This window comes from Pollicipes pollicipes, unplaced genomic scaffold (assembly GCF_011947565.3).
Source record: "Pollicipes pollicipes isolate AB1234 unplaced genomic scaffold, Ppol_2.1 Scaffold_4740;HRSCAF=5597_pilon_pilon_pilon, whole genome shotgun sequence".
In the NCBI taxonomy this organism is placed as follows: Eukaryota; Metazoa; Arthropoda; class Thecostraca; order Pollicipedomorpha; family Pollicipedidae; genus Pollicipes; species Pollicipes pollicipes.
Window position 1 is genome coordinate 42328380 of NW_023596545.1, and position 70519 is coordinate 42398898.

At 54.6% G+C, this 70519-nt stretch overlaps 3 protein-coding genes across 3 annotated transcripts in view; 2 read left to right on the forward strand and 1 right to left on the reverse strand.

The window, feature by feature from the left end:
• Positions 1-32285: 32285 nt before the first annotated feature.
• LOC119098410 (CUE domain-containing protein 1) lies at positions 32286-35726 on the reverse strand. Its single transcript, XM_037221326.1, has 5 exons — positions 35544-35726; positions 35023-35061; positions 33746-33847; positions 33003-33178; positions 32286-32354 (listed from the first exon to the last, which is right to left on the reverse strand). The coding sequence occupies exons 1-5, from the start codon at positions 35611-35613 to the stop codon at positions 32286-32288; spliced, it is 456 nt and encodes a 151-aa protein (XP_037077221.1). The 5' UTR covers positions 35614-35726.
• Positions 35727-52137: 16411 nt separating this feature from the next.
• On the forward strand, positions 52138-59652 carry LOC119099453 (uncharacterized). Its single transcript, XM_037222606.1, has 10 exons — positions 52138-52206; positions 52658-52762; positions 53212-53303; positions 54131-54223; positions 54493-54651; positions 55714-55795; positions 56339-56430; positions 56767-56905; positions 57140-57255; positions 58624-59652. Exons 3-10 carry the CDS (start codon positions 53262-53264, stop codon positions 58792-58794), a joined length of 894 nt encoding a protein of 297 aa, XP_037078501.1. The 5' UTR covers positions 52138-52206; positions 52658-52762; positions 53212-53261; the 3' UTR covers positions 58795-59652.
• Positions 59653-65553: 5901 nt separating this feature from the next.
• Positions 65554-70519, forward strand: part of LOC119099125 (sodium/calcium exchanger regulatory protein 1) — a 6100-nt gene continuing 1134 nt past the window's right edge. The window contains exons 1-2 of the mRNA XM_037222210.1: positions 65554-65673; positions 66649-66821. Of these exons, the coding sequence (XP_037078105.1) occupies positions 65604-65673; positions 66649-66821 (243 nt within the window). The 5' untranslated portion in view covers positions 65554-65603. The remainder of the gene's footprint in view (positions 65674-66648; positions 66822-70519) is intronic.

Consider the following 70519-nt stretch of genomic DNA (forward strand, 5'->3'; position numbering starts at 1 on the left):
GTGGTGAGGGAGAGCTGTCGAAAGGGCAGCTCACACCTAATCCAGGTTTCGTGAATCCACACGATAGTGGTATTTCCTTCCGGGACCACTCAGAGGGCCGCGCGCCACGGGTTTCCACGACATTCCCATATAACACGGCGCCAGCATAGCCCGCGATCTGCTTGTGGAGGGAGATCGCTCCGTGTTATCTACACCTCCACACATATTTGTGACGTCATGATGAGCACCGCCGGCATCAGCGCCGATCCTGGAGTGCTCCCGTCCCGGGAGCCCCGTCAGATGAGCCGCCCCAGCGTTTGTCCACGGCTGAACAGGATGCTTTGCCCTCATCTGGGGAGTAGATGACGGGCGACGGTTTGTTTTTTCACACCCAACACTCGTCAGAACGTGTGTGGAGACGGAGCTGCGTTTCCTCTGGGCGTTGGCCGGTGACGGCCCGTCTGCGGAAGCGGAGATGCGTCCAGATCAGTCCGCCTCTCGCCACCTGCGCACTGGCGAGCCTCCGCGGCAGGCCGGCGCTGACGCCGCTGATTCGCTGGACGCGTGCGGACGACACGCGGCCGGTGACTGACGAGATTGGCTGCGCGGGGCCCGAGCACGGCTGCCGGTCCGCACCGGATAACCTGCGACGTTACTAGTCTAATCACCGATACTGTCGACATACTACTGACTACATCTCGAAGGGAACTGGAACGGCAGAACTGAAATCGGAAAGGTCGCAGTGCTGAAAGCCGACTCCTTCTAGTGCGCTTTCGCTATGTGGTGCCTTGTCATCTCACTTCGCAATTCTATGCCTTTTTCTGGTTGACCACTTTCGTTCTTTTTTGTGAAATAGTTTATTTCCTTAAAGCAGCCGCAGCTTGCCACCTGAGATGTTGGAGCAGCTGGCAGCTGGACATGGCTTCTGCCGTGAGCAGCAGCCAAATGCCATGGCCATTAACACGCGTCCGGTTGGCCGGTTGAACACCCTTCGCTCGGGTGGGGTTGGGGTTCAATTCGCACCCTTGAGATCCCAGAAAATAAGAGAGCTAGAGACTTGAGTTCACTGGGTGTGTTGGCTTATACGTGAACTCAATTGTGTCAAAAATTGAGCTTCCTGGGCCGTGGTCTTCGGATCAAATGAGGGCAAACAAGGTTAGACCCCAGATTGGTGTCCAAAGTGCCCCCAAACCTTGTTATGCAACCACCGTGAACCTAGATGCCTATTCTGAGGAAAAGGTTACTGGTGATTATTCTAGGTCACTGACCTTGTCTGGCTCTTCAAAGGTCATGATGTCACACAAAGCTGTTTTTATTTTTGTATTTGACTAGACGTCAAAGATTTCGTTAGACAGCGCGTTCCTAAAAACGTAGTGCCGACCCTGCCATTCGAGGTCTGTGACCTATTACGACATTTAAGAAACACATAAAATATGTATAATGCGGCTCCAGTTACCAAGAAATTAAAGATGGGTACCAGAACCTACCTGATACAGCAAGCTGTAAAGAAATAAAACGGGTTGATTTTAACCTTTTTCTGCCCTTTGTACCTGTCCCAAGGTCAATGGAATGTGCTCATCCAATTGCTGTGTTGCTTAAGATACTATCTGAGGGATGTGTGGCTTCGTCTAACACTCCATTCTTGCATCAGGTTGAACGATTCCCTAGAAATTGCCCGCTGAATCCGTAGCCCCATCTGTTACCTGTTGTAGGTCACCGACCCCAAAAAGAACATATAATGGTTGGTACCAAACGATCCGCCATTCAGTTGTCTATGGCTATCTAAAGTTTGATGTGGCTACGCCGCGGCGTCCGGAAATCATCTCGGAAAAGCCTACGGTAGGGGTCAAATTAATCCTTCACCCGAGTTCGTGTTACACACAGGTCAGATTGATTTGACCACCGGCCGTGGTCTTGGTCAAGCGTTTGCACGTCAGGGAAAGAATGGTAATTTGTATTTTCAGTACTAGTATTGACACTAATGATAACATTGTGGCGATAAACGGCGTTCAGTACGCGAGGAGATTCGAGGACACCACGACGACATTGGTTAAATGATCATCGCAATATTATATCCCTTCACATTGTAATCTCCGTTATGTTCAAATGACTTAACGCTTAATCCGATATCATTGTCCAGGCATATTTCAATACTAGCTCTCGCGATGCTCCGCGATCGGGCGCGCGCGCACTACGTGCAGTAGGAAGGAGAATGTGGGGGCTGCTCCTGGTCCATTGAGAGGAGGAAGGAGGACGCTGCTCCTGGTCCATTGGGAGAGGAAGGGGGACGCCGCTCTTGGTCCAGTGGGAGGTGGAGGGAGACGCTGCTCGTAGTCCCGTGGGAGGGGAAGGGGGATGCTGCTCGTGGTCCAGTGGGAGGGGAGGGGATGCCTGTCTTCGTCCAGTAGAAAGGGGGGAAGGGAGACACTGCTCTCGGTCCAGGGGAGGAGAAGGGGACCCTGCTCTTGGTCCGGTGGGGGGGGGGGGGGGGGGCTGCTCGCGATCTGGTGGGAAGTGGAAAGGGGGACGCTGCTCTTGGAGACTGGCCATGTTTGTCCGGCTCATCATTGACCGACGACCCAAGCTCCGCCCATGAATGTGACGTCACAGGTACACGCCATGCAGAACGCGCTTAATTCCGAATGTGGACCAAAAGGAATCGGCTGATGGAACCCCATGGAGACATACAGCGCGCAGGAATGGCACACTGAATGACGTTGGATTTTATTTACAATATTATTATTTACATATTATATTACAATTACATTTAAAATATTACAATTGCAATACAATATTATTATTTACAATATATTTAATTACAATATAGAACAGTTACTGGCAACTGTTTTGGATAAAGACAATGTCGACCACAATATCCACATGAGATCGAGACCTGCCGATTGCCGGACATACAAGACCGCCAACAGCGCATCTGTCCGTTGCTAGGCATTGTTATGTGGGCAGCGACGGCTTACTTAAAAAAAAAAAAACGAACAAAAAGAACACGCGGTTCCCTCGCCTCTTGCCGATCGCGGATCGTCCTCGTGACGTCATTGTGCGTGCGTGCGTGCGTGTGCGTTTGCGTGTGCGTATGTGGGTGCGTGTGCGTGTGTAATCCCGATTGGGTCAGGACCACTGAGCGTCAATATTGTCTCTGGAGTCGCGGGGGCTCCATGAAAAGATCCGTGATAACATGTCCCGCGATCCCTTCATAAAAGCATAATAGGTGTGGGAGATCCCGATCCTGTTATGATCGAGAGCTGGAGTTAAAGAGGGCTTGAAGAGCCAGCCTTCGAGAGGAGACCCAAGAGGGGACGAGGCCACTGCTGAGCGCGGGCCGCCGTGTTTTCTCCGGCTGCTGTAGGCTGATGTGCACGTCCGGCTACCCGACCATCTGGCGATAACGCTCATCTGGCGTGCTCTGTGCCTGTCGGAGCCGTCTCTGATGGGGCGACCCCTGTGTGTGTCCGCCGAGTACTCGTCTTCTACAGCAGTCGTTTGGTGGTACGTGCTGTACCTAGATGTCGCAACACCGAGGCCGTATCAGCTGTCGATGAGCCCGGCCCCGACCGCACCGCTGACCGGGGCCGGCCTGCAACGCTGTGTCAGCCCGCTGCATGCCCTGCGACTGTGTCGTGGAGCGCCGGCTCGCTCAGCTCGCGGCAATACACTGCCATTGGTGCCCTGCACGACGATTGTGTCACGACGACATGGGGCCGTGGTCCGTTCAACAGCATCCATTGCAGTTAAAAATTGGCTTCAATTCCACGTCCAGTCGACTTTCTAAAAAAAAACAACAAATGGTGGTGCTCCATGGGGAGGCATGGCCCAAACCACGGGTGTTTACGACGGTATATAGTGTCTTACTGCCAGCGGCCGGTGTCATGGGCGACGGCACACGTGGTCGCTGGACGTGGAACGAACCGTTGACGACCGCCGGCTGACGACGTCTCGGTCGTGCCGTACCCGGCAGAGCACGCGGGCCGACTTGCAACAGGAGCCTGGCGCTAAACCGCTGGACCGACGCCGCAAGCAGCACCGCCTGGCCGCCCTCCTGCCGCGGGCCGCTCTACCTGCTCTACTGTCCAGGTGGGCCGCGTACGGCGAGGCTTGCGGTAAGTGGCGGGACGCCGCGGCGCTGCGGCCGCGCCCATGAGGGACCTTGCACACGCCTCTTGGTGCTGGAGTGCCTCTTAATGCAACCGTCCCGTATGCACTCGTCGTTGGTGACCGTCATAGCGTGCTTTTCTCAGTTATTTAGTGTGCACCGGTCAATGGAGCTTGTGTAATCAACGGGCGTATGGTGGACGAATGGCTCTCCACTTCCGAGAACACGTATTTGGCACTTGTGGAAAATACACGTTTAAAGAGAACATAGAGACGGGTGTAAACGGCGATCCAGTCGTACCAAACCGTTCAGATAACTAACACCTCCAGTATATACGTTATCTGCGGAGAGAACTAGGCATCCTGCAGTAGCTCTGAAAGGAGTTGGTACTTGATGGCTGAGCCTTTTACGCCCCAACCTGCATGGTCCGCCTGCCCCCCCCCCCCCCCGCTCTCCCGCTCCTGCACGCCAGTTTGTCGGCATGCACCCCACTTGCAAGCCGTTACAAACATTGACAGAAACGCCTTGCCCTTGTTTAACGCTCAAGTAAAGCTTTCAACACTTAGACAACCGTGCTGAATGCGATATTTCCGCGGTGATGTAGCGACGGAGCCGCGGCGGAGCCGGAAGGCTCCAATGACGTCGTCGCACCGTACTGAGCCACTCAGGATCTCACTAATGGGAAATTCCATGATGGCACCCCCTGTTTCCACTAACATATAAGATGTGAACAGGAACGCATAGAACAAAGTAAGGTCCAGCCAAGCACTTGCTGTCGTTGACGCGCACACATTTCTCGTGACTTTTATGCTCAGGGCACTTCAGCTTCATCCTCGTTTTCGGCCGTGCTGTCACGTCCGCCTCTGCCAGTGTTGGGCGTCTGAGACCGCACCCATTCTCTGACCGCAGATGCGGCTGTGAGCGCCACGATCTGTGGCAACGAGGAGGAGGCGTGCTCGCTGAAGCAGGCCGACCAGAGGGACGCGGTGGATGAGTCGGACTCTGACCAGGAGGCTGAGGTGAGTCGCGGCAGAGTCGCATCGACGTCGAGATCGCCAACTGCACGAGGTCGAGCGCTCGCTCGCTGCCATGCAACGTGCAGCATACGCGGCTGGGCATTTGGACATGGTCCCGGCCGGGCGATCTTGGCACAGTTTGACCTAACGATCTGGGCACAGTTCGGCCGGCCGATTTTGGCATAGGCGTGCCGGGGCGATCTTGGCATAGTCCGACCGGGCGATCTTCGCACAGTTCTGCCGGGCGATCTTGGTCCAGTACGGTCGGGCACAGTTCGGTCGGGCGATCTTGGCACAATTTGGCCGTGTGGTCTTGGCACAGTTCGGCTGTGTGATCTTGGCGCGGTTCGGCCGGGCGATGTTCGCATAGTCCAGCCGGGCGATCATGGCATAGTCCAGCCGGGCGATCATGGCACAGTTCGGCCGTGCGATCTTGGCACAGTTGGGCCGGACGATGTTTGCATAGTCCAGCCGGGTGGTCATGGCACAGTTCGGCTGCGCGATCTTGGCACAGGGTGGCGGTGTGATCTTGACATGACCTGGCACAGTTGGGCCGTGTGATCTTGCCATGACCTGGCACAGTTGGACCGCGTGATCTTGACGTGACCTGGCACAGTTGGGCCATGCGATCTTGACATGACCTGGCACAGTTCGGGCCGTGTGATCTTGACATGACCTGGCCACACGGCCGTATCTGCCTGGTTGGCTGCAAATGCATCTCGCGATATTAGCACGCTGCAGGCGTGATGCTCGGAAGCGTGCTGAGCCATGTTGGCCGTGATTACGTTTACATTTCCTCTACGGTGTGTGCTGGTTTTACGGTTTCGCTGAAAGCTTTAGAACCGTATCCGCCGTGAAATTTGATCTTGGGGCCAGAGACAGGTAACTGGCCAAAACGTGAAAATCGGAATAGGTCCGTCATTGCTGTCAGGGCAGTTGCTGAAACTTTTGGACTGGCCGACTTTGAACAGATGGGTCGAATCAAATTAGGATTATATCAATGTTATGCCGAGTCTGTTGAAGTGTAGCCGTGGCTAAGATTCGCTCATAGCGCGTCAGTGAGGACTCCGGTAATTGGGAACGCACACGCCCGGCGGTGACTGTCACCTATTGAGCCGAACGCACAGCCATGCGTGCTGTTGCGTTGTGGCCGAAGGTCCCACCGCTGGCCGGCGCTGCTGACGCCGGCATGACGCCTGGTGTAGTGTGTATAGTGCTGGTGTAGTGTGTATAGTGCTGGTGCAGTGTGTGTAGTGCTGGTGTAGTCGGGCTGCGCTGCTGGCGTCTCGCGCATCACTCCCGTCGTAAATCGTAGGCAGTTATAATTTGAGAGGAGGGCGTGTGGGTCCGTGGCGCTCTTTGTATTGTGACGCCCACAAGTGCCGCTAGGAACGCATTCCGATGCTTTGCTGCCCCGACCCACGGTCGTTGTCCTGGCGCTTGTCGTCCCGGGCTGCAAAGTGGCTCCAGGCGCCGGCCAGCGTCGGCCGTCCAATGGACGTGGCGCGCGCGGACACCGGGCGTGTGGCCGCGTCCAGGCGCCGGCCAGCGTCGGCCGTCCAATGGACGCGGCGCGCGCGGACAAACCGGACGTGTGGCCGCGTCCAGGCGCCGGCCAGCGTCGGCCGTCCAATGGACGCGGCGCGCGCGGACACCGACGTGTGCCCGCGTCCAGGCGCCGGCCAGCGTCGCCGGCCGTCGGTCCGTGCGGCGTGCCGGGACGCGTCTGAGATCACCGCGGCGTCGCTGCGCGGCGCGACGCGACCGGCCTTGGGCGTCTTTGCACAGCCGGAGGTGGCGCGAGGCCGGTCGGCTCGTTCTGACTGTCGCAAGATGGTCGTGCGCCACTGATTGGGTCGTTCAGGGCTTTCCGACGACATATTGGGGATTGTTTTCTTGTAACGCTTTATGTAACCAAATGCCCTTAGTCCCCCTCGTCACATTATGGCGCAAAACACGACGTGGTTGTTCCACGTGTTTTTTTAATTCCTCACATGCTTCGCAATGGTTTTTGGCACTCATGCTTTGTGGCATGCCCGCTGTCCCCACCGGTCAGCGGCCCGCAGTTTGAGCTTGCGGCGAAATTTTGCCAGCGTGGTGTTATACACACAAAGCACATCATACACGTATCCTATCGCCGTATGTTTGGAACAGTCGAAATGGAACGTGTTCAGTGGCGCGCATGTTGGCGGTACTTCTGCAGCACGCTGGCGCTCACAATTTGTGGTGTCGCACAACAGATGGCGTGGTTCAGTGCGAAGATTGGGAAACCGATCGTTTTCACGTCACATGAATCAGTCTTACGCCCTTGCGCCCGTAGCACGATACGGTTTGAGACTCGCAGGAAGCGTGCCGTTGTCATAATTTGCAATGTAAACAGCTATATTTTATAATCTGGCATGTGGATTCAGTTGTCTAATGGGACATTAGGCTTCATCCGTTTTCGTAACGCTTTCGATCTTTTGCAACACCGTAATGTTGCAGTGCTAGGGCAGTAGCTTGCGTAGCAGGATTCGTTTTGCCAGTCGTCTTTGGTTGCTTGTTTGTCCAGGATTCTGCTTTGACTTCAGACAGATGCGGAACATAGGTAGACATACGTATCAGCTTTTCTACTTATTGATAAAAAAGCATGACTTCGAGGTATTTCGTTAAGTTGTCTGGTGAGGGGCTCCCGCGATGCAGTGCTGCGAGCACCACACAATCCTGAAAAAATGTTCAAGAGTCATATTTTTGAAGCAACTCACACATTGACACGTTACACTAACATACTGGTCTTCAACATTAACCGTTGCGGAAACGTGTAACGAGGTATTCGCTCCCGACAGAACGGAACAATCAGGTGAGGAAACACTTCAGTGCGCCAAAACTCGCTGCCTTACACCCTTTGCAGATATCTTGCCAGCGTAAGGCTTCGCATATTATCTCGCTTTTCAGAGGCGTGTCGTTGAATGGGTCCTTTTCTCTCACAGCGCTGTACCACTCATCCCTATACTAGAGCGCCGTGGATCTCCGTCTGACCCTGTTGACTATCGCCCCATGTCTCTCACAGTCGTTACCATCCTTCATTTTATCTGAGCGGATGTTCAGCGCTTGCGTCATAGTGTTCTGAGAGTTACAAAAGAATTATAAATCTGTAAAAACTGAACTTTTCTCGCTAGCAAGGAACATGTAGCCGCATTGATCGACAGAATATGAATATGAAATAATATAGATAACTTACAGTTCATGCGGAGAAGAATAAGCACGGCGCGGCAACGCGTGACGAAATTATGACGGCGAACGCATGATTTGTTAAGTTACGGAGTGAAGCTGCACTGTTATGCATCGTTGCATCTTCTGTCTTGGCATTGCTATGTGCCAATTGACACCGTTACAGCGTCGCACGTAGTTCTAGCAAAACAAAGAAAACAACAAAAAACAACAACAAACAAACAACAACAAAAACGCAAACACGCGGCCAAGCTTCTCGTGGTGCTATTCGAAGGAGGTGATCTAGAATTGTGAGCGAACCACTTCGTTTAGGTCAACGCTTTGAAACCAATTTCATCCAAACAGCGTGGGGTTCGTGCGTCGAAGCATTTTTGTCGGGCTGTTTCGCTTGCTGGACGCGTAAGTGCAGCGGTGAATGCATCTCGCGATGTCTTATGGATTTTGGAATAACGTTCTATGTCACACATGCGGTGTACCAAGACCGACTGTATTCAGGTGATATGTGGCGGCCCATGGTTTTGCTGCCACTGGGGCGATGACGGCAAACTCTGCTGTACCAATCTATATTTCTATGTGGGTCCGAGGGTTCCTGAAGCCCCTTCTGAGGCAGGTACTCGTAGCAAACAGGATGTGGGCAGGTGGAGACATTCTAGTTAAGATTCCTTCTATGCGTGCTCTCTGTCAGTCACTCTAGCTGTGACTCAGTGCGCCGGAGACTAGAGGGAGTGTGTCTAGTGTTCCCAATTTTCCAAATACACGCCAAGGGGAGCTTTGCAACTACCTGCTTTTTGGTTTGATGCTTTGATGTGCGTTTGGGTCCTGCAACAGCTTTTATTTATATATTTTTATCGATTGCATCGTTGGCTGTGCGTGAGCAAACACCACGCTGGAAAATGAACCAATCAAACAGGCAAGGGCGAATACACTGACTTATATGTGGCGAATAACTGCGCGCTAGTGACATGGCCATTATCTTGGTTGCTACGGTCTCGTGCGTATAGGGAGAGCGCTGGCGGTGTAGGGCGGTACGCACTTGAAAATCCCTTGGGTAATTTGCGACGGAAAATATGATACCCGGAGCATGCCTGGTATACCAGCGACATCGCAACAATTTCAGCTTATGTGCCTAGTTGTTTCGAACGCTGAATTCTGTGCACGTGCGTGCGGAATTCGGTTATTAATATCAGGGTAAAGGAATCTTGGCCCCCTGTAGCCGCCGCCAAAAAACAAAACAAAAAACAACGTAGAACAATCACATTTTCATAGACCCTAGTGTAGCCAATTGACACGACGCAACACCTGTGCTTCATCTCAGTATAAAGTAGGTCAACATAAATTAATCGCGGTGCGTATTAACTGACCGGCCTTACCATACGGCCAACCACGCACACCCGCAGCCCTCAGTTGAATGCAAAAAAAAAAACAAAAAAAAAAACATCATGAACGGTGGCCGCCGCCATCGCTGCGTTCGCAAGCTGCTGTCAGCGCTGACAAGCGACATCCGCGAAAAGCTATTGGATAGACCTAACGATACCTTCTCAATGATGTCGATTGTTTTTAGTATAAACTATTATGTGGGGGTTACCCGATAACTTTGTTCTTCCATACAAACCTAAGAAAATTGGGGGGGGGGGGGGCTGTGGGAATATCTTGTCAGTGGAGGCGAATTGGTAAAAACCAAGACACAACATTTTTTAAATCGAAATTCCATTTCATTCTACGCGCACAGTTAAAAATCCCAACTTGACTAGACACACTCCCTTTAACGCCTTCACGAAGGTGCACCGGAAAACTCGCGGCTCTTCAGCGCAGTAAATTTAGCACACGAAGATGCGTGGGAAAACTCGCGATACTTCGGCGTGGTAAATTTGGCAGTTGTGGGAGCCAGGCCGCCGCAGAGCATATAGGGACGCACAAATTGTGGTAAATGCCTCATAGCTGGGTTAACCCTAGTCGGAGCGGGTGGGGACGGATTCGGCCCCCACCCTGATTTTTCGTTTTTGTTTCGAAACTGTTTGGACCAGGCTCTTGAAGTTCTGTGAGTTTTACCTAATGTATTCTCTGCATATCTTGTCGCAATTTTTGGAAAATTGCATCCACAGGAGCGTTTACGGAACCTGGCATTGGCAGAAACGTTCAGCACAATTGGGTGATTCAGTGATTGGGTGATCCGCCGAAAACTCCATTACAATCTGTTTAAGGCCAGGGTGGTGAGCTCCGGGGGATGAGGTGCACTACCTTGCGTTCACAGGAAGATGGATATTCTCAAGAATGATACGTTTGTAACATGAGTATGATGTTATTGTAATAAAGTGACACTTGCCTGACAGAGGCGGTTCCAGGACCCAAACGGAAAGTTTCCAAACAGTGCGAAATACAGCAGGAGTGGTCAGTGCAGGTATACAGGGATGCTTCTAGGTATATATATATATATATATATATATATATATATATATACATACAAAACAAAAAATGAGAACGCTTTGGTTCAGGAGGTCAGACCGACAAGCCCAAAGGGGTGAAACCGGCAGGCTCGAGCGGGTAAAGCTGGCGGGGTCAAACGAGTGGAACCGGCATTAATGATCATATACCTCGCTTAGCCAGCGCAAGTCTGGCTGGGCGCCGACTGACATTTTTCGACGTTAATGGAGCTTCCTGACCGGCGGTGAACGCCTCTGAATCAAAATTAATTATTAATGGTCGAAGTGGCCTTCTTATGGGAAGTCAAGATTACTGCAACGAGTCATGATTGAAATGGGTGATTGTAATTCACGAGCCGAGTCATGGTGGGGCGGGCGCAGCTCTGGCGGCGTCTGGCAGCCTCGCCCCAAGTCATGGTGGAGCGGGCGCAGCTTCGGCGGCGTCTGCCAGCCTCGCCCCGAGTCGTGGTGGGGCGGGCGCAGCTCCGGCGGCGTCTGCCAGCCTCTCCCCGAGTCGTGGTGGGGCGGGCTCAGCTCCGGCGGCGGCCGTGATCCGGTGGTGGTGGGGCTGCCAGCCTCGCCCATGGTCCTGCACATGACAGCACACCAGCGAGCGATACCGGTTCGAGCTGTGATCGAGGATCGATATCAACCGCAGCCACTGGAGCCAATTGTGGCGATTAGGGAGCTGGGCGGCGCGACGGGTTTTCAGCGTGGCGAGCGTGGTCCGTGGTCCGGTGGCGACGGCGGCTGCCAGCCTCAGCCTCGCGCGCGGCCCGTGGTCCTGTCGGCGGCGCACCAGCGGACGATGCTGGGGCCAACCACGATCGACGATCGATATCAGTTGCAGCTACCTGGGTCAATTGAGGCAATTACGGGTTTGGGCAGCGCGGCAGGATTTGAGCGCGGTGGGCGTGTTCCGGTGGCCGGCCTTGGCGGCGGCGGCCGACGCACGAGAAAACTTATACTGTTCTCATTGGGGAACTGGACACACCTATGGGGCCTGTCCAGGCATCCTATAAGATCACCAAACTTCTTTTATATGGTACGGAAGCGGCAATAATATATATGGCTCATTTGTACTCACTTTTCACCATCCGAACAGACACCTGGCTCGGCCCATCTCAAAATTGTGACGTAGACCTGCTTTGCAATGACAAATAAGGCGCCGTCCCATTTGTTCTGCAGTCTTAATTGGAAAGCCGCGTTGCGATTTGTTGTTATCACCTGTTTTGCATCTCCCGGGTGCGTTCTTGAATTTTCGATTTTGATTCTTTCACAGTATTCAATCTCGAAATCATTTACCACTTTGTGCTGGTTGCGTCGAAATCGGTTGATAAACGTAGTAGCCGTTTAATACAAAGTACCTTGAAATTAAAGTTCTTCTCCTGCTCACTTCCACTAGAAATAATTAAGATTTTCCTTTTAAGAAATGCAAACATCGTCAAGAGAAATCTTACCGTTTTTCTTTTTTCAACTACAATGCTTTGAAAATGTCGCTTTGCATATGTCTGCATATTTGCATGGTATTACAAGCGATTGCTGGTGCTAATCGTTCACATCAGTGGGTTTTGAAATAGGCCCCACAGGCGAGGCTATCCGTTTAAGAAGGCTGGTGCGCCGCGAGGAAATGACATCTGTCAGATTCAGCGTATTTAGATCAGTCAGTATCACGCCTCCACTTCTGACGCGGGACTGGAACTCGCGAGTCGGAAAGGATATGCGTTGGACGATTGGTATGGTCCAGGTAGCACCGCCGCATCATTCGTGTGGTCCATCCTACCATAGGCTAAAATGGGCGCAAATGGAGCCCAGCAGTCAGCGGGCCGTTACGTGCCGATGACTTACTCACCATTCGCCGGAAACAGCGGCCGGGAACAGAGCGCATCGCCCCCAACCGCTCCGGCGTGGCGTCGCATGGACGCTGCCCAACACAAAAAGCAGGCCGCGATTAGTGCAACCAGTGCACGCACTGCCCAACTGTCTGCAAGCCGTCACTGCGGCCTGACCGCGGCATTCATCGAAGGCGGATATCAGTGCGCTTTTCCACAAACGTCGCCGGTACGGTCGCAGTGGGCGGCGTTTGGCCGTCGGCGCCGCGGCCGAGCCTCGGCGGCCGGCCGGCAGTGCGCGGCGCGGCGTCAGCCGAGCAGGTCCGCCCCACCATGCGCTCCAACGGCACGGCGGCGGCCGCGTCCGAGCCCTCTCCGGCGTTCGTGATCGGCAGCCAAGTGACGCTCCTGCTGCTGTCGGCCATGACGACCGGGCTGCTGGTGGGCGTGGTGCGTGACCTCGTCGGTCGCGCGGCCCGCCTCTCGGCCGTCGACGAGATGCTGCTGGTACGCTTGCTGATCTCGCTGGTTCTGCTGGCGCTGTCCAACTTGTGCGTCATCATGACCATGCACCCCGGCCTGACGAGCCACGCCGGCGCTATGCACGTCCTCTGTATGACTCAGAGCGTCATCGACGTCAACGCAGTAGGTATGGTGGCGTTCGCCAGCTGCGTCATCAGCCTGTGTCGGCTGCAGCAGGTGCTGGCGGCGCGGCTGCCGACGCTGGCGGCACGGCTGACGCAGCAGCTGCTGTGCTGGCAGAACCGGCTGCTGACCGCTGCCGCCATCGTCATGTTCTCGGTGCTGCCGCAGCTCGGACTACGGCCCTCGTCCTACTTCTGGTGCACCGGCAGTCCTATACCGAGCAGGGCCCCGGTGCTTGTGCTCCTCTCGATCAACAGCTTCCTCAACAGCGTCAACTTCGTCGCCAGCATCTTCCTGCTGCGCGCCAGCAGCGGGCTTAAGGACACACGCCTGCAGCGCAATTATCTTCCGTCGCACAGCTGGGCGCAGCTTTGCCTGGTCAACATCACCGCCAACACGCTGCTGGCGCCCATCAACATGGGCAACATGCATTACCACCACAAAATCATTTTCAACCACCTCCTTCTGACGTTTTTGTATGGCATCATGGATCCATTGCTGCTGATGTGGTTGTCGCGTCGGTGGCGAAGCCAGGTGAGGGACTGTCGCCTGGAGACGGCCAAGGTCACTAACTCTCTCGAAGACAGCGGAAATAACGGCGGCGTCCGGCTGGATCTGATATGAGAGCAGTCTGAGCGGCTGGACGAGATCCGATGCACTTGATCGGGAAGCAACATGGACTGCTGGACGTGATCTGACAGCGACCTGGATGTGGTCCAGTGATCCTGTAGCCGGCATGAGAAAAAATTGCGCCACTGTCTACAAAAAGTACGCGATGGGAAAAAGAATGGCACTCTCTCCAATATTATATAAAAAATGACACGCGACAGCAAAGCTGTTTCTTTCTCATGCTGGCGTCTTCTCTTCTCCTAACGTTTTTTTTTTTTAAAGAAATAGATGGGTTGGCGTGTTGTGCACCGGGTGTATGGGCTAACAAGCTATCATAAAATTTTAAGAACAATTATATATATATATATATATATATACACATACATACATACATACATAACCAACTGTCTAACTTGTATTCTATGAGGAGTCTTCTTTTAAAAGGAAGTTGTGTCTGAAGGAAAACGTCTTGAGATATATTATCATGAACTCCCAGCTGTGGCTGCGTCCGTGCGTGATTGCATCTTCTGTGTGGCTGCATGCGAATTTGATAGTCCTGTGGGTTGTAAGTGCGGGATCACATCTATGTGATATGTTTATGTGTGAATCAGGCGCATGCAATGGGTGTGATACTGGTAGTGCGTGCCGGCGGCTTTGGATTCATGTTGATATGGAGTGTGAGTACTAGATGTGTACTGCTGAGGGAGAACGTTGTTTTTATATTCTGTAAGTGCAATGAATTCTAATAAAATGTGATCCATAGACCTCTGCCCCTATCTTTATGTTTGCATTTGAACATGACAGGTCGAGGTGATGCCGACAAATCACAAAAGCACAAGCGTTTCCTGTGCTATAGGGGTGTAGGAAGGCAATACACTACTTCATTGTGCTCTTTCCAAGATACTGGACCTATATCCTATACCTGTACATATACCTTTATTCAGTGGTGTGACCATATATAATTAGTTCATTGTGTGTCATTATTTTAACAATTCATTTGGGCAGTAGGGGCAGGTTAATACGGCTTGTCAAACTCGCATGCCGAGAGGCTTGCTTGATATGACTTTGCAAAATTGTGCCTTTAGAATGCTAGAGACACGGTGCCGTATTGTTATGAATGTACATGTTACTATCTTAGCATATTTTGGGGATGTCACACCTTCAAAGTAAATATTTTGGCCAATTTCCAAAAACTTTGACTGTGGTCGTGTTCTGCCTTGAAAGTTTGATAGAAGTTCTGACACTTGGACTGTGTTCGTGTTTTGCCTTGAAAGCTCGATACAATGTTCTGACAATGGGTATGATCTCTTTTTCCCTGCATCTGCTCGTTTTGTCCGAAACCTGAAACAATTTTTTTTCTTCTAAGTTTTAGACCTTAACGTGAAATGTGTGACAAACATTATGTCATTCATCTAATGCACAGCTTTGTTGGCCTACTACTGATGTGGCTTGCATGGAGCAGTGGTAAAAGCACCTGGACCATTAAATCTGTTCAGTACCTAACTACACGAACACTGCCGATGTCAGGGTTCAACGACAAATGAGAAGGAAGAGGACGCAATTTTATATTCAGCCCGCTACCAGCCCGGCCGGTAGCCCGCACGCCGTCCGCTCCGCTCGTTCAGACCGCTCCAGGAAGGGATGGCCGGTGATATGATCCGGGTCGAGAACGGACGCCACCGGCGTGGACCGGTACTGCAGGGCGCTGTGCTGGTGCGGCAATGTTTTGTCTTTGTAGCGCCCGGATTAATGAAACCCAAGCACAAGGTAATCAGCGTGTAGACAGACAAGATTCGCTATCGCCGAAGCGTGCACATTGTGATTCAGTTTTGTCGCCGACCTTATCAGCTGACCGGCGCACGTTTTGACTGTGTGGGAAGGCGTGCCGTTCGTGAGCGACGCGCATTCTCCATCACCGGCTGGCGGTGCTCGGATCAAGGCACGTTATGTGCTCATTTTTCGGACAAACTGCGTATGTTGTTGGCGGTGCTCGACGAATCGTGCACGTTATCTGCTCATTTGTGGACAAACTGCGTATGTTGTTGGCGGTGCCCGACGACAGTTCTTTAGTGCTGCACGGCGTCATTACAACTACAGTAAATTTTACGGAAGGATCTAGACGAGGCGTTCGTATTACGGATGGAGCGATCGCCCAGACTGTCGTCCTCGTCTGGTGTGTTCGTTATACGACGTTTCGGCCAGTTAACTCTCCGGTCGTCATGTATTATGGAAGTCCTGATAAGGGGCTGACGATGCTTGACTGTCGGCCAGGTGTTGGTCAAACCCGAGATATCTCATTGGAGTCGCTGGGATTTGAGCCGGGGTCTCCTGATTGCAAGTCCATTGCTCCACCAACTGAACTAATGGGGAAGAATGAGGACCTTTGTTGCCTACTTCGTTGTCACAAAGATTTTGTAACTACCGATCTTTATGACTTCTGGTAGTCCGATAGTCCAGACGGGAATAATTATTCCATCCATGAAGCTGCAATAGACATGGCGTTTCCATCCATCACGTTTGCGTGTGCACGACGAACTACCGCCTCGCTGGGCTGGTAAAGTGGTTATTCTGACCCGGGTCAGTGCGAATTCCCGCACGGTATCGAAGGCCGACGGCAGAAAATGCAACGCCGCCCAAGCGCCCCGGGCTACCCCCGGACTACCCCGGCCGTCACTGCATTTACCACCGTCGACCGTCGCAGCCCTCCAAGGCAACCCGCCGCTGAACAGTCTTTGTGCCTACGGCAAAGCTTACATTGACTTATTTCAGCTTGCGCCGCGTTCTCACCTTTGCCGAGAAATATGTCTGTCGATGGCAACGTCCAGGGCTACCGTCACTTAAAGGATCGTGCCTTACAACGCACGTGAGATGGGGTAAAATCTGGCGCACCTTTGTATATTCGCCGAATGGTTAATTATGGTAAGTCAGCTGCGGATGGCTTTGCCCGGATGTCACAAGAAATGTCAAGCCAGAGTTAAGTCTCCCGGTCAGCTGACCAGAGCCGAGAGGTACCGGTCACCATGTGCAGCGTGCTGTGTGGCTGCAGTGATTGGCGGGATCTTCTGTAAGCCCGGCTCGGCCGGCTTTCGTAAGCCCGGTGTCGACAGATAGACCGCCGCTGTCCGCTCCCGTCGGCCATTGGCGAGGGCGTCACAAGCTTGGACAGTTAGAGGGGGAGGGGAAAGGAAAAGGCAGGGTTGGCGGATCAGTAAGATCACGCATCTGAAAACCGTCGTAATAATGTGTACATTTGGTCGAGGCGCTGGCCAACGGTTTCTGAACGCCCACCATCAGCTCGCAGCGGAGCGAAACGAGACTGATTGTGCAGCACCGGACCACGCTGCCGGAGGGAGGAGTTTTAACGGAAAAATGAAGCAGTTTGAAGTAAAGAAGCCTGCAGACGAACTCGTCAGTGATAATAAGCCAGAAGAACAGATTGAGCGACTTCAGACGGGTGGAAGAACGACAGGCAAATGTTCTTATGCCAATCGGCTTTGTTCCGCACAGTTTCAAATCCGAAGGAATTTAATACATTTCTGCCAATGGTCACGAAAACCAAGATGAAGTCGGGCGATTTTAGTGTTTCTGGAGCTGCTAACTGGCGCATGGTACTTAATGCCGGAATTTACGATACATTTTGCGCTGAAAGGACAAATTTTCCCCCACCTCATTGGCATATCTTCACTAAAATCAGCTGGCGTGGATTTCTAAGGCTCTTTGACCTTAAATGGTAGGTTCTTGTCTCGCGGTAGTGTTTGGGCGCAATCTAGACCCCGGTCGTTTGTAATCAAAACACGACGCGAAAGCAAGCACATCTAATATGACCTGATAAACCAACGCATCATATACAAGGCAGTACAAAATATATGCGAAGCATGATGTTATTGACATATAGATCGGCACTGGTACTGCAGCCAGTACCAGTACAGTACTGGTACTGTTCCTGTACAAGAACTATAGACGCACTGGTACAGAAACAAACGGCGCTTGTCCACCGACAGTAAAGCTCGCGGACTGTATTTCGAAGCCTCCTTTGACCCGGATATAACTCTAGCCGCTAAAATTACACACAATAGTTTTTCGTAAGCTCCTCGCGTTATGCAAGTAGTGCGCCTCCAACTTTTATGGGATGGCGAATGGAGTGACGTTTCGAGGAGGGGGGGGGGGGGGGGGGAGGGGAAGAGGAGGGGCACATTCCGCGGCCACAGTCCTCTGTGGTGTGTGTTCCAATGTCATTCGTTTTTGCGGGCTTCCAGTCAGCGCGCGAATGTTTTTCGAACTAACCAAGCTGCTCGTCCTACGCATAATTCAGCAAACGCAGTGTTTTTTAGATGCAGTTCCTTAAGGTGAGCAGCCTGTTGGAATTCAAGAAAGCTGGTGAAATCTGTGAGTGTGCTCGCATGTGCATATGTCTTACAAAATATCATGGGGAGGCGTGCGCGCCTTTGAGAGGAGTGGCCGCAGCGGTCACGGCGGCACGGCGACAGCATTGGTCATGTTCAGATGAGCACGCAGCGTGGACGAGCGTGACGCGGCTCCACGTCCCCGCCCGTCCGGTCGCTGCCGGGTCTCCTTGTCCGCTGCTGGTTGATGAGCCGCGCTGACGGGGCCGGCGTCGTTTCTGGCGCGTTGCAGGAGGAGGTGCGCCACAAAAAACGTCATCGCAAGACGGGCCGCGAGGAGGAGGAGCAGCGCCGCCGGAGGCTGCTGCACAAACACCCGCTGCTGGTGGTGGTCGAAATCGTCTGTGAAGGTGCGTCGGCGGGCGCGTGCGCGACCCAGGCGCTCCGGCGTCGGCGGCGACGGCGGCAGAGCGCCGTATGTTTCGGGTGGGCCCTGGCCTGGCAGCCGTCCGGGCAGCCAGGAGCAGTCGGCGACAGATGCGTGTCGCATGTCGGCCGGTCACGTGACGTGTGCGGCGTTATCGGCGCTGTGTGGATGCAGCGACCTGTCGCCGTGCGGTCATCTCCAGTCGGACGCCGCGTCGCAGTCAGGAGCGTGACAGCGGCAGTGTTGGTGCTGCACCTGCGTGTTTCAGACCTGGGACGACTTGTGCTGGAGTTCGTCCATCTGACCCAGCTGGACATCGTCACCGTCTCGGTCGCCATTAAGGACTGCCCTGTGAGCGGGTGAGTCTCAGCGGAGCTGGAGCTTCGCGGAGTGGAGGCAGCTCCGTTAGCTTAGCGCGGTGACGTTAACAATTTCCAGATCCGTTGGTAACGAGCCCTTCCTCCGGTGCCTTTCATCGCGTTGGTGTTAGGATGGCGGCATGTTTAACTGCGCATTTGGTGGGAATTTTTTTATGGAATCAATGCGGAAGAGGTTTGTTGCACGTGGCGTCTGATCTGTCGTCAGCAGGTTTGTCAGCACCAATCACGGCTCAGTATTCTCCCGACATCCCGTCACATGACCTCGAAGTCAAGTGGTTTGTGACGTCATGCCCCGGCTGACGCTAATGCCAGGATTTTTTGGCAGTCCATCAGCGTGGAGGGATAGCGCTATCAAAATAAATACATCGATCTGACATAGAATCGCGGGCTTGATGTGGATACTCTTGCGTTTGCGAGCGCGTCGGTTAGGGTGGGGCACTTGGCTCCAAATCTGGGCAATGCGACGTAGCTTGTATAAGAAGCGAATGGGTCTGCTAAGAGGGGCCATGCAAAGGCGATTGACAGTGATTTATGCCGTGTGTGGTTGTGTGCCACAGTAAATTAATGGTGTTAGAGTAATCGTGAAAGATGGAGAACAGGAACGAAGTGCTTCGCGTCTAGAACATGGGCTTTGTCAGTAAAGGTGCGAGTTCGATGAAAGAATGGGCTTCATGCCAGTACAACTAGCAGTGGAGGATCGATAGACCTTTTCTACAAAAAATGAGTGAACACTTAAGTTGGGAAGTGAAGACATTTCAGTGAGATGGTAATGGGAGAAACATTCAACCCACGAGTGGAAAAGATGATTGTAACACCAGAGCAGGAGCCACACTTCCACACACCTCTCTGTAGGTAGTGTGCCATGGTCGCCGATAAAGCAGAGGTAGTGTGGTCTGAAATACTTAAAAAGCAAGGAATAAAGGAAAATGAAGTAAAAAAACTTCACTAGTTTTTCACACAAAACACGCACAAAAACTAAAACAACAGATCGAACAGGGCTGAAGACGCTTGCGCCGCCACATGCGGCCACGCGGCCAGATTCCGTCGTGTCGGCAAGAGATCACGTGTCGCTCCGTCGCCGCGTCGCTTCTCATTGGCGGCGGGGGGTAATCGGTCGGTGCTAAAAATAAAGCCGCCTCCATGAGCTGCACGGAGCCGATCCAGCTGCCCGAGCCGCCAAGCTGACCAGGGCTAGCCGCTAAGCCACCTTTGCGGAAACACATGCGGCGTTGAGTGCACCAAATTAGCGTTGGAAGCGCGCCGCCCTTGTCAGCGGCGCACGTGTGCTGCTGCGTGCGCTCCGTCGAGCCAGATGCACGTGACGCCTTCCGCCTGTTTTGGCCAGGGCGCCTGTGTTGATTGCTGACCGGGTCGAGCCGCCCCCCCCCCCGCCCCCCTGTGACCGGTAGGCCGCTGCTCTCTGCCGAGACGCTGCTGGACCACCTGGAGCCGGGCGACAGCGGCACCGACGCGCCGGGCGCCGCCACCGCCCACCAGCTGCGGCGCGCCTGCCTGGCGCCGCTGCGCCAGTACGTGGCCGCTGGACAGGTGGGCCGGCCCTACCTCTGGGCTCAGCGCCTGGCCGGCCTCGAGTTCGCCTCGGACGGCAGCGAACAGGTGAGCACGGAGCAGCGCGGCAGGCGGAGCCGGAACAGCGGAGTCGGGACAGATCGGGCGGGGAGTCAGGGCAGACCGGGCAGGGAGTCAGGGCAGATCAGGCAGGGGAGCTGGCAGAGCGGGGATGGGGAGTAGGACAGGCCGCCTGGTAGGGAGTCAGGGCAAATCGGGCAGGGAGTCAGGGCAGACCGGGCAGGGAGTCAGGGCAGACCGGGCAGGAAGTCAGGGCAGACCGGGTGGGGGGAGGGGGGCTGGTAGAGCGGGAGGGGGAGTGGGATAGGCCGCCTGGCAGGGAGGCTAGGCAGAGCGGGGAGGGCCACTTGGATCATAGGAATAATACATCGAGTCATAGCGGTGCGGAGCTACTTTGACCGAGGAGGCACGCCTGGACTTAAAGGGAACAGTCTACCAGATCCGAGAGGGCGGCGCCCGTCACACGAGATGAGCGGTGTCACACGTGATACCATCCCTGCCGTCTGCTCCCCTCCGCCGCGTGGCCTGGCCCCACGGGCCGTCACTCCGTCTGATCCGCTGCCGGCTGGCCGCCAGGGCGCGCCGGTGGCCAGCGAGGCGGTCAGCGCGCTGCACGTGGAGTCTGCCGTGCGCCGGGTCCGCGCCCGACTGCGAGCGCGCGTCGCTCTCCAGAGCCAGCTGGCCGCCATAGGTGAGTGGGGACGGCGGCCGGGAGCGGCCGGGAGCGGCCGGGGGACGGCCCGGTCGTACACCGCCCGCGGCTCGCGCACCGCACGCGCCCGACTCGACGAGTTGCCGGGCTCGGCCGGCCGGCTCGGCGCAGAAGCCCTCCTTGGAAGGCCGAGGAAAGCATGGACGGGGTTGGCCGGTGGTTCGGGGCGGCATTGGTGGCCGGCGTGACCAGCCAGTCTGGCTCGTCACCGGTGGGCATGAGGCCCGGCGCACACATTCCACTGCCGAACTCGGCGGTTGTCGGGCGACCCGCACCGTCACGTATCTGATCACCGACTTTCAAGCCGCCTCAGGCGTCGACCTCGGACACTCCCGTCCGGATGTGTTAGCGTGAAGTAGTCCGAAGCACGCCGCTCGTTGCGGGGATCGCGGCCGGCGGTGACCGCTGGCCGTGGCCACGGCCGGCCGCAGTACGGCGGTGGCTGCTGCCGCCGCCGTCGCCCGCTGCTGCTCCGGTCACCGGCGCGACTGACGCCGAGGTGGTCGTCCTCAGCGTCCGGCGAGCTGCCGCTGTCGGAGCAGCTGCGGGCCAGCTTCCCGGCGCGCCGCGACTCCCGGCTGGTCTCGTGGCAGCCCGTCAGCGTCGAGACGTACCGCGCCTCGGGCGTGCTCAGCGCGGACCTGCTGGACGACAGCTGCAGCTGCTTTTTGGCGCGCATCGCCCACGGGAACGGTGAGTGCCGCACTGGCAAGGGTGGCGGGTGGGGGTGGCTGGGGCGCGCCGGCTGGCCCCGGACAGCGGGCGTCACCTCAGCCCCGTGACCGCGGATGTGAGCCGGACAGTGGGCGTCACCTGAGTCCCCTGGCTGCGGAGGTGTAGGAAAACCAAAATTTATCGGCAGCTGTATGTGAGATTGCGCCATGACGTAACATTAACGTATGGGAACGGTCCGTGCATGGAGCCCATATATATATACATGTATGTGCGTGCGTGCGTGTGTTTGTCGGCGTAGGGTATAAACAGTGTATTAAACACTAGTACGTACATTAGGGGGCCAGCATTTCGCGATGCGCAATTTCCTTTGGCATATATTTTGATTTTAAATTTTTCCGTGGTTTGAATTGATAATATACCTGTTTCCTGAAACATTCAGGTTTAAATAATTGAAATTGACCAAATGTGCGAATGGTTGAAATGGGCATTTAAAACACGAAACAATTGGTTGCAATTTTAAATGCACAATGAAAACAGATGGACGCAGTAATAAGCCAGCACTGCCAAAATGGCAATAGCGGCAAACAGGCAGTCTATCTTTTAAGGTTTTAGTTCTAACCATAGGCGTAAGAGTAAGATAATCCACAACTGTTTACGGACATGTGGCAGGCTTGTCTCGACAATTGATTAGAGAGTGGACTGTGTAATGTGCTAAATGCTAACCTAACCAGGCGGTGAAAGGTATCAGTGTGGGTGAAAAGTTCAAACCAAAGACAGCCTCCTTTATGCCATCTGTATCAGCTTCTAATTCTTGGGAATAATCAGTACTCAGTGGGCCAGATTTCACTCCGCGATGACACTTCTGTTCTGTCAGCCATGCTAATAGGTACAAAAGAAGTAATATCCACTCTTTGAGGCACTGAGGTATGTCCATGTAGTTACGCATGGTACCAAAAATCAAAGATGCATCGTGACAAAACTTTTGCACAAAAAGGCACTTACCATAATCATTTAGCAAGCATACATGGCCGGAAGTTGAGTGCACTGGCTAGCCAAGGGCGAGCATACGCCGTCAGCCATTTTGCTAGAATGCAATTTTGCAAAATGCGCAACCTCCAGTTATGCTATTGCGATTTTCGCACATAAACAAAAAAAAACACTGGGCGTATGTTAGGAACAGAAAACCTAAAGCAATATCATAATTTTGAGACAACATTGAATGCACTGTTTGTTACAGAGACAAAAACAGCACGCAATTAGGATTTGTGTGACTCGCCACTTAAAAAAATACACCATCCAGAGACCAAGCAGTAAGTTATTGTAACAGAAACTAGTAATTGCAATATGCTGAATGCACAACATGAAGAGTTGCTGAGCTGGTTAAGCCAAATACAAGAAGTCAGACAGCTCAGTTAAGAAGCCCAAAGACGTTATATAAAAAAGCAACTGGAGAACTCTGGCTCAAGCTGGACACCAATGTTCCTTTGAAAGGGAATTATGCTACCTGATTGGCACCTCCGACTGGCACCGTCACTACCATCTTAACTATGATAGCACGAAAGAACAATTCCATGATCATTTGGGTATAGTTGTAGCTTGTAGAGACCATGCTACCACGCGATATATCCAACGAAAGCCACACATCAGCGAAGTGTTTGCCACGAACACCCAATACCGGTCCCTTCCAACGTATCGGCCAACCCGGACGGACGGCTCCATGTCTACCAAGATGGCGGCGGCTCTGACGGACTGGCGGACAGCTGTTGTCCTACCTAGTCCGTTATATCTACGCTTCATACCCTGAGTTTCTCTGTAGCACGTACACATTCAGTACGCATCTGAAGGATAATGAAGAAATACCTGAAGGATCAGTCATATGAACCAGCTATTAGGTTCCCTGTTGTAGCTGGCCTTAACCTTACCCAAGGTAGTGCGTTTTGCGAACATATATCATGTCTGTCTGTGTCATAGCGAGAGAAAAAATGATATCGTGAAATTCGTGATATGCGCGAAAGAGGTTTATGTTCAAATCTGCCTCTAGCCTTATCCACCACGCTTCCTGACACATGTTTGTCATGCCTACAAAGTTACTACAAGAACTGCAGTTACCTTGATGTTCTGGGATATACGTGCACGTCCGTGCTATGTACTAAGGCCGCCCTTGATATGCTGACATCGATTGTATGTGTGAATGTATTACGTCCATAGGGCCATCTGCAAAGGAGCGTGGCTATTACAGCCCCGTATCAAAAGTACAGGAGATAAAAACATGCAGGCAAAAAATTAAACATGTTACACACAGACACCCACTCACTGGGTACAAGAGGATCAACGCTCAGACGGGTGCGCTCACACCTCCGCGCGTACGAGGCGCTGCTGTGTTAGCTGCGTAGCATCGGCTGTCAGGACATTATACAATGCTGGCGCGTGGTATCCAAAACGTCTCCTACCGGCCTCGGTTCTCGGCCTGGAGAGGTGTAGGAGCCTGTCCTGCCGGGTGGGTCGGGAGCGTATGTTGCGGTTGAACACAAACACAGCCCTCACACGTCCGGCTCGCTGTGCAGCATTACCTTATGAGCCGGAGTGACGACTTGAAACTCTGCCGCGTGTCGAGGCGACATCCATCGAAAAGTCTCTCGTAGGTCAGACACGTGGTCAAATCCACGTGGGCGAAGAAGTTACGCTGGCAGCTAGGTTTGGGATTTTTTAAAATCATTTTTTGCATCGCCTCTTGCTCAGCAATGTCTCACTGCAGGTTGATTCTCGGTCTGTTTTGTTCCTCAGCTCCTGCATTGCCGTGCGCGGGCTACTCTATGATGATAACTGCTGATTTTATGACGGACAGAGCATCCTTCTTTTACTTCATTTTCGAAGTGAATGTTCGCTGCACGGCCAAATCAGCTACATTTGTGAAGCCGAATCTATGCTTGGTGAAGTACTGAGTAATGAGTTACTCCGTAAGTAATGGAATCTTGCGGCCGCAGGAGTACATGATTACTTCTTACTTGATGCAGCCGGACTCGAAATCGAAGCTTGGGAAGCTACCCTCTACGCCACAATTATGCGCCATTCTCTCTTTATGCCACTGGTCACTGGTCTGGTGTTTTGTGGGAGGCCGCCCGCCGTGGCGCAGCGTGTGGCCGTGTGGTGCCCTGCCGCCGACGGGTGTGCTCCTCTTCCCCAGAGGCGCAGCTGTGCTGTTACGTGGCGCTGAGCCCTCAGCACCCGCAGGTGCCGCCTCTGGTCGGGCTGCTGCTCACCGGGCGGGACCGGCCGCAGACGGCCCGCCAGCCCTCACTGCGGGTAGGTCGCCGGCCAGCGGACCCCCACGGCCGCGCGCGCGCGCATCTGTTGCGTAACAGTGTAGCGTTGCGTAACAGGTGACAAAGAAGCAACTCCTCTGTGACCTTGACCGGGTGTCGCCGTCAGTTTCCTGTTTTTTTTTTTTACCCTAACTAAGGTCTAGGCTCTTCCCGGTGTTTCTTGCCAGCTTCTCGCGCAGCTTGTTCCAAATAATCTAAACTAAGTGCGATCATCACAAGTCAGACCAATCACTTCGTGGCTGACAGCTTGTTTTGCGGGGTTGTATCAGCGTTAGAACGCCCTCAGCCGCCGAGCCAATCGTATATTGTGTGGTCCATCTCAAGCTGATGGACATTGTCCCGGTCCCAGTCTTGCGGCTGGCTCAAGCTCCGGAACGACGAAGTCATTAGCCAACGAGGTTCTGTACATGCCACTAGCTAGATCTGCCCCGGTCGTTTCGCCGGCGGCTCGTACTGAGAAAACGGAACGAGTGCGCTCCTGTCTGATCAATCGGTAACAGCGGGGCGCACCGGCCCGAGCCAGCGCGACGGGGCCGGCGGTCGGCGCTGGCCATGCGGCGCTGCGGCCGGCCGGCTGGTGCGGCGCGGACCAGCGCCGGGACATGCGGCAGGGGACGCCGGCCGGCAACTGCCAGGCTTCACTGACCACGAGTGTGGTCTAGACCAAAACTAGACCGGCTGCTCAACACGGCAGCTTCAGTGAGCGGGTCTCCATGGTCATCTTACAGCGCATTGTCTTTGACCACGCCATCTAACAACAGCGGGCCATCACTGACCGATGCTGTGCCGGCCGTGACCGGTGGTCGGCCTCCCCTGACCCGCCGCCTCCTGCCCGCCTGCCGCCCCGCCGTGCCGACCCTCCGGCCCGGTCCCTTGACGCTGACCTGCTCGCCGCGTCAGGTGCTGGAGCACGAGCTGAACGTGGCGCTGCCGGCGCGGCTGGGCGCGGCCGGCCGGCCGGCGCTGCTGCCGGCGCTGCTGGCGGCCGCCTGTTCGGGCCTCGACGTTCTGCGCGAGGCGGACGACGCCGCTCCACCGGCGCCGCAACGACTGATGCTGCGTCAGCACCGGTGAGACGGCCGGACCCACCGCCGGTCGGCGTGGTGCCCCCCCCCCCCCCCCCCCCGGTCACGCTGGGAACACCCTCAGGCACTGACGAGCGCTTTCAGGTGTAATCGGGACACATGCAGACGCAGTTGTAACGTTCGTGTTGATGCCTGTGTTTGCAATGGATCGTTAACGTAGTTCACGTTTTGCGTGAATCGTTCGATGCTTTTTGCGGAAGTGCGCTTTGAGAGATTGGGCCTACCGAAAATCTCTAAGGTTATCGTGTCGTAAGCAAAGCACAATTTTCTCCCCCAAGGTGGGTTTCAATCAGCAGATTCAGAACGCTTGCCATATTGCCTTCTGCACGTTGGCTTCGGCTGCACAGCTGTGATTGGAACGGCACCTTATGAGAAGTACCGCTGGCTGGTATTCGTCTCCCGTAATTGGGTTCGCCCGAAATTGTGTAACTGTGTGTCAGCGTTTACAGAAAAGTGTTCGGAACAGACTGTACCGCATGGATTGTTTTTTGCAAATTTCGGAATATTTTATTCAGAGATGATATTGGCGGAGCCAATATACAGGACCTGGTCTCACCAAAAAGGTCACGGGGTCAATCACGTCTTCTCTCTTGATTCACATTCGATTCCATTGCCGCTGTTGCCTGATGGCCAATGTTGACCCTACCTACATGTTTTGTTAGTGGTACGGTCAAACCTATCCTTTGTCGCACAGAGGCAGATCACCGAGGTAGTCAGAGCAAACTCAGTCGCAGTCGTAATCCGTAGGATCATTATCAGCATCATTCATCAGAAATGTTGCACACGTTGGTACTTGTTTTTTTTATTTAAGAAAACGGCATTTCGTAAAACTGCTTCTATTGAAGCAAGAAGGAAGCGGAAGCCCGGTCTTGATTCTGACGGAATGTTTCATTTTTTTTCAGCCCGGTCATGATTCTTACGGAGTGTTTCATTTTTTTCGGGAAGCTTTCTCTGCACGCCCCGATAATTTTGCAATCTGGACCTTTCCGTGGGCCAAATTGTTGTCTAGTACCATCTGAAGTACATTGTAAGAGAACGTAGCGCGTATTCGCCTCGACTCGTCCAAAAACCGACTGGCACCTGCGAACGTCGGGTCCCTGCCGCCGCCTCAGCGGCCGACCCTTGACCCCCGGCGAATCGGGACGCCCGCGATCACGTGACGCCCCCCGACACCCAGTCAGATGTAGAGCTCGGAAGACAGCGGGGGCGAGGGCGCGCACCCCGCACAATCCCACCACATACATCTATCGTGACAACATTTGCTTGAAAGCGTTGCAATTGAAGACAATGTTCAAAAGTTGCAATATTCAGTTGGTTCGCATTTGTAGTAGGCGATACCGATTTATATTTTTGTGTTTTTGTTTTTTGCTTTTACGGGTGGGTGTGATCGGGGAACTCTCGGCGAGGACAATCGTCTTCTAGTGTTGATCCCCCTATTTAAAACAAATTTAATGGATGCTGTCCTGATTCACCCGGGATATTTTTTGTTCATCTTTGATGACATGTGATTCAGTATGCAGCACACGCACGCACGCACGTACGCGCTGATTCACATCACATCCCACGCTACCGGCTGCGGAAATCGCACCATCTCTGCCAGAAACACAGGCGCTGCTCGCGACCACGCTGCGCCGAGCGTCCGAGCCATACACTAATGAGCGGCCGTGCTTGACGGTCGCGACTTTGCCAGATCTGTCGGAGCGCCACAAGAATCAATGCGCGTCACCGCGCGTTCCTCCCGTCGTCTGCCATTGATCGCAGGGGACGGCCCGACAACGGTGGTTTTAAGCGGCTGGCCGAGTGGCGCCCGCCATGCTAACACATGGCGGCATCTGTTTGAGCCCTTCGTTGATGAAAACAAAGGTGACCAGAGGACCTGCTCGGCCCCCGCCATCCCTGCTACGGCCATGTATCCACTTGGTCCACTGACGTCAGCCGCTCCCGGCCAATCAGCTGACTCCTGCGCACTTGGTGGCGTAGCTCTCAAACCAGTTTGCGGGTCGTTTTGAAGGTGGAAAAGGGTACGTACCTGCTCGTATTTAGTTTCAGTATTAGATATACGAATGGCGATCTGTGCCCTTTATGATTTGTGAGCGGTCACTAGACTTTAGGGGTAAGCCACTTTACATTTGACTTTTGTGTTTCGTTTTGTCCATCAAACTTAAGCCCAGACTCTTGTTCTCCCCACAGACCAGACCTGACATTGATCCCACTGATGTACCGGTCTCGTGGAAACTTGCGTCCGAAGCACATTTGGTTTTCTACCCATGGCGGGTTACGAACCTTCCATCGTTTTGCTTGCAGTTGAAACCCGAATTGCTTTGCTGTAAGGTCTCATGAGAAAACAAAATCGTTCAACATATTTAGTTTTTTTGGAGCGGGGGGGGGGGGGAGGGATCGCGAGACTGTTAGGTTAGATTACAGGTCTAGTTCAACTACAAAATGAGAAACAATACGGAAACGAACATTTTGTCAGGACAGATTTTCAATTTGATTCCGTGTTGAACATAATGGCTAGGACTCCGAACCCGCCATTCCATTAATGTAATGCATGTTCAACGCATCCGTTTTGCCTCGGCCCCCTGTCGAAATTGCGTGAAAGGGCCCTTACCATGCCATACGACCACAGGACTGTCGGCCGCCCTGTAACCGGGCTGACGCTTCCAAGCCAACGGCCAAACGGCCCTCTTTGACGAGCCCTGTACGAAAGCTTATTCTGGAAGGCGAACGTATCACCACGCGTTTCGCCACATCACGAATACGGTCTTTATAACTTCAGCGCTCTACCGAACTTGGGCTTCCACCACGCCGATTGGTGTGTCTGCGCGGCAATACGTGTTCTTTTTGCGAGCATTTTACGCCTTGCAGCCGACGGGCTGGGAGAAAAGCGATGTCGGTAAACCGCAAATCCACTAACTTTTGTGTTCAGAGACATCATCCGTGACCTACAAAGCAGTCACGCATAGCCGAAACGCGGATAAATGAATTGTCACCATAAATTGGGACACAAGTACTGTTTTTGAATATCTTACGCCGTTAGGTGCAATATTAGGGGAATGCTTAAACTTTATCTGGAATTTTGCGGCCAAGGTGTTTCATTCTTTTAGCCGCGTTTTTTACCATTGTATGGAATGCAACGATTCGGTATTGAGTCAGACCTTGAGGTTGCGAGGGAGAAGTGCTTCGCCGTGTGCGGCAGGTAGTGATTCACTCAATCATGCTCAATCTTGCGCATGCAAATAAAGTTTTTGTGTGCGTGAAGAAGTGTGAAGAAGAGCAGCAGTATAGCAGTTGACGCGGCAGCAAAGAGCGCACCCCCAGTCGGACGTGACGTGGGCGTACGCGTGCGGACTGGAGCTGGAGCGGCGGCAAGGGTGGGTGTGGAGCATGACATCCCCCGTGTCAGTTCTCAAATCCCGAGGCGACGTCCGCCGAGAGTGAGGGCGTGCGGGCGCCCACAGCCCCACATCCTCCCGTGTTGAAGCGGCCACCAGTGACGTCATCGTCTGCCGTTCCAGGGGTCGCGACCGCGTGCCGCCGTTCCGGTACGACCCAGCCCTGCGCCTGTTCACGCACTGAGGCGGAGGAGCGGCCGCACCGAGGCGCCGAGACGGCCCGACGGCGTCCGCTTTGCAGAGCCGGCGAGCGCGGCGCCGAGTGTCAACCGGCCGCGCCGCCCAGCCAATACAAAGCCCTCTGCTCGTCTGCGCCTGTGGTTTGACGCGGTCGCCGCCGGTCGCGCTCCGAGCGTCCGCGCGTTTTGTCTTGGACGGGGCGCTGAGATGCGGCCGGATCGAGTGACAGGCCGAGAGTCACGCGGACACGGACGTGCCACGAGGCGGCCGCTGTCATCTCCACGCACGACACGGACCGCGGGCGTGCCACGAGGCAGCCGCTGTCATCTCCGTGCACGACACGAGTCGCGGACGTGCCACGAGGCAGCCGCTGTCATCTCCGCGCACGACACGAGTCGCGGACGTGCCACGAGGCGGCCGCTGTCATCTCTGCGCACGACACGAGCCTGTCGGTCCAAAGCGCTGTCCAGGCCCCACACGTATCGGGTGTCCAGTTCCCGTCCAGCCGGTAATGAAGCACGGCAGGTGATTACAGCGGGCGAGGCTGAACGCACGGCCGTCCTCGAGCGGCACGGGCGAACCAGCGGCGCCGCCTGGCGACCTGCAGGCGGTCTGCAGGCGGTCTGCAGAACTCCATCATTCAGGCGTACCGTCGGTTTAGCGGTGTTCCGTGAATATTTGGGAGCCATTCTGCTTGCTGGAGATGCGGACGCCTCTGGGCGCCAGCTGGAGGCGGGCTCGGATGCATTGTCAGCACGGACTCCTGCAGAGCGTTACAGCCAGCCGGAATGCAGCAAAACGCCAGAAATCCGCAGGTGCTATGTATTGATCGCTCCCACACCAGTGCGCTCCGAGAATGCCATATCGGCGATAAATGACAATATCGTGCATCAGAGGGTCAGCTGGGCTGAGCGCTGCGTACAATGAGCCGACGGCTCGTCCATCCTATGACGGACGTCACCGGCGCGGCGCTGAGCCAGGGGAGTCATGACATGGCGGACGTCACCCGGCGCGGCGCTGACCAGGGGGAGTCATGACATGGCGGACGTCACCGGCGCGGCGCTGACCAGGGGAGTCACCGACATGGCGGACGTCACCGGCGCGGCGCTGACAGGGAGTCACGACATGGCGGACGTCACGGCGCGGCGCTGACCGGGGGAGTCACGACATGCGGACGTCACCGGCGCGGCGCTGACCGGGGGAGTCACGACATGGCGGACGTCACGCGGTCCGCTCCACCCGTGCACCCATCCAGCCAACTGCCTCTGCCACCGGCGCCGGGAAGCCGGCGGTCGCAGTGGTCGGCCGGCAGACGCGGCGTCCGGCGGGGCCACCGGAGCACTCGGCGGGATCGGACGCAGTAGGCGGCCGGCACGGCGCGGCGAGTGAGCACGGAACCAGGTCACGCGCGGCGGAGCCGGCAGCGGCCGGGCGCCCACACAGGCCGGACGGCGAGAGGCACTGGAGCGCGGCGCAGCCGCCGTCGGGCTCGGCACCCCGCGAGCTGGCGGCGGCCCCCACGGAGCCGGCCACGCGCTGGAGCCGCCCGACGCGCGAGGCCGGGGCCGCCGCCCGCCGTCGGACCAACACAGGTGAGGCCACCGCCGTCAGCGGCCGACGCCACGAGCCCCTGGGCGACACAGTCGGCTCCATCCATCCCGCCGCTAAGTACAGGGGGCGGTGAGCCGCGCGCGGCGGCATGGAAGCGCACGGGCGGCAGCGCGATGGGACGTGAGATTCTGCGGCCGGGACAGCCCCGGGCGGGCGGCCGGACCAGGGCGAGCCCAGGGGCTCGAGCTATCACAGGACACGTGGACTCGGTATCTGGTAAGGGCGCCGCATTGTCCATAAACAAGCTCAAAACCCGGCAAAACAAATATACCTGTACAATTATACATAAATATTGCATATGTGATGCATTTGATTAACGGGTATTCACCATGCAAAACCGTACCAACAAATCAGAACCGTTAATTACAGTACGTAAAGTCACCAGAACAAAAAGAGCGTAGCTGCAAACAACGAGCGATCAAACTAAGACCTCACGCTGGTCAGTGGTCGGTCACCAGCGCGCTCCCGTTGTACAACCTGCGGGATATCTGACCAACGTCTATAATAAGTCATATTACTGGCACCGAAAACCCGCCAAAAATATAATTCCGTCGGTTGCAAAGGGCACATTGATTTCTAGCTCACCCATCCCACGCACGCGCGCTGAATAGGACGTGCAGAATGGCATCGCACGAACAGCGCGGCACGGACACCGGGTTCCGGTGTGCCGCGGCTGTTGGCGGGCTGCAGTCGTCGCCGTGTTGGCCGCGCTCCGTCGGCGGCGGGCGGAGCGGACGGAGGCCGCTCACACCAGCTGGTGGTGGCGCCGGCCGCCCCCCTCCCGGGGCGACGTCTCCACCGTGTGCCGGTCCTCCTGCGCCGGGGACGGCCGGGCCGGTCAGGTCAGGTCAGGTCAGGTCCGGTTCGCCGGCGAGGCGCGCCGCGACGCACGCGCCGACCGGCGCGCTGCGAGCGGCGTCTCGCCCCCTCTCCGCCCACCACCCTCACAAATGATTCGGGCATGGGATTGTGTAGCATTACAAGTTGCGACCAACACCACGACCCTATTGATTGCCTGGCGGAGACCGGCAGGGAGGTATCGACCGGCTGACCGAACCGCTCGTCCGGCAGCCTGACCGGCCGAACGCCAGCCGTCGCCTGCTGTCGTCCGCGGCCCGACAATGCGGCTCTGTTTGCCCCTGAGATCATACTAGCGCACCAGGCGTCACTGCAGAACCGAGGTTTATGTCCAGGTCTCCCACGTCCCAAGCCCGTGAGTGTCGCACCACCCGGTCATACTCGGGCCCAGGGCACATGGCGGGATCATGGCGGCTGGCCGCCAGAGCCGGCGGTCACCACCAGCGGCGTGTCCCAGCCGTCGCCCAGGGCGCCGGTAGGCTGGTGGCCGGGCTGCCACCCGGGCTCCAGCTCGCCGCGGCCCGGGGGTCGGTACTCACAAAGGGCGGCCGGTGGCCGGGCTCGTACGGCTCCAGCTCGCCGCCATCCGGGGGTCGGTACTCACAAAGGGCGGTCGGTGGCCGGGCTCGTCCGGTTCCAGGTCGCCGGCCGTGAGCGGGTCATCGCTGAGCAGCAGCTGGTCGCCGCCCGGCACCGGACCGTGGCCCAGCATGGCGCGCGCGCCACCCCGCCGGTTAAAGTGGAACAGCCGCGCCAGCTGGGCGAACTTCCGCCGAGAGGCTGAAGCCAACGACGGCGGCACGTTAGCGCGGCGAACTGGACAGGAGCTGGTGACGGGTGGCCTCGGCTCTGGGAGCCGGCTCGCGAGCTGCGAGCTATCGACCAACGGCACCGCTGGACGTGCCGAAGTGGTCAACCCGCGCTACGTTCCACGACGGTGCTGCCTGTCCCATCAGACCTGCTCGTTCAAAGCTGATACTAATGCAACAATAATAGAAATCACGACAATCAGGGACTGTGCAGCAAACCACTTGGGCTTCGGGTGTAAGCGACGGTAGGAGTCCTCATTGAATGGGTAACAAAGAGGCGACCATCTCCTTCACATTCCCAACAGGCGACTGATGGCGAAGGGAACACTGAAGATCATCGGATCGGATTTGCACGCATCTGGGGAGGGGGAATCCAGGAATTTGTTTTCACAACTTCTGCTAAACCGTGTCGGTGCATTGCAGGCGAAGACCGTTTTGGAACATCGGAGCATCCGAGGGAGGGCCGCTGAGTGTCCAGCAAACAGCTGGACGGTGGCCGGCGGCCCCACCGGACCAGCAGCCCGGCACGCTCGCCCACCTTTGCCCATGTGCTTGAGCCGCTCCTTGAAGGCCTCGTCGTCGGGGTACTTGTGGATGGCGTTGGTGTCCTTGGAACCGTGCTGGGTCTCGTCCAGCGACTCTGCCGACGGCCGACCCCGGTCAACCCTCACACTCAGTTGGGACGGGCTCAGGGTCGGCGCGGACGCGACGGCCAGCACGGATCGCGTTCCCACGATCTCGGCGCACCGCCGCTCGCCACGGCCAGTCAATACGCTGCAGGATGCGCTCCCGGCGTTCGCGGAGAACTTGAACGGGATCGTCCTGCGACAGATATTGCGGTGCGCAGTATGGAGCTTCAAACACGAGCAACTGCTCTGCAAGGACAGCTCATCCTGGACTGAATCACAGTTACTGGATCTAGTGAAATATGACTGAATGACTGGCTGAATACGATCTGTAAGTACATGTGACAGGGGCATCAATGGCCCCTCCACCTATGCGGATTACCTGAACGGTGCGGGACACCACCAGTGCGGGACAAAGACAAGTGTACCTCGACCTCATACGAAACCACCCCTGATATGAACTGCCATTATTACACGAGTAACGAGGGATGCCGAGCCCAGCTCTAAAGCTTAAGCTCTTAAGCCCGCTGGCAGCTGGCGGACCGGCAGCAGAATCCTGTGCTGATTCCGCGGCAGTCAGCCCACGCCAAACAGAAGCCAAGAAGCTCTGTCCGCGCTTTGCACGCCCGCAGGCTCAACAATGGTACCTGCAGGCCGGAAAAGCTGCCGACTGCGGAATCTGCAGCGGGTCTGCAGCCAGTACGCAGTGTGTTAACTGGCCTTAGCGGTCCCCACAATGCCTTATAAATGCAAACAAAGCTAGCCAAAGCGAGCCGCTTCAATGGCCTGAAGGTACGTGATCTGTCCTGGAAGCGTACTCGACCTGCGCCAACTGTCCTTCTGATTGTCCTTTTGTTCCAATACAAGGACGTCTGGCAGCAGGCGTCCCTCTTAATGGCCGAAGAGCGGACATGCACCAGTCTCGGGACTACCCCGCGCCTCTGAAGGCCACCAGACCGGGAGGAACGTGCGTGGAGCTGAGGAACCCACGTGAAGCGCGCAGGGCAATGGCGGCAGCCCGCTAGCTGGTGACAACGCCAGACGGAGCACGACGTCGGCCGGCTGTCGCCATCCGCTGTGGGGTGCGGACCGGGACAGTTCGAGGCCACAGACCTCGCCATGGAGGCCGGGACGGCCGGAGGAAGGGGAGGCATGGGAGCCGCGGCGCACCAGCCCTGCTTCGACTCACCGTATCCCTGCCAGTGCGGCGCCGCAAACGAGGGCGTGTCTGCAAACAGCGCCGGCCGGGGTGTGAAACCAACACAGTCATCCAAATCGGTCACAAGCGTGCAGGGAAACAGCTGAAGCTCCCGAGAGTGCACACCGATCTGTGTCAAATGCAGAAGCCACATGCCACTCGCAAATGGGTGTCCATCTGTCTCAACGGGTCCAGCTACGCGCAAGCTACTCTAGGCAACCAAATGTATCGCCGCCAACTAATGCCAATAAACGGCCGCTGAGGAAAACCGGTGTCGCTCAGGGAGGAGCGGGCTCGATCGGCGGCCGTGCTGCTGTGCGCCCCACGATCGCGCCCCGGCTGCGGAGGTTCACAGGTCGCGCTGCGCCAGTGGTGGGCGGAAAACTCTCACAAGCCTACCGAGCCGAGCCAAGGCGGGGCTAGCCATGCGCACCCCACACTGGCGCCGGCGGCCGGCCGACGGAGCAGCCGGCGCCCCAGGCCGGGCCGGCGCGCACCTCGTCCCCACTCACCCACATCGAGTGCGTCCATGAAGTCGCGGTTACGGCGCAGCTCGTCCATGAACTCGTCGTTCTGCAGCATCAGCGCCACCCGCTCGTCCTCCAGGTAGCGGGCCACCTCCGGGTCGGGCTCGGCGCCCAGCGCTGCCAGCTGGCGGCGGTTCTCCTCCAGCCGGCCCTGCAGGTCCGCCGAGTTCAGCCGGCCGCCGCCAGAGGAGCCACCGGCGCACGGCGCCGCCTGCAATGCAGAGGCCGACCTCACGGACTGTGCTCAGGACTGCGTCACGGAACAGGGCACAGCTCACGGGAGCAATCGGAGCCGCCTCCAAAAACACCGACAAGGCCCGCTCAGAGCACCCAGTCCTTCGCCATCTTTGCCTCCACTTGTTCTCCATGTTGTTCGCGACAGCGCACGATCCCGTCTCAATGGATCGCTCCGAAAATATCGAGCATTATAAACGAGGGAGGGCCTGGCCACCGAACGCATACGGGTCGCGGCCACACGCCGGCCTGTCCCGGCGCGGTGACACGGTCAACGGGCAACGGAGGTGGCATTGGTCCCCGCGCCACATGTGTGCGTGTTAGAAGACAGCTTAGCGCCGTTGGACGTGCGGTGATTTATAGCTATTCTCATTCCACACATGACGCTTGTGGGCTTTTGTTGATCAAAAACTCTGGCATGCCAGCGGCGTGTTCAAGAACGCCTGGCCGGAAGGATAACACATGATGGGAATCGGGCGGCCTTGGCGTCAGCTGACGTCCGGCGGGCAATGGTCCGACCGAGGCTTATTCAATGGTCCGACCAGGACTTATCCAATGGTCCGACCAGGACTTATCCAATGGTCCGGCCGAGTTTTATTCAATGGTCCGACCGAGACTTATCCAATGGTCCAACCAGGACTTATCCAATGGTCCGACCAGGACTTATCCAATGGTCCGGCCGAGTTTTATTCAATGGTCCGACCGAGACTTATCCAATGGTCCGACCAGGACTTATCCAATGGTCCGACCAGGACTTATCCAATGGTCCGACCAGGACTTATCCAATGGTCCAACCAGGAGGTACCACACTTTCAAAACCCTGTGGTGAAATATGTCTACGTCACAGTCACAGTGTACGTGCAAGATTTCATGTAACGTGCGCCAAAATCTCAACATTCGTGGCCTGCATGGTCAAAGTTAGTTGACTCCTCACATGCGCTCTGGGTTAAAGGAAAACAAACTTACAGACAGCACAGTGACATTATGCACGATGACTGGATCCACAGATTATGTTTAGTTGATGGCATCTCCACTGAGAATGTTAACCAAAAATAGCATGATCATATCGAGCTGCTGAGCTATCGACGGCAAGTGCTCATTATGATCGCGCACAGATCGATCATCAACTAAAATCCCCCTGCTTTACCGTATATCCGTCCCCGGCAGTGCAGGGGAGCACATTAATCGACAACAGAGGGGGCTTCCAGGACCCAGAGATAACCGACACCCTTCCAGGCCTCGTGACCCCAACTCCGAGCTGACTGGATACGTCTACAAGCGGGAAACGGGCGGTAGCCTTGGAAGAGCGCAGCGGGACAAGGTGCAATCGACTATGACGTCATCAAAATATTGCTTGCGTCAGGGTGAAATCAATTGTTTAAAGCTCTGTGTGGGTTGGGCTAGTCGCCACGTCTGGAATTATGCACGAGTAATTCATATACACGAAATAACACACATTCTTATCCATGAGGTTCTCATGCACAGAAAATATACCAAATATCAGTAAAATATACTGTTCTTTAATCACTGGAACATATTGTTCTTTTTCCATTGAAACATTCTGTTGGGGGCGGGGGGAGGCGCATCAACTGCTGTAGCTGATGCAGCCGAAATAAAAAATGAAATACAATGTTCTGTTATGATTCACATACATGCTCTACGTAAGCTCTGGCTTATCTCATAAGCCGATGGGCAGGAAACGGCTCAAACGCAACCATTTAGGAATGGAGCCGCATCTGCTTGACTCAGAATCAGAGTGACCACAAGGCTGTGCTGTGGCGACGAAAAACGGATCTGGAATCAACCGCTGGCACCGCCAGTCGGAGTTGAAATCGATTCTGCTGGCGAGGTATCAGCTGCGCGCCCGCCGCTGGAGCAGGCGCGGCGCGGCGCAAACCGGACGGCGCCTGACGCGACTGCCGCTCAGCTGATCTCTGAACACACCGACCGCAGCGGCTGTCCACAATCCGCTGGGATAAGGTCCAGACGTGGAATCAATGGCGGCACCCCGGAGCACCGGGTGCGAGACGGAGCGCCGCCGCGAGCCTGGCACGATCGCGAACTCGGGCCGCAGCACCGTCCGCGGGGTGGGAGGGGACGAGAGCCAGATGGAGAGCATGAGTCAACACCGGGCCAGACACCGGCCGCCCCCCTGCGCCGAGGCGCCGCCGACACAACTAAACAACACACTCCAGCCGTCTACGTGTCGTCAGCCAACAGACACGGCCCTGTCACCGAGCATCCCGCTAACGGGAGTGCGGCCGGCGCAGCGCCGGGGCGCGGCCCCACCTCTGTCAGGCCGGTCGGGCCGGCGGCCGGCGGTAGCACCCGGACCGTGTGGACGGCCGGCGCCGGCGCCCCGCGTCCGCCTCCGCCGCCGTCGGCCAGCGTTGCCCACTCGGGGTCAGGCAGGGCGCCGGCGCAGTCGCGCCGCCAGCGCCGCTGCCGGCGCAGGAAACGGCGCCGCGCGCGGCCGTCGTACCAGCGCCAGTAGGCCGTCTTGAGCAGCCGCAGCGGGCTGGGCAGGCGGCAGAGCAGCGACGCCAGCTGGCCCAGCCAGGACACCGGGCCGCCGGCGGCCGCCTCCCCGCGCCGCGGCAGCCGCAGTGCCGCCCTTTCCGCGCACATCGCCACGGGCCGCGCGCCGCACAGCACTGCAGGCGTCCCACGCGGGACGCGGTGCGGGCCCCGCGCGTCGCCTTCAGCGGCAGCGCGGCGGCCGGCTGGACGACCGCGCGGCGCGACAGGCCGCCGGGCGATGTGGGTCACGGGCGGGCCTCTCGACGCACCGCAGGCACGTTACAGCGCCGCGCACTCAATTTCACCCGGGTCCCGGACGCCCGCAGCTGGGGACGAGCCGCGCCCGGCTGGGGACGCGCGGAGCCGGTCTAGTGCTCGCGGACACCCGCCCGTTCACGTCTGAGACGTCCTGCGGCCCGACGCGCACTACTGACCGGTCCGTTCGCGCGCCGAGACAAGCGCCTTATCGCCACGATGTGGCCACAGCGGGCGGGTCCGCCGAGCGGCACCGAGCGGCCGCGACGCCGCCAGTGACGGCGCATACGGCCGCCGCCGCCGCCGGCTCCGTGGCGCCTGAATCGGGCGGCAAGCGCGATGGCTGCCGTGACTGAAGCCCGTCTCAGACGGCGTTCGATCACTTCAGCACCGTGAGCCACGGTGGATGTCGAACGTGCCCGCCCCGACCCGCGAGGGCGCTGCACGGTGCCCTTCCGGCGGAGCGTGATCGCGGCATGACATGCCAGCAGACTCGGCCCTCTCGCTGGAGTCGGCGACTATGCAGCGTGTTTGAGGCGCACGCAAGTGATGCCCGCGGATCCAAAACGTGGTTCGCGCCGCGGCCAGTCTGCCTGAGCCCGAGCCGCGGCTTCACGCCCACCCCCGTGCCGCTGCGCCCGGGCTCGATCATGTAACGCCACTTGCTAACGTCAGGCTCCCGCCGGAACTAAACAAAAGGTGGACGCCTTCTCCGCACGGCATGGGTAGCACTGCAAGGCTGGTCCGAACAGGCTTGTATGCGTGGCAACTACCTCCTTGCACGTTTATCATTCCTTTGTCAATATGGCCAAGTGTGTGCATTATCCTCTTGGCAAAACACATTGAGATAAGAGGACATCACACCCGTCTCAGTTAATCTTGATCGCCACTAAGTCTAATGCTCTGCCATGCACTCATCAGCTTGGTGCGAAGTAATACGTGCAATAATCAGAATGGTCTTATGGCGTGGAGTTGCTTATTAGGGCTTTGCGGTGCACCGACCACAGTGGCCACTTGGCGCCACGTGATGCGAAGTCACAAGCAAACATGCGCCTGGGGTCCCCTCCCGCCCCCCCCCAAAAAAAAAAATCCCAGGACCCCATTTACATAGAACCCTATGGATACACACTTGAGATCGAGACACATGTGTGGACTCCCACGTTAACGTTCAATTCCTTTCAATTGTCGCGCAAAGGCACGCGTAAACAATGGCCTGTGGAAACCAGCAAACAATGGCAGATGACAAGTGGAAACCAGTAAGCAATGGCCAGATAGGCATTAGATACCAGTAAACAATGGCCGGATGACCAGTGGTAGCCTGTACACAATGACCAGAAGACCAGTGGAAACCAGTAAACAATGTCCAGATGACCAGTGGAAACCTGTACACAATGGCCAGATAACCAGTGAAAACCAGCAAACAATGGCCAGATGACCAGTGGATACCAGTGAACAATGGCCAGATAGCCAGTGGAAACCAGTAACCAATGGCCAGATGACTAGTGGAAACCAGTAACCAATGGCCAGATGGCCAGTGGAGACCCGTGAACAATGGCCAGATGGCCAATGGAAACCAGTAAACAACCGTCAGAAGACCGGTGAAGAACGGTTAACAATGGCCAGATGACTAGTAGAAACCAGTCGTCCATCAACAAGATCATCCCGCCACAAAATAGCCGTTGCTAATACCATCGCTGTACGTCATCGCAGTCAACGACATCTCCTACAGTGATTTCCTCGTCAAGTAAACCAGGTTTTGTACGGTAAGGGTTCATGCCGAAAACACATAACCAGAACCCATAAGATGGTATGTTTCGCCGACTGCTGGCTGTAGTGCCAAGCATGCCAAGCAAAGCCAAGTTCATGAGCAGTTTTGTTCGGTCTGGGCCGCCGAGCTGCCCATCTAGGAGTCGGGAACGGGGGGAGGCAGGGGAGCGGGAAGGGGGCAGCCAGACTCCGTCGATCTGGAGGTTTATCCCCGCTTGTTACAGTCAACTTTATTATTCGACGAATATATTGCTATTCCGAAGAGTATGTATGCACTCGCAATGGCCGTCGTGCTGCAGTGATTCCGTGCAAGGTAAGAGCTACCTGGAAAACTTCTGCCAAACTATTGGACAAACTCATGGAAGATTACAGCCGTCCACACCACTATGACCCATCGCCATTATCTCGTGATACCGTCTTAGGCATCTTGTACCACTACATCGACAACACCCACGCTAACTTACAAGCAGACGTGCGCAATTAGAACGAGGGGTATCAGCCGTAAAATAAAACAGATTCGCAGGGAAACTGGTTAAACTAAGGTAAATTGGGCGCGTTACGGACGACCCAATCCGGCAGTTGTCTTTTGTAAACAGCCCGCGCTGATCGGCCAAAATCAACACTTCATTTGGCTAATACGTGTGGCTCTAGTCTAATGCGATGCACAATGCCCCTATTTGCCTACTGCATACTCCGTGGATTTGGAGCCGTTTCCGATCTAGCGACACGGAATATCTACGGATATCACACTCCTGGTGCGGTACCTACCCTCTGGCTGCGCATCTGAACGCAACGAAGAGGCTTGCACAGTGCATTTATGGAAGCGAAAGAATAGGTGGAATCAAAACGCCATCGATCTGCTTATGATGTCCCCATGGTGTGTCTCGAAAGCTAGGAATTAGCGAAAGTCAAATGCTGTCACTCCAAGCCGATGCCCCTCGCGTGTAATCATGTAAAGGTTCCACAGCGCCAAGTGCGGTCATGCGTTGTTCAAAACCAGAAGGATTATCCAACAGCGGAAAATGTCCGGTTCGAATGCGCATTGGTTTAGCTGCAGATACAATGGAATAAATTGTAAATGAATGACGCCACCTGGAAGACCAAAGGTCAAAGGGTCAACACAGCATGTAACCACGACTGGACCTCGACGGCCGACCAAAACGTTATCTTAGAACGGACGGGTAAATAATTCAAATCCGCATGCGTCTGTAACGGAACAGGATGTCCCTAGAGAGAGCAGCCTGTGTGAGGACAAGGACGAAAGGACCGGCAAACTGCCAACCCAAATGCCACAAGACGCTTGAGGTTGGCCTTCCTAACAATTCTCTCATTGCATTTCTCCTAGAACACGCAGCCAATTCTGATTTCCAAAGGCATCTTGAAAGAGAACCTGACCGATCGCGAGAGCCTGACATCTGACCACTTCCGCGCTTTGTCTTCGGCGATAACGATAGGGACTGAAACGCCGCTACAACAGAAGCACTGACACATCACGCGCAAGAATACCCTTATTCAGTGAAGACGGTGTTCTACAATTTTTGGCTACAATTTATTCATGGCTGTTGGCTTGTATGCCGTATAGAATGGCAGTAGGTAACTCTTACAAGACCAGGCGGACGACAACCATTTTATGCGGCATGAAGGCCAACAACCATGATGAAAACCTTCCCGAATACCATGCTCCATCGTTCAACAAGTCCTCCGGGACTCATGCTTTAATTGTCTGCGATTTAACTCTAAAACCGGTCTAAGCCGATGTCTTAGAAGACCCAGTCTCCATGACTGAAGACAATGGATGCAGTACAGTTCCGACATCCGTGCGAATACACCGCACCACCTTCCACTGAGACAACTCTGTGCATGCGACTGCGCCAATACTTCCATATATTCTATGAACTACCAATATATTAGCCCTTATCGTGGCACACAACACACATTTGAGACATTGCATCCTCTTCACCAGCCCGTCCCTTCCCCACACTCAACTCCCCACCGAATGTGTCCATGAGCTCCTGGTGCGGGTACTGTGACGCGCTCTCCGCAGTGGGAGGCGGCGCGGCTCCCACAGCCGGCCCATGCGGGGCTCAGCTGCGGCCAGCGACGCTCACCGTGACCGCGGGCCGCGGCTCCAGCTGCAGGAAGCCGTCCGGCAGCGGGGAGAGCAGCGGCGGCCGCCAGCGGCGCAGCGCCGAGTCCCGCGACACCGCCGCCTCACCGCCCGGACCCCTGCGGCGGCCCCGCTCGCTGACACAGACAAAACGGCAGGCGGGACGGGGACGGACACTGGGCCGGCGCGGCCGGCCGCCGGGCACGGGCGCGGCTCGGCCACCCGGACGCCGACACAGCACGGCACGGCCATCCGGACACGGGCACAGCTCAGCCATCAGGACGCGGGCACAGAGCAGCACGGCCATCCGGACACCGACACAGCACGGCATGGCCATCCGTACACGGGCACAGCTCAACCACCAGGACACGGGCACAGCGAAGCTCGGCCATCCGGACACGGGCGTGATACATCCAGACTAGGTCAGACGCTGTGTGTGTCAAATACAGGCTAGGTCAGACACAGTGTCAAATCCAGGCAAGATCAGACATGGCGTGTGTCAAATCGCGACTAACGCAGACATGGGACATCTTACATTTGCTGACGTTCACCTGCGATAGTTTGGTTCAACACCTGTGTCCTAACATTTGGGCTGTAAAAGCACAATTGTAGTTCGCTTCAGTTTCCGTTTTCAATTTCGTCAGTTTCGCGCCCACGACACGTGAGGTGTGACCCAAAATATCCCAGGGAAGGGATTCCCAGCCGATGCTTCTTCCGCCCATCCAGCGCCTCCCACCTTCCACCATCGCTAATAAGCGCTGAGAATGCGCTCAGTGTGGCAGCTCCTGAGGGCCCCGTCGGCCGGCGACGCCCTGCATCGCGTGCAGCTGGCAGGTCGCGAGGTGTCGCCGCGCCACTGACCTGGCGTCGCCACGCCCCTGACCTGGCGTCGCTGCGCCCCTGACCTGGCGTCGCTTCGCCCCCGACCTAGCGTCGCTGCGCCACTGACCTGGCGTCCCTGCGCCACTGACCTGGCGTCCCTGCGCCACCGACCTGGCGTCGTTGCGCCACTGACCTGGCGTCGTTGCGCCACTGACCTGGCGTCGCTGCGCGTCCCGGGTGACACCGAGTTCGCCGCGTCGCCGGCCGTCATGCTGATCAGCTGGTCCACCGTCACGTCCACCAGGCCACCGTTGGAGCGCAGAACAGCCTGCCAGGAGGAGACAGAAGGGCATACACTAGGTGGCAGGGGAGAAGGGGGTGGATCGGCGTACTGGCCACCAGTGTCAGAAGCCTCTCCAAACAGCACAATGCACAATCAGACACATACAAAAAAACAGAATGTGAAAACATAAGTCATATGCAAAACCACTTCTACCCTTGGCAGTAACACAGGACCCAATGGCCTGAGACAAGACAAAACGAGCACATCATACGCTGCCAAGGTTTTCAAAATGTACGCAGCGTGACGCTCTGTTAGCAGACAAAGTAAGGCATGGCTGAATGTAATATGGTTGCACTGGACAAATCTTCAACCTTAAAACTGGTATCACACTGATGACTACATGGAAACAGATATTATCAAAACCATGAAGTTACCTCTATCACATCTGCATCCATCCCAGGAAACATGCTCTTGAAGTCTTGCATGGCCTTGTGGAAGTCTAGCTGTCCTTTTGTTTTGGGCCTGGGCTGCCCTTCAGTACCCATCTCATCCATGGTGGTCAATATTAAGACCAGATCTAACAATAGTTACACAAATATTCAGATTTTATTATTTAATATTCCATGTCCTGAACACTTGTACTGGAAGGCTGAGATTAATTGAGATTCACAGCTTTCTGAAAAACAGGAATTCATGAGACAAATCAAGGCTTAAACTTCATGTTCCAAGCACAGTTGTGCTTGGAGGCTGAGATTATTTGATATTCATGGCACTCTGAAAAATGTGGAATGCAGGGGATGGATCAAATTTCAAATTTCTTTAGTGGGTGGCCCTTAATGACCTTGAGAACTTCCACACATCTTAAGTGTTGTTTTATTCAGCCCTTACTAAATAGTATGAAAGTCACCTGTGAACATATCTGTATTTTCTGCACACAGCTCTTTTTCTGTCATTAAATGACAAAATTTCAGAGCCCTTATAGTCATAAGCATTGTGTTCTCTTAGTGCCAATGCTTCAGTCTCAAAGTAAAAGCTTCTCATTCTTTTTGGAATCTTCATTAGTTACATGCATAGTAAAAGGCAAAGCTCCACCTTTGCAGATGCTGAGGCAAGCATCAGATATGATGAAATAAGCTCACTTATAACTATCATATACTTTGAAGTGGAAAAAACTGCACTGGATAGCATAGATCCTATGTTTAGTAAATACACCCCTCAAAATGTCATCACTGAATATGTCATCACACCTCACACCAAATTGGTTGCTAATTGATCAGACATTAATTAAATATGAGACTCAAAAATAGTGCTTGCAGGTGCCAGATATCACTAACTGAGATCATATTGATCTTGGCCTTGATTGCTGCAAGGCCCAGGGAATGGCAGGATCTGGATGATGTTAGTATGACATCATGGGTGCCTGGGTGGCTGTGGAACAGTCTCCCCAAAATGATTTGCACATCTTTGTGGGCATGCAGCTGAAAAATAGAGAGGTTTAAGTCTTATGAAGGGCATGGCTGTAAACTGCACCAAATGCTCTAAGTTGGCCATTTCAATTCTAAATGTCATACAAATGTGAATCACTTCTTATTAACATGGCTTGCTGTAGCATCTCTTTGGGAGTGAAGGGGATATCACTTCCATATTGCATCAGACACCACTGAGGATTGCTTAGAAAAATGATTTTACCTACTTTGCACCCTGCACCATCTAAAAGCTCAGCCAAGTTGCATTGTATTGCATTGAAACCCCTTCCCTCCAGCAACCTAAGAAGCTGATGTCCTTACCTGAGAGTTGTGAATGCCAGATATGAATTATTTTGGTCAGGGCTCAGGGTTAAGGTTAACACTCAGGGTTGTAAGGGTTCTGGTCAGGAAGATTGCATACAATATGGTTGAGTAGATGGCAGAACTCTCACTTAAAGGTTGCACATATATTTTCACAGATATGTTATCAATAAATTTTTTTAAAAGCTAAAATACCAGTTATAATAATAAAACCACAAAAAATAAATCATCCTGAACTATAAATAAAACAATTTTGATGATAGCCCTTGACAGCAAACATTTTACCAACAAGGTCAACTTAGAAATTTTACAATGACAAATGACATTAATATATTGCAGCAATGCTACTCAGCATACATTATTTATACAGTCATACATCATTGTTTTCCCATACAGCTGAAGTGATTGCAGGGAGATCATGTAAAAAACTGAGCCATTCAGCTGGTGCAAACAGCAGCCACCACACACATGTCAGGAGCAAGAATCAGGACAATGTGAACTTGGGTCAGAGGTTACATCTTTGAAATCATTACCAACATCCCTAAAAAATTAAATTAATATGCTACATACATAACCTAACCATATGTAACATTGTGATGCCAATGTGAAGCCAAACAAATCAGTGACACAAATAATGGAACATAACACAACTAGATCAACTTGACCTAACCTGACCTAACCTAACCAGCTTGACAATGATCAATCTCACCACTGAATTCCCCCGGCATCCCACCATCCCAGGAAGCCCTATGTAGAAGCGGTAGCTGTGTGACTGCAGTCCATGAGCCCTGAAGCCCAAATGACTAGCCAATGAGCCTCCTGTACGGGCCGCATCAACTAACTAAAGCAATCAATGATACCAAATTGCTACCGGTTCATGTACCAAACATTAATGCATTCTGACATCTTCATACATCTCTGCATCCTACACAACATCAACAAATTGCGCCTCGCCCCACGTTTGTCACTCAAGACAGCTTCAACCAGGGCAAAAGAACACTTTCAACAACCAGGCTCACAAATTGTTACAGCTGATTGACTCGCTAACATTTCCAGCTGACTTGACGGTGACGTCAAAAACTACCAAATTGCTGCCAATCTGTTGGCAATTTCGTACAAGACCACATATGTGTGGTGGTAGATCCTGAGAATAAGTCACAGCACCTGGACTCTTCTTTTGTCTCCAAAGGGGCTCATGTGCTCCAAAGGGATCATATCCGGCAGCACAAAAGCAGCTTTTCGCAAAAAAGGAAACAAAGTTGAACATCTTTAGGCCTCCAGGCGATCGTGAACAGTCGCAAGCGGGGGTGAAGGTTTCACGAGCGGACAAAAATGATCCCTCGCCGATTGAGAGAGTGGCTAGGGAGATTTTAAGGTTTATTACACTGTCCAGAGGCCGCTGTTGCTAGGAGCTCTTTTTCACTTATTGGGTTAGTCAGATCGGTAGGTGGTCTCCCATGTTGCCATCCATTTCTTTGCCTTTACTCGCAGGCCAAACACGTTACCCAAAATACCCATCGAGGCTGACGACCAAAGGCCCCCCTGAAAGACTGAAGAGCCTGAAGAGCTGGCTGTAGGTCACGTTCAGGATCACAGCCCGTAGGGCCATGACTTCAAATATCAATCAGATGGACATTTGCATCCATTGAGACCCTCTGAGACAATGCGGACCTCTAGTTCTGACAGAGATCACGGACACCCAACAGTTAGCTCCGTGTTGGTCTCAGCACAGGAGGCTCATTTCCCGAGGAGGAACAAGGTCGGGCACGCAGTTTGCATTGTTTGGGGAGCCTGAAAAAGGACGGGCCAATGTGTTGCCAGGGGCCCGCAGTGCCGAACAGAAGACCTTCTGTTGACAAGTTCCGTCTGGTCCAGTCTGGTCCAGCACGGTTCCGTCAGGTCCCTTTCGAGTCCATCCGGATCTGTCTGGTCTCCTCCTAACCGGTTTCCGCTTATTTTGTCCGTTTTCGCCCGGTTCCATCTCCATTCATGACGCTTCATTTGGTTCTCTCTGATACGTTCCGATTCTGCCGAAGTCTGTGTGGTCCCATTCTGTCCCACCCGACACCTTAAGATCACTTACGATGCCACTTGATCCTGTCTGATCCCGCCCGGTCATTTCGCCCTGTCTGGTTCGGTCCGGTCCCATTCGCTCATGACTCGCTCCGTTCCAGGAACATCTAGTCTTATGCCATTCTGTCCCGTCTGGCCCCATCACATTCTATCCGATTCCGCCTGGTCCCATTCTGCATGCTCCGTCTCGTCCGGTTCCCTTCGGTCATGTATGGTGCCCTCAAATCCCGTTTAATCCCGCCTGGCTATGCTTGGTCTCGTCTGGTCTTATCTGAATCGGTGCAGTTCACTCGGTCTCATCTTAACCACCCGGTCTCGCCAGGTTTGGTCGTTCGTGTGGGGTCCCGTCCGGCCCCGCCTACATGCTGGCTTGGTTCTGTCCGTTACGCTCGTTGCGATCCGGGCTCACTTCATATTCATCTCAGAGATCATGCTTAAGTGAGCCATGATCCTATTCCTACACCACAAAACTTTCAGTAATCATTTGCCGTCTGCCTGGCGGGAACCGCCACATGACGGGAAGCGCCCAGGTCCCGTTATTAACTTGCCGCTCTTAGACTCGCAAACTTTCATCAGGTTAGCATAAATTTTGTGGCTTTATGACGTCACCGTACAATCAGCTGGAAGTGTTACCGACCTTCACTACAATCAGCTGACAGCCGCATCGCCAACTCCTCCCGGTTGTAAATACTATTAGTGGCGGACGAGAGGGAAGAGCAGTGTGTTGGCATTACATAGAACATTTAACTATATGAAGGTGTTGCAAGAATTCATAAATGTCTGGCGCATGTGCTGATAACAGTTTTGTAAGGTTTGCTTGCTAGATTTAGCTGATGCGGACCGTTTTGCAGAGTGTGAGGCTTGCGCCTGGTCGAATTAAACCTGTTATTTTCTTGGTTTTGACGCTAAGATGGTGCATACTTAAGGCAGATGGCATGGCCAACATGTTTTTACCTATCATGATTGATGCACCTCTTCAGATGGTTGGTGATGTGGGAAAGGTGTGGCTCAGTGGTTTTCTGTTGTTTACTTGCTACATCCATTATTTATTTTTTGACAAATTGTTCCTTATTGCAGGCAGCCATGTTTGCTAGTAGCCTCATCATTCTGGTTCTTGGGCTGGCTGTACAGTCATCATGCTTCACCTTTGATTCTGAAGAAATAAATTCATTAAACTATGTTGTGGACATACTTGATCAACCAGTGGTGCTAAGTGAGGTGAGCACCAGAGTGAATTAGAATGCAAATGCACTTCTTATGATAGATGAATAATTGGATCACTGCCCTTATCTTGGAAAATTATCTTGGAAGTTATTGGTTAGCATGTGTATGCTATTAAGCACTTGCTTGTGTGTGACTCAGGTCTGCTAAACATAGTTTGCCAAACTTTTTTCAGGGGTATATCAGATGTCACATACATGCTGTCTGCATTAACACTGGCTGATTTGGTGGGGTAGGGGTATGATACCACTCCAACAGGTGTTGCTGTATGATGCTACCAAAGTATATGAACACCACACAACCAGGAGCTGCTTGTGCATACCAATGAATCATGTTTTTAGTGCTCATTAACTGATTGACCACTGCAGGTGGCTCAGGAGCACACAGTAAGGATGTACAACAAAGCTGGGCAAGCATACACCTGTCTGCTTCCTGTCACTGGCCAAACACAGCAGCAGCATCAGGAGTTTGGAGATGAGGAGCAGACATCCATACCTGGTCAGTTCATAAGGAGTATACCTTTGGGAGTAGACCTTGATACTTGGTCAGTCCCTGGGGAGTAGACCTTCATACCTGACTAGTCCCTAAGGAGTAGACCTTCATACCTGACCAGTCCCTGGGGAGTAGACCTTCATACCTGACTAGTCCCTAAGGAGTAGACCTTCATACCTGACCAGTCCCTGGGGAGTGGACCTTCATACCTGACTAGTCCCTGAGGAGTAGACCTTCATACCTGACCAGTCCCTGGGGAGTGGACCTTCATATCTGACCAGTCCCTGGGGAGTAGACCTTCATACCTGGTCAGTCCCAGGGGAGTAGACCTTCATACCTGACCAGTCCCTGGGGAGTATACCTTCATACCCGGCCAGTCCCTGGGGAGTAGACCTTCATACCTGACCAGTCCCTGGAGAGTATACCTTCATACCTGGCCAGTCCCTGGGGAGTAGACCTTGATCCCTGGTTAGTCCTGGGGAGAAGACCTTCATACCTGGTCAGTCCCTGGGGGATAATCTTCATAGCTGGTCAGTTCATGGAGAGTAGACCTTCATACCTGGTCAGTCTATGGATAATAGATCTTCATATCTGGTCTGTATGGGATGAGAATACCTTCACACCTGGTCAGTCTACGGGTAATAGATCCTCATACCTGGTCTGCCTTGGGTGAGAGTACTTTCATACCTGGTCAGTCTATGGATAATAGATCTTCATATCTGGTCTGTCTGGGATGAGAGTACCTTCATACCTGGTCAGTCCATGGGTAATATATTTTAATATCTGGTCTGTCTGGGATGAGAGTACCTTTATGCCTGGTCAATTCCTAGGGAGCAGACCTCCATACTCACTCAGTTGTTGGGAGTAGACCATCATACCTGGCCAGTTGATATGAGTTCCTGGTTGTTATTAGTGAGCTGACCTCCATGCCCCTGGTCATTTATAAGGGAACAGACCTTCATACCTGGTGAGTGCTTGTGGATTCAGCCTCCATACCTGGTTAGTCACTAGGGAGCTGGCTGCCATGTCCAGTCAGTCCTTAAGGAGCAGATTAGAGCTAAGGACTCAGTTTCACATTATTCAAATATGGTCAAAAAGTCATGCCTTGCGAGGAGTTAGATCCTAAAAAAGAACTTAGATGCCTGAAAATAAGGATTTAGCCCCCAATAACTGCACTGGATCATGAAAGTCATTATTTACATGTGAAAAACTCATGGATTAACTATTCCCTAGGGTCACATCTCCTTAAGTTTAGCTGGAAGCAAAATGTGTACATCAGTTCACCTCAGGACTGAATTGCCTGTCCTTTATATGATGTTGCATTAGTTTGAGGTGTGACATGAATATTTGAATATGATCTCAAAATGGAATCCAGATCCGTCACCCTAGAAGATGAATCCCAATAGGGTGGATCTTGGTGTATAGTCCCCAGTCAGTCCTCATGGAAGCAGAAGGCCCTGATCACATGTGGCTAACTGGCAGGTCTGCTGGCTGGCCTGGCGAAAGGCCCCTGCCTGCTACGCACGCGCGACTGGTGGACGTACGAGGTCTGCCCGATGGCCGAGGTCCGGCAGTACCACATGGAGGGTGAGAGCCGTGCAGTGGAGCGGTGCCGCCCCGCCGGACCGGCGGCCGAGGCCCGGCTGGTGGTCCAAATCTGCGGGCTGGTGTTTTGGTGGGCCATTTACCACCACCGCCACAGACGCAGTGCTTGTTCAGTGCGCGCTCCCCGGTTCAAGTGGCGAACTGAGCGCTGTGAGGCCTGAGCTACCCCCGGGTGTTACCGCAGCACGTCATCTCCCTCTCCCGCCCGCAGTCCGTGTGACCCGCCTGCCTGTCCTAGGCGGCCGTCTGACACTCGCCCGCCTTCCGTGTCCCGGGCGGCTGCTGTGCAGCTGTTTCTGTTTGTGGAGGCTGACTGCGCTCCCCACCGCGGTGCCGTGCCGTGCCGTGACCGGGCGCTGGGGCCGCAGGCGGGCAGATCGTGGGCAAGGTCAGCGTGCTAGGCCGCTTCGAGTCGGACTACGACTGGAGCAGTGACGACGGCCGCTCGCGCAACGCCAAACAGCGCTACCACAGCCAGTTCTACACCAACGGCAGCGACTGCGACCTGACCGGTCGGCCGCGCTCGGCCGAGGTCCGGGTGAGTCATGCGATCTGACTCTGACTCCGACTCTGACGGGCTGACCGCACTCTGCCGAAGTCCGGGTGAGTCATGCGATCTGGCTCTGACTCTGACCCTGGCCGGCTGGCCGCGCTCGGCCGAGGTCCGGGTGAGCCATGTGATCTGACTCTGACTCTGACTCTGGCCGGCTGGCCACGCTCGGCCGAGGTCTGGGTGAGTTATGTGACCTAAATCTGACTTTAACTGGGCGGAAGCGCTCGGCCGAGGTCCGCGTGGGTCATACGGTCCGAGTCTGACTCTGACTGGCTGGTCGCGCTCGGCCTAGATCCGTGTGGGTCATGTGACCGGGCTGTGATCAGCAGCACAGTTGGCCCGTGACAGAACTGTAACCTGTTCGTCACCGCAGGCGTCATGCCGCGACAGCGATGCTCTATCTTGGCATTCTGTGCTGTTGTAATGGTATTGGAAAATGGCCATCCTTTGCTAGCGCATTGACGCGTCCGCTTCGCTATGGACATGACCAGTTATTGCTGAGTTGTTACGCCACGAGGGCCTGTTGCGTTGCGTGCGCAGCGGGATGTACACATGGCTTTTCGAGCACATGTGTGGGGAGGCACTGGCATGTCCGTTTCCAGAGGGTGTGTGGAGAGGTAAGGGTATCGCGTTCCGGCAGTACGTGTGTGAGGAGGAGGCCGCGGACGCGGTGGTGCGCGTCGACGAGCCGGAGACGTGCCGGTACGTGCTGACGGTGCAGACGGCGCGTACGTGCGGCCACCGGACGCTGGCGCCGCCGCCGGCCAGCCGGCCGCACGCCGTCAGCTGCCGGCCGGCGCTGTCGGCCGACCAGCTGCAGCGACTGGGGGCGGCTCGGCTGCGGCGCACCCGCCGCCGCGCCGAGCGGCTGGCGCGCTGGGTCGGCCGCCGGCCTGACCAGCAGCCCGAGCAGCTGGACCTGACGCAGAGTGAGCGCCGCGGCCGGGCCGCGACCCTGGAGCGCACAGAGGCTGCCTCCTGACGCGGACTGGGGTCGGCATGGGCCTCCAAAGCCAGGGCTTCCCGTTTCGCTGACGAACGGAAAGCTCTGGAGCACGCGTGGTTTCGCGCGCTCGTACTTCCTGCCATGAAGCGCAACGGTTCTGTGAAGCTTGGGGGGGGGGGGGCATTTTTACCGCTTCGGTGTTGGTACATTGCTGCCTTATGTGGGATGCTTGCGTTCAGTATCAGCCAGACACTCATAAAACACGCTATTTTTGTCTAAAGTAAACGGCAGAATGCTGACTGAATCAGATTCAGTCGAAATCCAGGGACGCCATGTGGGTGCTCCCAATCATGGCATAGTGTTACGGTAGTGCTAGCTTTCCATTCGATGTGTAGTCGTGTCCGGATCACAAGCAAAGTGCATGGGCCATTCAGTCAAGTACCTCTTCGAAGGCGTCTCATCGCAGACGAAAAAGCTGGGAGACATCCTGGACGATGTGATACACGGCTACATCAACATCGTGTCTGAGTTTGACACAGGTGAGTCACGAGAGACACTACTGCGTATTGACCGGGTACCAGTCGGGTGGCTCGAGACCAGCTGCTCACGAGCCGCTGTGACGTCACCTGTCCGCCTGGATGTCAGCAGCGTGTCCCCGGCCCGTCGGCTGACGGGGGGAGGGCCGGCCGTTACGTCACTCAGCATGCTGGCACAGCATCAGGACCCCACAGGGATTGTTTGTGGTCGTAGGTTGCGTGACTGACATCCTGTATGGGTCATAAATCAGTATTTTGTGCATGGTTTGTTGACAAGCCTGTGGCCAGTTGTTGGCTGGCACAGCACAAGCCGATATTTTGCTCTCCGTCGTGCTCTCAAATGGGCATGACATTGTGATATGCATTATGCAAATTCGGAGACACTGAGTGTCTAGTGTGCGCCCGTACCGCGTGACACCACCGTGACTCCGTTACCCGATCATGCCTTTCAGACGGCGTCTTTGGTGTGGACCGGCTGCACCAGCTGCAGAACCGCCACCGGATGGCCACAGAGGAGCAGCTGAAGAGGAACGCCAGAATCATGGTATGTCCGGCCAGGCCGGTCCGCCGACCCTGGTGAACCCCCTCCCCTTCCGCTGGAGACCTTTCCATCGACCAGCGCGGACTTCCTCTCGTGATAAATGTGGATATTCTCCGCCGCCGCTGAGATTCCTGCCGTCGACCGCTGTGACTCCTGCCGTCGACCGCTTTGACTCCTGCCGTCGACCGCTGTGATTCCTGCCGTCGACCGCTGTGATTCCTCCCGCCGACCGCCGTGATTCCTCCCGTCGACCGCCGTGATTCCTCCCGCCGACCGCCGTGATTCCTGCCGCCGACCGCTGAGGTTCCCGCCGTCGACCGCTGTGATTCCTGCCGCCGACCGCCGTGATTCCTGCCGTCGACCGCTGAGGTTCCCGCCGTCGACCGCTGTGATTCCTGCCGCCGACCGCCGTGATTCCTGCCGTCGACCGCTGAGGTTCCCGCCGTCGACCGCTGTGACTCCTGCCGTCGACCGCTGTGATTCCTCCCGCCGACCGCCGTGATTCCCGCCGGCTACCGCTGTGGCTCCCGCCGGCTACCGGGGAATGGCAGTAATCCCGATGTGACCCCGATTGTCCGGCTGTTGCTGGGTGTGGTGCGCGAAAGGAGTCAACTTGTGCGTTAATACTAATTGCATGCAATTTTCACGAAAGATGATGATTGTTCCATGACCCTGGCTTGCTCATTAAGCAGCTAATGTTCACATTTCCGCCGTCTCGTTGCGGTGACTTCTGCAAGCCGCTGTCACTCCATGGGCGCTATAAGCCCGCGTGGTCGAAGTGCTGGAAGGCACCAGGTGCCACTGCATTTCCGTCGCCTTGCCCTTGGCAGGAGCTGTTCAGCGAAGCCGAACAAGGCCACCGCTCTCAGGAGATTGTCACCGAGCTGCTACAGTACACGAACACGCTCACCTCTTTCTCGGAGGTATGCCGAGTGGGGGTCGATCCCAGTTCCGTCGGACACTCAAGTCTGACTGACATTGAATGATTGATAAACCTGGGAAGCGTTTGTATCCCGTCCTATCTGGTTTTTTATTACATGTTCGTTCAGCGTTCAGACAGCGGTCCCACGCTCTTACCACTGGCAGCTCGTGCTGACCGCTGGCTCGGTAGTCGACGACAGCGTGTTCCTGCGGCGCGTGGCGCGGCCGTCGGTGACGCGACCCGCGCGTGAGCACCCCCGCTGTCGGCCAGGTTTCGGTGGCGGTGACCGAGGAGTCGCGCCGTCTGCAGCAGCTGATGCGTGCCGAGCCGTCGCTCATCTCGGACGCCACCGTGCAGCAGCTGGCCAGCACCGTCGCCGACCTGACCGCGCTCTCCAGCCAGCTGCAGAGTTTCTTCACTGAGACAGAGGTGACCTGCCGAGGCAGGGGCTGACAAGCTGGGGTAGGGGTGACACGCTGGGGCAGGGGTGACACACTGATGGAGGGCTAACATGCTGAGGACATGGCTGACACACTGATGGAGGGCTGACACGCTGGGGACAGGGCTGACACACTGATGGAGGGCTGACATACTGGGGACAGGGCTGACACACTGATGGAGGGCTGACACGCTGGGGACAGGGCTGACACACTGATGGAGGGCTGACACGCTGGGGACAGGGCTGACACACTAGTGCAGGGCTGACACGTTGGGCAGAGCTTGAGACAGGGCTGACACACTTGGGACAGGTGTGACACACTGGGGACAGGGGTGACACGCTAGGTACAAGGATAACACGCTGTGGACAGGGTGACGCACTGGGGACAAGGAAGACACGTGGGGTACAGGGATGACACGCTAGGGACAAAGAGACGCCATGGGGCAGGGGTGACGCTCTGCGTCAGAGGCGACTCATTTGAACGAAGGTGACGCTCTAAGGGCAATGCTCTCATGACAGGTGACGCTCCGGAGACGGAGGTGACGCTCCGGAGACGGAGATGACGCCCCTGGGACGGAGGTAACGCTCCGGGGACAGAGGTGACGCTCCGGAGAAGGAGATGACGCCCCTGGGACGGAGGTGACGCTCTGGTGTGAAATGCCGCTCTGAGGGCAAAACTAATGCTCCCACTCTTCAGACAAAATTGACGTGGGGACGGAGCGGTCTGGGACAGAGGTGATGCTGTGGGGACGGAGATGACACTTTCGGGACAGCGGCGACGCTCCATAGACAGATTTGACGCTCTGACGACAGAGGTGACGCCCTGGGCACGGAAGTGACGCTCCAGCGCGGTGCCGGGAGAGGCGCCGTCCTCGGGACGGGCGTTCCAGCCTCGAGGCGATCACCGCACTCCGGGACGAACGCCGACTTCAGAGCCGACAGTGACCTGTGTGGTGAGGCCGGTGAAGTCCCGCCTGCTCCCGTGGACCTTACTCGACTCCGCTGTCATGACCTGTGCGGTGACCTGTCGTTCGGCGCCGGCTGTCTGGCAGGCGATGCGGGACGGCTTGCTGGCTGTGACGCAGGCTGAGGAGCCCGCCGCGCCGGAGGAGCCCGCCGCCGCCGAGGAGGCAGGTACGCGTGGCGATCGGCGGCGCTGTCATCTCCGCTCCCACCTCCACGCCGGCCTGCCGGCCGTCGTTAGTTTCCGGTGCTCCGGACTTGCGGAGCCGGCCGTCGTTAGTTTCCGGTGTTCCGGACGCACGGAGCCAGCCACCTGGCTACCTGACCCAGATGCCACCGACCGGTGAAGGGAGCTTCAGAAGCCGGGGCAGTCGAGGCTGTTACGGGAAATCTGACCGAGCCAGGGCGCTGTGCGTAACGTCTCACATGTCGTAATGGATACTAGTATGTGCGGAGGCCTATTTCCCTTACGCCCGTGTAACCATCGCGAATGCCGTTATGGCTCGGAAGTGCTTGGGCATGTTAGTGTTCTGTAGGGAAGGCCTGCGTTCGACCGTGCTCGTGCTTACAAGGGACGCGCCTCCGCCTGATGGCGTGGAGGCCTCCACTGGGAGGGTCTGGTCCTGGCAGCAGCCAGTCGAGTGCCGCCGAGTGTCACGGGCGGGGTCACTGGGGGCTCAGCCCTCCTCATGCTGGCCTTGTTGGTTTTCCCAGAGTCCTCCGTCCGGGACTCCCCGACGGACGACACTGCGGAGGAGAGTGGGGACGAGGAAGACGAGGATGATGCGCCCGGCGAGGCGCGAGAGGTGAGCAGCCGGCGCAGGCCTCCAGGGCTCGGAGGCCGGGCTGTCAGCTCGACGCTGGAATCGAGCGTCTCTCCAATTTGGAGTTAAAGTGTGCTTACTCCTTGTGGACACATCCCAAACTACCGACATGTATGCATGACACATCGAGAATGCCGCCATTTTGTGCCTTCCGCAAGTTGAACTCGGTCTTTCCTGGAGCCGGATCTCGATACACGAGTTTGAATCATAGCAGCCTTCTCGGCGTGCTGTGGCGCGCACCACTCTCCGCGCCTCCCCCTCTCGGTCTCAGAGGCACGTTATGGTCGGGGTGAGCGTGCGTGTCACGTGTGCTCGCAGGGTCGGGTGAAGTTCACCACGGTCGACTCGCTCCGGCTGGACAAGATGGTCCAAGTGAGCGAGATCGACCGCGAGCAGCGCGCGCGCGTCGAGAAGGCCGTGCGCCAGAAGCTGGGCCGTGTCGGCCTCGACGGCCACGGTGAGCCTCCGCCCCAGGGGCGGCCGAGCTGGCTCGGCGGTCGGCGGCGCCAGCGGGTGCGGGCGTCGCGCGCGCGTCGCGGGAGGGGCAGAGCGGGCGCGGACGTTTGGTGTAACTGAGGCGAGGGGTGTCTTGCAGATATTCCGAGGCGTTTGGTTCGGGCTATAGATGTATGTCTCTGGCGGCCGTGGGAAACCCTGTTCTCTGATAGTCACTGCTACTGTTGTTTTCCAGGTCCTGAGATCAAGGTGCGCTTTCTGAAGTATCCAGACGTGAACAATTTGCAGAAAGAACACACGCTGACGGATGAAGAGGTTTCGGCGTTTGAGAACGCCCTAGTCACGATCATAGTGAGTATACTGCTATGAGCAGTGAATGCGTCCATTGCAGGGCAGGCACGCTGTTGTCATGATGTATACCGAGTACTGGCTGACAGCAAATATGCGCATACGCTGACGCTTCTGTGTCGAGTGCGTTGTGTATGGAGCTGTCGTGCATGCCACTATCTTCGGCGACGATAGAGAAGGTGGCAATAGTTGCCCTGTTGTTGTCTTCAGTTGACAGCCCGAGCCCCCGTGCGGTGCGACACAAGCGTAATCACCCGCACCTCAGAACTCGTGCCGTCACAGGCTGGTCGCGGCCGCGTGGCCGGGACTAGCACTGCCCTGCTGCGGTGGTTGTCTTGGTCCGGTGTGAAACATCGGTGCCGGCATTAGCGTGATGCCGGCTCGGACTGACTGACAGGGAAACGCGTCCAAAGAGGGACGGATCACGAAGAGCGAGAAACACTTCGTTGGCAGGCTGCGCAGTATATATTCTATCGCGATATTGTTTGTTGTGTTGGATTAGAGCCGCTTCGACCAGAAATGATCATTTTAGAGCTATGGGATGAAGGAAAATGGTTAACGGTGGGGCAGACTTGCAAGCGCCTGGGAGCCTGCCGAGCTTTAACCCGCGCATGCGCGCTGGGTACCCGCTCGGGGTCTCCCTTCCCACGGGGCCTCCCGGTCCACCCGTGGTTGACGCATGCAGCCCGCCCCGGACGAGCTAGGCGTCGCTAGGACGCAGGATAAAGCAAGATACGGGATAAGAGGGACGGATCTCGCTATATGATTTCTATCGCAGCTATATCATCTCATCGCAGCAACAATCTGCCTCGTTATGATTGACAATACGTCATGAGCCGCCAAAACAATAGCTACATTAGCCATCGCTTATTCATAGATAAATTGCCCATACTATTGCCAAACATAAAAACAATTAACTAACCTCTCGACACACTCACGGTTCTCACCAGACACCACAACACTCATTGGCGCCACCTATCGGTGACCTCACTCGTTTGGGTGTTGACCTCGCACCACTACAGAGCTACCGCCACATCACATCCGACTGCGTACGGTTGCGGCGTTGTTGTCTCGCCGCGGTCTGAAGTCGGGGCTTCACTCGCCAGCTTCCAGCCCGAGTAGCGTGTGAGCCCATCACTGTGGCCTCGGGTGAGACACGAGCTGAGTGGAGCGCTGCCGTGTCGATGGCGAAAGGTACGCTTCGTCCCCACTGCTGAGCCGGGGACACCCGCGTCATCGCTTACCATTCGACGCCGCTTAAGTGTGTGTGTGTGTGTGTGTGTGGCTTGGCTAGGAGGCTGCTCTCCGACTCGTGTGGACTTTGCAGACGTCTCAGGCCTCCGGCCGCTGAGATGGGCACGCCTGTTTCAGATGGGTGGGCAGGAGGCGCTGCTGGAGCACGACAAAAACCGACAGCTGGCCAGGAACTACGAGTACAGCTTCGAGGAGGCTGTGCGGGATCTGGACGAGTCGCCGCTGGACGAGGAGGACGAGCCGGCATCCGCCGCTAACGACGACGAGTCTCTCTTCACGCTGGTGTAGCCGGGAGTGCCCTGGATCTGTGCTTCGGCTCCCTCCGAGACCCTGGCCCTGCACCTGGTGCGGGAGGGGAGGAGTGCGTGTTCCCATCGCTGGCGTGGGACAGGCGCCCGGTCGGCGTCTCGCGCGTCTGCAGTCTGGACCTCACGCGGTGCTCCGCAAAGACCGCACACCTCGCGCCAAACCAAAGACAGGACTGCCTCTCCGCCTCGGAGCCCCGCCGAGCGAACGCGCGCTCAGGGGGCGGCGTTGCACCGAGCCGCCGCGCTAGAGTGGTGAGCGTGGGTTCTCCTGTTGCGGGGAGTGCGCGCCGACGCTCGCTGCCTTCGCTGCGTGGGCCGACGGAACAGGCTCGGCGATCGGCCGGACCACGCGGTTCCGGCCGGCACTGAGACGAATAGGTCACCTGACGCGGCGCTGGCCGCCCCAGCACCGTGTCATATACTGGCGATGCTCGCCTTGGCGCGCGCTTTTGAGCGCAGTGGCGCGGACACATTCAGTAGATCTTCCTTCGGTAGCATGAAAACGCTGGGTTTTTGGAAACGACGGTCCTAGCCGTATTTCTGAGAACGTGTTTGGGCGCGCTGTGGGATCCCCTGCTCACCTCCTGCAAAGGATTTGTGTGTGGTGTGAGGTCTAGCCGACGCCGGGTCGACGAGCGACGTGGCATTGACCGACTGACCTAATCTATGTTTTGTGTCTGGGCATTTTGTCTTTCATTGGTGTGACGCCCTGGGCAACGCATTTTTTATTATGTGAGTTGTGTGCAGCTTGTGGGCCTTGCAGTTGGCTACATGTGGGTCGTTTTGAAACGTTTTGCAAGGAATGGGTGTTATTGGTTAATACACATCGCGGCCGTAATTCAAACAAGCTTTCAAGAATCCTATAAACGCCGAGCAGAATTAATGAATGGGATGCGGGCAGCGTTGAGTAGTGGGCATCGCGACTAATGTATACACTCCGAAGTCTTACACGCTAAGGAAGATTTGTCAACATGTCAAGGGTATGTTGCCAACGACATGTGGGCCCGTTTTTCGCCGCCCCCATGTGCCACGTCCAGCGGGGTCCGATCATGCGGTGCTCGTCAGCCCAGGATCGGTCATAGTACTCGCCGTCCTGCTGGCCAGCATGCTACGCCAGTCCTACCTTCTATTTCAGATCAGTCATCATCGGGCTTGACATTGTCCTCGTGCCACATATATATATGGCTCTCTCGCAATCTCGGGTTAATATTCAAGGCCGGCCATCGTCTCGGATGTGTCAGCAGGAGGCTTTGCAAGTCATTGCTGATTACTGTAATACTGAAAAATCGGGAAGCTGCAACATAAACCGCAACCGCCATCCACTCGCAAGCACATTTCCATGCCTTGGCACAACGCACATAGCTACGGTGGATGTCCACAAGCGTCGCAGATACCACCCGCAGCGGAACAGACCAGGTCGGATAATAGCTCGATATCAAAGCTACGCGGCTTCGGTGCGCCTTGTCTTCTGGCATGTTTCTGTCACCCGTCACTGACGCTAACAACGGCTGGGTGGCGAGAACGTGACGACCTCACACCGCCAGGCGAGCTGTAAACTCGCCGCGAATAGTCGGCGCCGCGTCCATGCCAAAGGTCCCTCGGACGCCCGATCTTCGACCCTGCGCCGGCACAGCGCGAGACGGAGGCGGACGCCGTCGGGACGTGTCCTGTTTGGCTGGACTTTGTCCCCGCTCCCCTCCCACCAGACAGGGCGGCAGACCTCTCGCAAGCGTGCCCCTGGACTGCTGAGTCATCCCCAAGCCGGGTCAGATCCATTAGCGAAGCACGTGCATCGCTGCCACGAGCGCGCCCTGCAAGCACGCAGAGATCGGTCCACTTTACACGCGACAGGGACCGGCAGCGGGATCCTCCGAACGCGATGCAGTTTTGGCAGCGGTAGTCGGAACTCCTGAACTGATAGGACACTAAACCTCAGCCAAGACGCACATATTTTCAAGCGCGACGATAAGTGATCTGGAATAGAAAGTGGGGCTGGCGTAGGATGCTGGCCGTTGTCAACACGTCAACGACATGCTGACAAATCTTCCTTAGCATATAGGACCTCAGAGTGGATCATAATCAGAGATCGTGTGAGGTCACACCTGGTCACAATCAGAGGTCATGTGAGGTCACATCTGATTATAATCAGAGGTCAAGTGATGTCACCTTAACAGAGGTCATGTGATGTTACATATGTAATGAGAAGTCATGTGGGATCACCTGATCAGAGATCATGTGTGGTCATGAGGTCACACCTGATTTTCGTGCACATAGTATGTACCAGACAATCCGAAAATTAGGTCCGATGAAGTGATAAATGCATATACGTGTAAACGCAACGTATGGAACGTGTACGTGTAAAATGCGCGTAAAATACGCGGAAAATATTTGTACACGCAGGAGAATTAAAGCAAACAGGCACCATGTATAACGTATCATTCATAAACGCATGCGATTGCAAGCAACGACTTCGGGTGAGTAGGCATTGCGCACCATACATTACTTACACATGCAAACGATTTCAATTAAACAGGCATCGCACGTCACACCACTCATACATGTAAGCGATTTTAAGCCAGCATGCATCGCACATCAAGGCACTAATCACATACGCATAATGGGGCATGATGAGCCATGTACGTTAAGGTCTGGTGGCCGATTTCTTATTAGAATAGATCCCCTTATTTTCCTGTCTGGATGGTCATGTGCTTTGTACATGTCTTTAAACTCAAAAGGGATAAAGGGTCTGTACCTCCCTGAATTTGTGATGTATGTGATGAATTCGTGACATGATGGATTATGATGGATTTGTCATGACGACATCGTTTTCTTGCATGAGAAATGCCTAACGCGTGATGCGTGATGCATGTTTACTTGACTTTGTTTGCATGCGCACGTATTTTTCCCGTATTTAAATTATTAGACAGATTTGCACTGCATCTTGCAAATGGCTGACAGTTGCTCCTTGTTTAATCCACCAAGCCTAAGTGTTGGTGACCTGTAAAAACTGAGGCTTGCTGTTTGAAAAAACCTGAAAAATCTAGTAGGATCGGCAGGCAATTTTTAATTTACTACTGATATTCGTTTCGATAAGGGCATGTAGCCGACATATGATATCTAGGTATTTCTTTATTCTCCTGTTTATTCTTCAGGGAATCGGGCTATTAGCTCTGTCTGATCTACACATATGCATGATGTTCCTCGCAAATGCACTTGACAACTGACGTGAGAGCTGTTGTGCGTCAGCATAGCAGTTCCTGTGACTCAAGACTGTCATCCATTGCATAGATTTGGCATACGGCACACTGATACTACTTCAATATGAGGTAACCCATCCCAGCCCCCCAATATGCACGCAAGAAATACAATTTTACCTAATTCTGATTTTCCATCGGCTGTGTGGGGCAATTTGACCCTCGACGGTTTTTCAAAATGACTTCCGAACGGCACGGCGTAGCCGCGCCAAATTGCATGGCTGCAGGCAGTTGGATAGCGGATCTTTTGACATAAAACAGTATATGTTACTTATAAGGCAAAAGGCCTTGGCTGTCAGCGAAGGGAATTTCTAGAGATTGTTCAATCTGATGCGACAGCGGAGTGTTAAACGAAGGCATACATCTTTGGGACAGTTTTAAGCAATGCATCAAATGAGTTTAGAATCACAAAAAAGTGCATTGACCTAGGTTCAGGCATAAAGGCCAGACCGGTGTCTAAAATAACCCACCTTTTTGCTCGACAGCTTGCTTTGGAGACAGCTTTTGAAGCTCATTTTAAATTTATTTGCAACCGGGATCGAAACAAATATGTTCCATGAACTTTTTAAAGATCAGATTAGGCAGCTAAAGGAAAGTGACCTTGGCAAAGGTTTTGCCTTGAGAAACGTAACACATAGCGTAATCCCTAACGCTTATTTAGATGAAAAATAACAGCAATATCATAGTCTTTTGATCACCTTGACCTTTTGAAAGCCAAACAAGGTCACTAGCCTTAAATGATCACCATTGGCGTTTTGCTTAGAACAGGTATCTATGTTCACGGTGGTTCCGTGAGGAGGTCTGAGGGCACTTTGGACACTTATCTGTGGTATAACCTTGTTCGACCTTGTTTGACCTCAAGGCCATGACCAAGGAACCTCAAATTTAGACATAAGTGAGCTCATATGCAGGTTAAGTGACCCTGTAAACTTGGTGTCTCTAGCTATCTCAACGAAGGATATTCAACCGGACACCGCGGCGCGCGTCAATGCGCAGCAGCCGTTGCCCAGGTACAGATGCTTGTGCCACTGCACTCGTAAGCCCGTGCATCGAAAACTGTGGCGTCTAGAAATCAAGATATACACATTCGATATCCAACATAAGCCCACCAGATAGACACTTCTTGCGTTTTGTGCCATGGTAAAAGTGCCAGACTATAACAATTTATTCAACCAGTGCAGCTTAACACGCGCCAGGGTGGCCGCTTCGCTACCCTTCGGATACCTTTGGATACCTTGGATACCCTTCGCTGGATAGGGTCAATTTTACCCCCCTGAGATCTCAGGAATTAGGAGATTAGGGACGCCAAATTCACAGTGCTTTCGCTTCTACGTGGGCTCATTTAGGCCGAAGCTTGGGGTTCCTAGACAATTAACTTCAGGTTAAATAAGGTCAAACGAGGTCAAACTTCAGGCTGGTCTCCAACGTGTCCCCAGAACCTATAGACCTGCCTAAGCAAAACGTCGCACGCCCACTTGAGATTAGTGGCCTAGGTTATTTTGGTTACCATGACTTTTCGAAGGTCATGGTGACCAAAATCGTACACGACTGCTTTGAGTTTTGCATTTCAATAAGCAACGAAGATTAGGCCATGCAGCATGCTCCTAAAAACGAAATTTTGACCAGGGTCATTTTGGGTCAGTAACCTATTCTGACCTTTAAAAAGCTCATGGAAGATAATAATGCTGTTCCTGTTATCAATGAATTCGCAGTGAACACCAGAAACTACCTCAAACATCAAGCCCTAGAATAATAAAGCAAGTTTTTTTAACCTAGTCTGACCCTCATACCTGACGCTAGGTCAATGGAGTGTGTTGATTCAATTGCTGTGTTGCCTAAGAAGACATCTCAAGGAAGTATGGCTTCGTGTAACACACCGTTGCTGCATCAGATTAAACGAATCCCTAGAGATTGCCTTCGCTGAATCCCTGGCCTGACTGACTTGCCGTAGGCCAGCAACCCCACTAGATGCATCAAAATGTGCGAAACTAAACGATCCACGATTCAACTGTCTACACCTATGCAAGATTTGACGCGGCTGCGCTGCGCCGTTGGGAAATTATTCCGGAAAACCTTTGGGGGTTCAAACTGACCACTCACCCGAGCGCGTGTAAACGTGACACCTGGACAACCCAGGAGCAAGGCTCCTGGGTTGTCCAGGAGTGTCCTGCATGTCACTGGAAAGCTGTAGTTGGTTTGAATCTCCTTGTAGAACATTCCTGGTTGTTTGATTACTGCTGCCTGTAGATTACTGGGACTGATCTTTACGAAAACAACAGCGTTTTCATCCAGTGCTTAGTGTTTTCCATTGGAAAACCAGCAAATGCTTTGAACGACCAGAGGACCCTCTATCACTTGCAATATTAGTGGTACAGTTTTGTGCGTGTCCATCATACAATCGTATCATCGACCTCATACCGTCACGTCATCATCTGCATACCATCATATGCGGATGATGGTCAAGATAGAGGTCAAGGAACAAGACCAGTTCGGATCAAGGTTATGGGTATAGTTTTCTGTTTAGTTGGGGACTTCAGTCCCCCAACTTTGGGGAGAAAGTGGGCGAAATCGGGGGAGAATCCTGCTTGTTGGCATACTTTTGGGGCCATGTTGGATCATTTTTCACTGTTCAGTACCCTCCAACTCATTTTGCAAAACTACGCTGCTGGCCAAGGTCATGTCAGGTGAAGGTCATGGGCTGAAGGTCAGGTCACCTCATCGGATCTAATTTTCGGACAGTCTGGTGCACAGTGCAAGCATGATGAAGCCAATAGAGGGCTTTGCGCTAGCTACAGGCACTCATTTATCACAAATGGGCACAACAAATTACAGTTTTGCTTTGTTTTGTTTTTACAAATTAGTTTTGCTCAATATTTGTAATTTAACCTCACGTAGCCAATAATTATTAGTGTCAGGTGAGACCTCACATGACCTCTGATTATTTTCAGGTATGAGCTCACATGGCCCCTTATTATATCAGGTGCGATCTCACGTGACCTCTGAATATGACCAGGTGTGACCTCACATGACCCCTAATTACGATCAGGTGCGACCTCATGTGGCGTGCTACCACTGGTGTGCAAGCTTTTTGGAAATCCACATTCGGCTTGTTGATGTGTATACAAGTAGTGAAAGTACCGATAACAGTTCGGCTTTTTCGAAACCCTGACATACTATTCGCCCAAAAATTAGCGAGTCGAAGTGAGGCGGCGGCATAGTGTGCCTCCGCCCCCCCCCCCCCCCCCCACCTGACGGCCGAATGCACCGCGAGACGAGCCGGCGCGCTGCTCCGACTCACGCCAACACGTCTGCGTCTGTAAGCACCGACTGGGTGTCATCACAGCCGGCGCCGAGAGCGAAGGGTGTATGTGCGGCGCTGTACATGGTCGCGCCGCATCTGGACTTCGCCCTGCGCCGCCGCCGCCGTGCTTACCTTATCGGGCGGGGAGGGGAGGGGGTGGGCAGCCGGCCGGCCGGGGCGCCTCACTCTTCCACGCAGCACGCCGCACGCAGCACGCCCCGCGCCCCCGCCACCATGGTCACCTACAACGGCGAGTACAAGCTGGCGTCGTCCGACAAGTTCGACGAGGTGATGAAGGCCATGGGTGAGTGGCGGCGACCGGCGGAGGCGACGACGGCCGGAATGCGAGCTCATTTTGGGCGGCTGTCTGCGTTGATCCGGAACTGTGCCGGAGTTCCCACAGACAATTGGCTGCATGACTTGACTCATTGTGCTCACTTGTCAACATCTTCTGATTCTTCTCCAATACTTCAACCTCGTAGGCATACGGCCCGCGGTCCTTTTCGACGTAACACGGACGCTGTTGTGTTGTCACAAATAACCAAGGGTGGAGCATATCTCACAATAGTTCCCTTCGATAAAGGTAGGTGTATTCCCGTGCAGGGCAATGCACTTAACCAAAGAAGTTGCATTTGCAATGGACACAACTGCTGACCTCACGACCTCATTTTGGGCGCAAAATGACCTCGGTTGTCGGCGCGCCCTAAAACCCCACTGGACCACAAGGACCCAACTGCTGAACATAGTTGGTTTGCTCCGTTTCTCTCGGACCCGGCTCTCGTCTCCCGAGTTGTGCCTGCAGCCGGGCGTGTGCCGCGGCAACGCACCGAAAACGGAGACGGCGGCTTCATCATGGGACAGACTGGCTGCCGACCAGCAGACCGTCACACCGGGTCACCCGGCCGCTAGACTAAAACAGACCGAAACCTCCGACTGACCCAGAGTGCGGACCCAAGACGCGCCCATGTCTGCAGCATGTGTTCAGTTCAAACTTATCCTCTGGCGCTGGCCGACGAGCGCATTCTGACCTGATCTGACCCGAAGCTCCACGATATACCGAGGTCAGACGCTGCAAGATATTGAGCGTAAAGGCCGGCTGGTTAGCGCGTTCGGCACCCACGTTAGGTCCTGGGTTCCAACATCCCCTGTGCCATAGCTTCCGGGTGTTATTACGACCACTGCAGCCGCGGATACTTCGTAAAAGGATGTGCGGCAGCGCGCGTGGCGTTCCTCTTACAAACCACTGGTGTGGTCATCTCACGTGGCCATCCACATGCAGGGGTCGGCCTCATCACAAGGAAGGCGGCGAACGCGGCCACGCCGGTCATCACCGTCACCACCGACGGCATCCACTGGAAGCTGCGCCAGGTCACCTCGTTCAAGACGCACGAGCAGGAGTTCGACATCGGCGCCGAGCAGGAGATGACCACGCCCGACGGCAGGAAGGTCACGGTCAGTGGGCTGTCGGTGGACCGGGAGGACTGTCTCACGGTCAGTGGGCTGTCGGTGGACCGGGAGGACTGTCTCACGGTCAGTGGGCTGTCGGTGGACCGGGAGGACCGTCTCACGGTCAGTGGGCTGTCGGTGGACCGGGAGGACCGTCTCACGGTCAGTGGGCTGTCGGTGGACCGGGAGGACCGTCTCACGGTCAGTGGGCTGTCGGTGGACCGGGAGGACTGTCCTCTGTCTCGCCCCACGCCTGAACGCTGGGTTGACACGCGTTGTTCGAGGTGTCATTGTGCCATTTTCTGTCAAGTGTCATTCTCGATCATGGCTGCAGCCGTGGCGAACTGAGCCGCGCTATAGTGACGCAGCTGACACCGAAACAGCTGCAGAGAGGACCTGATAGGTTCCAGAGTACTCCACAGGCTGGGTAAAGCAACAAGTGGTACCATTTGAAATGACCACCCAAATGGACATAGGCTTGGGTTAGGTGCTCATCGAGAAAATTACGTATCTGGCTATGGGCAAGGGTCAGATCTTGACAAAATGTCGGTTCTATGCTTCAAAGACTGCTACGCAATGTTACCAATTGCGCTTCTTTATTCATAGTTAGCTCCATTCACATACAGTTTTGCGATTATCGACAAAAAAGAATGGGCAGCGTGTGGGCATGAACACAGCCCCATGGGTTGCAGCTGGATTGGTTAAGGAAATTTCGCCCATGAAGGCCCCTATTAAGTGCCCACGCAAGATGAATAAGGGGATGGAAATGAATAAATACCGAGTGCAATTTATGTTCAGTGTACATCCATGGATGCATACAAAAATGAAATACTGATCAGCTGTTGGTTTCAGTAGACGCATCTATGTATCGGAAATGTAATCCCAAACTTTAGCACATGTTGGGTGCTTTATTCATCAGCCCAAGCCTAACAAAAATCCCGGCCAAAAATGATCCCAAAGTGGTCAAGCCATTCTCGAACAGTTGCAGCAGCCACTGAGATTGTCAGCGCCCCAGCGGCCGAGAGTCCTCGTCATCACGTCACGTAAAGTTGACGGATTCCAGTTCAGTAAATAATGCATGCCGCATAGTAGCTTGGAAAAAGAACTTAATCATTGACGCGAATGAGCCCGTAACATTAAAATAATGGTGACAGCAAAAGCTTCGTTCTCGGCTCCCATCCCTGAGGTATTTGGACTCCGCGATGCTCATAACCCAGACCTCGTAATGCGTGGCAACAGGTTCCAGTCCTAAGTTCCGATTGGTGTTTAGCCTCATGCTTTTCACCAAATGTGAAAACTTGAATGCCTTCTGCTAACACGCCGTTTGCCGCCATGCCAAGAAAGCGAACGGCTAAAAAGCGAAAACCATATCGACGATTCGTTTTTAACGAGGTGAAAGTTGTCGAAATGTGCATTAGTCGAAGGTTGAAATGCTGATTAGCCGACAATAAGTTAGCCGGAACAGTTGAATGTCAATATGCCAAAATGGGACTTTGACGAATGGCAATTACGCGAATGGAAAATCACCGAACTGTGAAATAACCTTTTTGTCGAAATGTGATTTTGACGAACGGCAATAAACGAACGAAAAATTTGCTGAATGGCCGATTAGCTGAATTCATTTGCCGAAGCGTGAATTGCACAGTTCATAATTATATCAAGCAATAACGACCGCAGACCGTATTGGGCGGCCCATGAACTACTCATGAAAGAACGACAAAGCTTGGTGGGGCGTAAGCAACAGTCTTAGGGACGATGATTTATTCTGTTAGGTTTGCGTTATTGGGGTTCTTCATACAGCTTGGCGGGTCAATGAAACAATGGCCTCCAACCGGAACAAAAACTTTGATCCCTCTAGCCTGACATGACACCATACAGGGCAGATCTGTCGATGCCCATCCTATAGAGATTTTTAAATATATTCAATGCCGTTTCCCGTGCTGTAATGTGCTCAGTTCTTGTACTAAAATTATGTTGGACCTAATTTAAGCCATGAAAAGGCGCATTCACTATTATTCCTTCACATCTATATGATACAGCTTGACTAGTCCTTTCCATCGCTGCCTTTTCGGTAGTTCCAGCTTGTTGGGTTTTCGAAATCTTGAGGTGAGCTGCTGAGGCCTCTTCTCGTAAGGCGACAGTGAAAACCGCCCACAAAAAGAGCCTATTGAGATAATTTTGATGCTTAGGCATTCGGCTTAAGCACATTCCGCTAATTAGCATTTGAATAAGAGGATTGCAGCAAATCAACATCCGTTGAAAACACGGCTCCGAAAATTCTGAAAGGCTAGACGATTTTTCAGCTTATTAGTTTTCGACTAAATAACGATTCAGCTTATCAACATTTGACTGAACAGCATATGCGAAGATGAGCATTCAACTAAAGAGTGCTCCGGCAACTAGTATCAGACTAAGGAGCATTTGGATAAGTTGGCATTCAGTAAATATGTATTTTGACTCACAAACATTTCGTCAATATCGGCAAAAAGGCAAGCTGGCAAGTTACCGCTCGGCCTGAGCATTTCAGCTTTTTGATACGGCGGCAAAGACACATGGTCAACGATAACATTCGGTCAAATGCAATCAACAAAACAAAATAAGCCTGACGCATTGAATGTATTTGGCCGAATACCGGCTAAGCAGTCCCTAGGACATCCCATGTGCGAAAGGCCAACCATGTATACAGCTCACAACCAGAGCGTGCGACGGCCTGGCAACGGGTCCGCAGCTGCATAGCGGCAGTCTAATTTCACGATACGTTGGCCCGGGACCGCACGACCATCGGCTCTATAGCTGCCGGTCCGAGTTCGCGGGCACCCACTGTAAATACACGGCGGACAGGTATGTTTGTGGGCCGGCCGGCGGCGGCGCCGTGTGCGGCCCCGCGCGTCATCGCCACGTGTTTAAACGGCGGCCGCTCGTCTCAACAAAATCGCTCGTCGTCGTCCGAGTTGGACCGGAGCTCTCATTCTTGGAACAGCCGGAGGCGTTGTTATTGCTAAGGGTGCGGCGGGGTTAAATCAACACTGGTCGATATGAAATGCACGCATGGTGCGCAGTGATGTGTATGGATGTATCAGTTTGAGGTCCTCATGTTAATGCCCAGACATGTTGATGTGGTTCAAAAGTCCCCACATATCTCCTCAGAAGTCCCCACATATCTCTTCGTATCTCCAGCCACCATCATTTGAAAACAGCTATGAGCGCAATGCCACGTCATCAGTGAAGAGGATCAAGCGGAGCTATTTCAACAAAAATAAACACACGAGATGCATGTTTCTTCACTTGCTCTAAACTCTTCACCATCAGAATCAGCTCCATTCGACGCAAGCTACGCTGGACGTTCTCACTGGCCGTATTATTGCGCTAGGTCAGACGCCACAAAACAGACAAGTTCAATAGCCCGGTTCAAAGGTACAAAGTCCAGATCTCGCCTGCCTAATGCCGCCGCTTATCTCGGTCCGTCCCGCCAGGCGGGGCGACACATCGACGACGGCCAGTTGCCACTGCGACCTGTGCTATCGCGGCAGGAGACGCGTGGACGAATCCAGAGTGTGCGCACTAGCGTAGAATGGCTATCACTGCAGAAGTATCATATGGAACCAACGGCTGCCTGCTTCATTTCAGCTTAAAGTGAACAGCCTGCACCTTCTCCAAATGCATACTATTTCGTAAGCCCCATTCGAGCATCGAAAGGCACCATC

What these genes read in the sequence shown, in the direction of transcription:
- LOC119099453 (XM_037222606.1), top strand. Translation starts at nt 53,262, where the DNA reads ATGGCCACAGAGGAGCAGCTGAAGAGGAACGCCAGAATCATG. An exon ending in GTTTCTTCACTGAGACAGAG is followed by an intron (nt 54,652 to 55,713) that starts GTGACCTGCCGA and finishes GCTGTCTGGCAG; the next exon opens with GCGATGCGGGACGGCTTGCT. An exon ending in CGCCCGGCGAGGCGCGAGAG is followed by an intron (nt 56,431 to 56,766) that starts GTGAGCAGCCGG and finishes GTGTGCTCGCAG; the next exon opens with GGTCGGGTGAAGTTCACCAC.
- LOC119098410 (XM_037221326.1), bottom strand. Translation starts at nt 35,613, where the DNA reads ATGCTGCAGAACGACGAGTTCATGGACGAGCTGCGCCGTAACCGCGAC. An exon ending in CATGGACGCACTCGATGTGG is followed by an intron (nt 35,062 to 35,543) that starts GTGAGTGGGGAC and finishes CGCTGTTTGCAG; the next exon opens with ACACGCCCTCGTTTGCGGCG. An exon ending in CCGGCCACCGACCGCCCTTT is followed by an intron (nt 32,355 to 33,002) that starts GTGAGTACCGAC and finishes TCCCCGGCGCAG; the next exon opens with GAGGACCGGCACACGGTGGA.